Genomic DNA, 71,591 nt, shown 5'->3' with positions numbered 1-71,591 from the left:
TTGAGCTCTTGCTTTCTACAATCTCCAGGGTGGAGAGACAATACCCCATGCAAAGTTTGCCATCCTCTCATGACCTCCCTTTGCGTTGTCCCGTGGTGACTGCACCACTGGCATGGCAATTCACGAGCTCTGCCCGTTGGGCCACATCCAGAGCATCGTTTGTGCTTCGGCCCCTCCTCCTCTCGTCGTCTTTGCGCGCGTGAGCATGTCTGGCGTCTTCCTCTCACCGTCGCCTTCTTCCTGGACCCCTCTCCCCTTCCGGAAACCTCCTCATCAGCGCTCGCCGCCGCGCGCCCACGGGTGAACAGTTGCCGACATGGCGTTGAATGCGCCCGTCTGCTTCCTTCCCGTGCTCCCTTGGCTCCCTCTGCCTTGTGAGAGTTCCCTGTTCCCCCTCCCGTCGTCTATCGGCGAGCTAGCTCATCCGCCCACGCGTACGCGGGCATGCCCGAGCCGTGGCCACGCATCTGCGGTCACCCCCTTGGCGTTCGGCTATAAGTAGCCCCTGCCGAGCTCTCCCGAGTGCAGCACCGGCTTCCACCCACTCCCAGTACCCCGCCTAGCCACTCCGACGAGCTCGAGGACCCTCCTAGCCCTTCCTTGGTCGCCTCGGCCGCCGGCCTCCTCCTCTCAAATTCACGGCATGCCGAGCCCCTCCCCTCCTCATTCCTCCACCAACCGCCTCCACCATCACCCCGGAGTCGCCCTAGCTCCTCAACCCCTCCTCTGGCGCACCGGAGCGATGTGCCCATCTACTCACGACGCCACTATCCGCTGGCTTTGTAGCCACCGCCACCTTGGTCCACCCACCGGTCATGGGTGGCACCATCAGGTGCGCCTCTCTGCATTGAGCTCGCCCATAGGCGGAGCACCGTGGGAGACGCCCGGAGTCGCCGGCAAGCCTCATCGGGGTCGGCCGGTCCTCTAACCAGCGCGGGAGCGGGTGAGGTTGAAGACGGCCATGGGCTAGGCGGGCCCCACCTCCATGCAGGCCCCGCAAGTCAGCCACCCAGGGGTTGACCCGGGCCGCTGACCTGGCGTAAGTGGGGACGCCCTGCGGTGGATATGTTTTCATGTTTCGAAAGCGTACTTTGTCGTGCCTTCAGAGAGAAATACGTTTTCGCTTTCTGAAAACGTACTTTGTTTCCCCTTCGGTCAGTAATACGCTTTCCTTTCTCTGAAAATGTATTTTCCTTAGTGCGGTTTCTGTTTTAACTGCCAGGGGCCTATTTGTGAATATTTATTTTACAAATTAGTCCCTGTCATTCAATCGGCCATATCTTTTCATCCTCAACTCCAAATGAGGTGATTTCAAAGCCCACTTCTTCGTCTCGTCGAGCCCATTCTGTTGGTAACATTTTCATGATGTTGTCACATTTTCAAAATGACCATTATGCCCTTGCCCTTATTCAGCCCCCTCCGAGAGAGAACGTTTTTCGGTGATTCTTTCCGCGAGCTTCTCGCACTTCTTCCCGATGAATCCCTCCACCCCAGGGAAGCCACACCCTCCATTTGCATGATTGCAATGCATTGACATGGTTTACTTATTTAAACTTATTTAAAATATTGCATTAGCTATGTATGATTTGTTCATGGCAGTTCTTGGAGTTGTTTTTTATCTAGTTATTGCCATGATGTTGCTTGGAGTTCTAGGATCAATATTGTGCAGCTTATGAGGACGACTTGTTGCCTTTGGATTATTAGTGGCTTATATTATGATTATTTTCATGTTGATACATGATATTGTACTTTGGGGTATTATATTGGATTTGATGCTATCATGTGGATCTTAGGTTAATATTTTGATCGGATTAGTAGTATGTTGGTACTTGGATTCATCATGATAGTAGTGATATGTTGCTCTAGAGTATTTTGATATGACAATATTATGCTTTGGCTTAGTTGTTGGATAATGCTATGACTTGGATTACAGTTTGATAGATGATGTCGGAGTACCAGTTATCACTGTTATATTTTGGGGTTAAATTCCATCATTAAGTTGGTCAGGTGCCACCGAACCGGACTTTTCGGGTTAAATTCCATCATTAAGTTGGTCAGGTGCCACCGAACCGGACTTTTTCAGTGCAACCACATTTGCCTTTATGGGAAGGCCCTAATGCGGTCTATTGGCATGCCTCTCGCCGGTGCCTCCAACGAGGGAAGGTTATGGGCGCGCGCTACCCTGATCAGGTAGGTGGACATAATCCTTGTGTGCCCGAGTTGTTTGCGTGTTTTTGTCCCCATTTAGGACCATTTATGTTTTGCCACGACGGTGGCCGTTGGATGTCATTGGTTGACGTCGGGGCCACCCATGACTTAGCCCAAAGGGGAGTTGGTCGGAGTGGCCGGGAGAGTGTCATGTAGTAGATCGGTTTTGTCGGAACGTCGTTGGTCCACCCGAATGGGAGTGTGAGGCCATGGGTTCCGTGGTGTGGGTACAGTGTGCTAACCTCTGCAGAGTGTGTGTGTTTAATCTATCGATAGTCGTGTCCTCGATCATGGGCACAGTTCGTACTAGATCACACCGTTCGATCAACACTCACATGACGGAATGACTTATAGGTGATTTATATGTTGGTATATTGTGAGCAGTAACGGTTTGGCAGGATGTCGATGATGATGTTGAGATGATCTCGAGGATGATCATTCAGTTGTGATGTGGACACGAGGTGATCATGTGGATGCTTTGATCACAGGGTGGTCAGGTGGATCATGAGGTGATCGAGATGGTATATTGCTTGGCCGGATAGCCAAGAGTGAGATGGTAGTTGAGATTGAGATGTGGTTTATCAGCATTGTAGTAGTTTCAGATCATGCTTAGTAGTTGCTTTCACATCATGGTAGCTGTTAATTTAACTTAATCTGTTAAATGCTATGTTATTGGTTTGCCTTGATGCTTTTGGTTGTTGTGAGCTTGCAAGTACATTCAATGTACTGACCTGGCGTGTCATGCCAGATTGCAGGTGATGCAATGATTGATTGATTGCTTGTCGAGGTTTTCGTGCGTGCGAGCTAGATCGTGTCCCAGCCAGAGTCCCTGTGAAGTGGATTTCACCACCTTCGCCATTGTTCCGCTACTAGAAGTATTCCGCTGCTAGCATAGATCTACCTTAGCAGGCGTAGTGTCGCCATGCTGATGTGATCCTTTGTAGCATCAGACCCTCGTATCATTATCCTTTGTAATAAGAGATGATTTGTTCTATGTCAAGCAGTGCCGTATTCCACAGACTTCTCATCAATCTCTAGGCTGGAATACGGGGCGTTCCGGTTTCTCTGAGACGGGGTGCCACAATGGCGTACCGCAAAACAGAGGAAACGGACTTCTGTTCGAGCTCCTATAGTCAAAACGGGGTCATGTTCATCTGGAGGGGTGTGGTACACCGCAAAACTGAGGAAATGAACTTTTTTTTGAGCACCTACAATCAAAACGGGGTCATGTTCATCGGGATGGTTGTGGCGTACCACAAAACGGGACTCCACGGGCTACAGTTCATCCACCGTCTACTGCCTTGCTCCAGCCTCCATCGGGTACTGTTCATCCACCATCGACTTCCTCCAGCCTCCACCCGCTACAGTTCATCCAGCCTCCATGGGGTCCTGTTCATCCACCCCCAATCGGATGGGTGTGTCGTATCGCGGCACGGCCTCCTCGGGGTCCTATTCATCCAGGGGCAACCGCCTGCTACTACCACAGGGTCATGTTCATCCAGCAGCAACTGCCTACACACGGCCGGGGTCCTGTTCATCCAACCCCCACCGGGAGCTGTTCATCCACAGCCAGCCAACCAACCGTCCGGACTCACCACACGTCTCGACTCGTTCTACGTATTGCGGGCGCAGCAGCAACGTGTACTGTTCATCCAGAGGCAACCCAACACACCTGCTGGCTACGTCTTGCATGGGGGATCGATCGGCTTCAGTAAGCAGCAAGAAGGATCGGTCGGGTTCAGTTAATAGCTAAGGAGTCGCTCGGGTTCAGTTAGCAGCAAAGGGATCGATCAATCGGCTTTGGTTCGTAGCAGTGCAATCGCCCGGGTTCAGTAAGCGAACGCCTCGCTCGGGTTCAGCTATAGCGAACATGGCTCTCACACGCGCGTGTAAGAGAGAGAAACGCGCAAACCACACCGCATAGCTCGGCCCCCGACCACCCACCATAACCGGGAACTCCACGAAATTTTCCTCGGCCTCACCTCTATCACAATTTTTTATGTCATGGACGGCCCAAAGATTGTCATGCAGGTGCGTCTCCGGCCCGCCCAGGATGAAAAGCCCATTTTCTGTCATGATTTTTTGTCATAGAAGTAGGAGCCCACCACATCTATGATGATTCGTGTTTTTGTCACAATTATCATCATAGAAGTGTCATAACCATGACAGAAAAAGTTTACGTTTGGGCCATAATGTCACAGATGTGTCTTTTTTTGTAGTGAAGAGCTCAAAAAGCTGAGAGCGCCTCATGATGATCTTCGAACTGAAAACAACTCACTTCTTGCTCAACAGATCAGTACTGCTCAGGAAGACTTTGCACCACCTTGCTTAAAATGCCTTGAGCGTGATAATGCTACTTCTTTTGTTGAATGTTCAAATGCATCTGAAACTACAGTATCTTCAACTGTTGATGTGGTAACTAACCCCTCTTCTGAGGAAACCACTACTATTGCTGATGAAAATGCTAGGTTGAAGACATTTCTTGTAGCTTGCATGTACAAAAGCCTCAAAGGGCATCAAACTCTTTGTGATGTCCTCAAGAAGCAGATCTGGAACAAAAACCATAGGAAAGAGGGTGTTGATTTTGAGAGGAAAATGAATGTTGATGGATCTTACTATAAGCCTGAGCAGTACCCCAAAACAGCCTGGGTTGCTGCGAAAGGACCATCAGTGGATCCATCCACATTATCTGGATATAACTGTGCTAACCCTATCATCATTGATGAGTCATTTGACTCAAACTATAAATTGTTCAAAAATCAGAATGGTGAAGCGTTTGCCAGGTTTATTGGAACTAACTGCAGGAATGGTTCTCCTATGAAGAAGATTTGGGTGCCTAAAAGTCTTCTTGAAAAGCTTCTTGTGAGTGTCATCATGACATCACTAGGGAAGTAGACAAATCCCAGACAAAAGGCTTCAGAAGTCCCAAAGTCTTCACATAGACAGAAAACCACATATGGTCACCCTAATGCTAATGTTTTGCAGGGAAACAATGATCAGGCTCATCAATATGAGTATTGCTCTTCAAACCATTATGTTCACAAATTGAAGAATTTCTCTGCTTATTCATATGAGTACTATTCACCTCCAGCGAAACTATTTGTTAGGGCTTCGAAGCCAAAATTCTTAGATGTTGCACTTAGACTCATTGCTTCTAAGCCACCCCTTCAGATGTGAGTGGTTAAGAAGAATTAACTTCACTTGTAGGATCGAGCCTCCATCCAAAATGCATTGGGTTCTGAAGACAATGCTGGAGACCTAAGTAAACTTGTTGGGCGCAAGTTAAAATGCCCAGATGGTCTTACTATCTATTTCGCCCATGGATTTCTTGATGATCATCATGCCATATCCTCCAAGAAACTTACATTTCATGAAAATGTTTGTCTTCAAATGTTTGTACTTCATAATTGTCTTGGTGAAGCCTATCCCACTAACTACACTATAGGGTACACTTCCGAAAGCTACTGAATGGATCCTGGACAGTGGATGTACAAGTCACATGACTGGTGATCAAAGCTTACTTATGGACTCAACTCTTCGACCGTCCACAGAAATTCATATCACATTTGCTGACACTAGGAAAAGTAAGGTGTTGGGTCTAGGTAGGGTTGCAATCTCAAAGGATCGACACATGGATAAAGTGATGCTTGTTGAATCCCTTGGATTAAACCTAATGTCAGTCTCAATGCTTTGTGATCTTGATATGGTTGTCATCTTTGGCAAATATCGTTGCCTTGTGCTAATGGCTTTTGAAAAACATAAGTCTTCGAAAGTTATCGAAGAGATGACTTGTACATGGTAGATTTCTCCGCGGGACCACAACTAGCCGCATGTCTTCTAGCAAAAGCTACAGAGTGCTGGCTTTGGCACCAAAGGCTAGGGCATGCTGGCATGAGGAACTTGCACACCCTTGTGAAGAATAAGTACATCATTGGGATCGAGGGCGTCAAGTTCAATAAGGATCATCTATGTGGAGCCTGTGAATCCGGGTGATGTCTACTACACAACTTGTTCTTGTAGACTCGTGTTGGGCCTCCAAGTGTAGAGTTTTGTAGGTCAGTAGCAAATTTTCCCTCAAGTGGATGACCTAAGGTTTATCAATCCATGGGAGGTGTAGGATGAAGATGGTCTCTCTCAAACAACCCTGCAACCAAGTAATAAAAGTCTCTTGTATCCCCAACACACCCAATGCAATGGCAAATTTTTTAGGTGCACTAGTTCGGCGAAGAGATGGTGATAAAAGTGTAATATGGATGGTAGAAATATATTTTTATAATCTGAATAAATAAAACAACAAGGTAGCGAATGATAAAAGTGAGCACAAACGGTATTTCAATGCTTGAAAATGAGGCCTAGAATCCATACTTTCACTAGTGCAATCTCACAACAATAATAATCTAATTGGATCATATAACCATTCCTCAAAGTGCGATGAAGAATCACTCCAAAGTTCCTATCTAGCGGAGAACATAAGAAGAAATTGCTTGTAGCTATTCTTTCTGATCGATCTATCCAAGAGTTCGTACTAAAATAACACCAAGTTATTCTTTCCGATCGATCTATCAAGAGTTCGTACTAAGATAACACTAAGTTATTCTTTCTGATTGATCTATCAAGAGTTCATACTAAAATAACACCAAAGCAAATTCAGATCCATAATACTCAATCCAACACAAAGAACCTCAAAGAGTGCCCCAAGATTTCTACCGGAGAAACAAAAGACGAGAACGTGCATCAACCCCTATGCATAGATTACCCCAATATCACCTCGGGAATCCGCGAGTTGAGTGCCAAAACACATATCAAGTGAATCAATATGATACCCCATTGTCACCATGAGTATTCATATGTAAGACATATAACAAGTGCTCTCAAATCCATAAAAGTTTTCAATCTGATAAAACGAAATCTCAAAGGGAAAACTCAATTCATCACAACAAGATAGAGAGGGGAAAACACCATATTATCCAACTATATTAACAAAGCCTGTAATACATCAAGATCGTGACATCTCAAGAACACGAGAGAGATAGAGATTAAACACATAGCTACTGGTACAAACCCTCAGCCCCGAGGGTGGACTACTCCCTCCTCATCATGGTGGCCGCCGGGACGATGAAGATGGCCACCGGTGATGATTTCCCCCTCCGGCGGAGTGCGGGAACAGGGTCTAGATTGGTTTTTCGTGGCTACAGAGGCTTGCGGCGGTGGAAATTCTGATCTAGGGTTACCGCAAGGGTTTTTGGAATATTTGGCAATTTATAGGGCGAAGAGGCGGTGCGGGAGGCCACCGAGGTGGGCACAACCCACCAGGGCGCGCCTGGGCCACCAGGCACGCCCAGGTGGGTTGTGCCCACCTTGGGGCACCCCTCTGGTACTTCTCTAGCCCATCCTGGGTGTTCTGGTCCATAAACATTCTCCAAAAATTTCGCGGTGTTTGGACTCCGTTTGATATTGATGTTCTGCGAAGTAAAAAACAAGCAAAAAACGGCAACTGGCACTGGACACTATGTCAATAGGTTAGTTCCAAAAAATGATATAATGTTGCTATAAAATGATTGTAAAACATCCAAGAATGATAATATAACAGCATGGAGCAATCAAAAATTATAGATACGTTGGAGAAGTATGAGCATCCCCAAGCTTAATTCCTGCTCGTCCTCGAGTAGGTAAATGATAAAAATAGAATTTTTGATGTGGAATGCTGCCTAACATGTTCATCACATATTCCTTCCTTTATAGCATGGACAATTGGACTTTTATATGGTTCAAAGCAATAGTTTAGTTTTGACATGAAGATTTGAATACTCAAGCATATCAACAAGCAACCATGCCTTTCAAAATATCAACACTAAAGCAAGTTATTCCTAGCCCATCATGCTCAATCATTGATCCATTCATGAAACACACTCGCATATTAGCTACATCCAATGCTCAAGTACGATCATAGTGCCCCTTAGTTGGTGCTTATAATAGAAGATGGAGACTCAAATAAAAACAAAAATTGCATAAAGTAAATAGAAAGGCCCTTCGCAGAGGGAAGTAGGGATTTGTAGAGGTGCCAGAGCTCAAAGCGAAAAAGATAGAGATAAACATTTTGGGTGGCATGCTTTTCCTGTCAACGAAAACGATCGAGTAGTTCCCAATACTTTCCATGCTAGATATATCATAGGCGGTTCCCAAATAGAAAATAAAGTTTATTCCTTTTTCCACCATACTTTCACTTTCCATGGCTAACTGTATCCACGGGTGCCTTCCATACCAACACTTTCCAAGGAATTTATTATTTGACAACATAAAGTAAATTCATTTTTGATTTCGTGACTGGGCATCCCTAATACCTTTGTCGTACTCTCTTGCAATGACAAGTGAATAAACACTCATCTTGAGAATAACACATCTAGCATGGAAATATATCAGCCACCCCCTACCGTTTCATGAGCGGTACGAGCACAGAAAAGAGAAATTTATTTTGAAAATTAGAGATGGACATACAAATTTTCTTAGAACGGCAAAAGAATACCACATATAGGTAGGTATAGTGGACTCATATGGCAAAACTGGGTTTAAGGATTTTGGATGCACAAGTACTATTCCTACTTAGTACAACCGAAGGCTAGCAAAAAGGTTGAGAAGCATCCAACCAAGAAACGAAAAATCTCATAAGTGAGCATTAAGCATAACTAACACTGAATAATGCACCACAAGTAGGATGTAATATCATTGCATAACTATTGACTTTCGTGCTTGCATAGGGAATCACAAACCTTAACATCAATATTCTTACTAAAGCATAATTACTCACCAACATGACTCACATATCACTATCATCATATCTCAAAACTATTACAAAGAATCAAGTTTAATTAGTCCAATGATCTTCATGAAAGTTTTTATTATATCCCTCTTGAATATCTATCACTTTGGGACTAGTTGCATATGTTGCAATTGCTTTTGACAAGCTCAAATAAATTTAAGCGAAGAACATGAGCATAAAAAATTTCATCTCTCAAAATAATCTAAGTGAAGCATGAGAGTGAATGACAAACTACTCCAAAAAGATATAAGCGAAGATCAAACGAGTAGTTAAGTAATTGAGTAGCTATTTGTGGACTCTCTCTTATTTAAAAACTTTCAGATATAAGTATTTTATTAAAACAGCAAGTAAAACAAAACAAAATGACATTCCAAGAATAGCACAACTCATGTGAACAAGCAAAAACTTAGGCTCAACCGATACTAACCGATAATTGTTGATGAAGAAAGGTGGGATGCCTACCGGGGCATCCCCAAGCTTAGATGCTTGAGACTTCTTGAAATATTATCTTGGGATGCCTTGGGCATCCCCAAGCTTGAGTTTTTGTGTCTCCTAAATTCCTTTTATATCACGGTTTCCCTAAATCTTAAAAACTTCATCCACACAAAACTCAACAAGAACTCGTGAGATAAGTTAGTATAAACCAATGCAAAAACCTTATCATTATCTACTATAGCAAATCACTAAAATTATTATTCAACATTGCATACTAAATGCCTCTGCATATTTAATACTCCTATCCTCAAATAGAATCATTAAACAAGCAAACATATGCAAACAATGCAAACATAACAGCAATCTGCCAAAACAGTACAGTCTGTAAAGAATGCAAGAGTATCAATACTTCTTTAACTCCAAAAATTATGAAAATTTACCACACTGTAGAAAATTTATCAGAGCTTATTGTGCAAAAAGTTTCAACATTTTATCACATTCTTACTTTCCTAGAGAATTTCTGCAAAAGCGATAAACTCTCTGTTTTCAAACAGCAACATGCAGACTTGCAAAATAAGCATAGTAAAGGCTATTATTGCCAATTTTATTGAAATAAAAGATGCAAAACATTATTATAAATAACAGCAAGAAAATCCTAACAAAATAAAATGACAGTCCAAGTAAAACACATATCATGTGAGGAATAAAAATGTAGCTCCAAGTGAGGTTACCGATAATGTTGGAGACGAAAGAGGGGATGCCTTCCGGGGCATCCCCAAGCTTAGTTGCTTGGATATTCCTTGAATATTACCTTGGGGTGCCTTGGGCATCCCCAAGCTCAGGATCTTGTCACTACTTATTCTCCTCATATCGACATCTCACCCAAAACTTGAAAACTTCAATCACACAAAACTTAATGGAACTTCGTGAGATAGGTTAGTATGATAAAGAGCAAACCATTTCACTTTGGTACTGTCAAAGACAAGATTCATAATTGTTTCCACACAATGCCTACCGTAGCATATCATTTCCACAATTTATATTGAGCAATATAAGCCATAGAAACTAGGAAACAAGCAAACTATGCATTGAAAACAGAATCCGTCAAAAACAGAACAGTCTGAAGTAATCTGTACTCCAACCATACTTTTGCTACTCCAAAATTCTGAAAAATTGGGACAACATAGATAATTTTTATATCTATCACCTGTAAAAAATTCACATCAAAAGCACGTTCCAGTGAATTTTCAAAATTCCTGGACTTAGTGCAGAAGTTTCTGTTTTTGCACAGAATCAAGTCAACTATCATCCATACTATCCCAAAGGCTTTACTTGGCACTTTATTGAAACAAAAGCAATGAACATGATTACTTCGGTACATAATCATGTGAACACACTAAAACAGTAAGTAAAAGTGTTGGGTTGTCTCCCAACAAGCACTTTTCTTTAATGCCTTTCAGCTAGGCATGATGAGTTCAATGATGCTCGCAGAAAAGATAAGGATTGAAACATAACAAGAGCATCATGAATCATAAGTTCCTCTATCATAATAATTTTCTGTAGCATCATGAATAGATTCATCACATAAAGCATTTTTTTCATGATCCAAAAGCATAGAAAATTTATTACTCTCCGTATAAGCAATTTTATTCTCATTCACAATAGTGGAAGTATCATATGAAACTCGAATACTAAAAATTGTTTCCACACTAAAGAGTACTGTTCAGTAAAAGGATATTCAAAATTATGACAATAATTATCACTACTTTTTATAACATAAGTATCATCACAATAACCATCATAAGTAGCTACTTTGTTCTCATCATAGATAGGGGCATGCAATCATCATAGCAAATTTGATCATTTGATGTAGGGGGGCTAAAAAGATCATCTTCATTAAGCATATCATCCCCAAGCTTGGGACAAATATTAATTACAGCAAATAAATTCTCAAACATGTCATTATCATCAAACATAGCATCCCCAAGCTTGTGGCTTGGCATATCGTAAGCATAATCACTCTCATCATTAATAGTATGAATAGCACCAACGGTATAACAATTGCTATCATCATAATTTCCCAAGTTGGTGCCAAAAAGATTTCCAAGATTATAAGTATCATTATCTTCCCAATCATAATCATCACAACAAGCAATAGGCATAACAAAATCACCATCAATAGTGCTCTCGGACATTGTGCCATAAGACATAGAAGCAATATCATCATCAAGTGCATCATCTTCCACAATTATTTTTGATTCATTTTCATGAGGCACAACAATAATAGGAGCAACATTATTTGGGAGAGATACCTTTTTACCTCTATTCTTTCCTCTTTTCTTCTTCTTCACCACATCATGTGTGGGTTTAATTAATTTTTTCAAGCTTCTTATTGATGAGATTGGTTGAATAGGGAGCTCCTCCTCGTCACCTATTTCATCATGAGATACAATAGGAGGGAAAGTGGAAATATTTACCCTTTCATTAGTATTCCTTTTATATTCTATTGGTTTTCCCATCTTTCTATAGTTGGCAATATAAGCATTCTCATTGCAATTTACCATGCAAAACATATAGATATTCTTTAGACTAGTTTCAATGTCGTCCGTGAGAACGAATACTTCAAACCAACTATTTTTATGTGTCAATTCTTAACTCCCAAAAAATAGACAAAGCTCATTATAAAGTTCAAGGGTGATCAAGTTATTGCAATATTTGGACACGATTCGATCATGAAAAAGCATGCATTGGAAATTAAGGTGACCAACTTTATTGCAAAGTTCACAAGTAATAGGACAAAGAGAGCATAATTTTGTAGCAAATTCATCTATCACTTTGATCAAAAAATTGGTTCTATCATGCTTATGCTTCTTACAAAATCTATCTTCCCTATAAGGCACGTCTTCACAAAGTCTTTCCACTCCACAAAAATTGACATGCTTGTAAGAAACATTTTTCACATGACTAGTTCAATAAATATTAGCATTTTCGATATTCAAAGAATTCATACTAACAACATTGCAATCATGCTCATCATTCAAATATTTTGTGCCAAACATTTTATTGACTTCTTCTTCTAACAATTTAGCACAATTTTTCGATCCATCATTTTCAAGAAAGATATTATAAAGATGAATAATATGAGACCACCTCAATTCTATTTTTTTGTAGTTTTCTTTTATAAACCAAACTAGTGATACAAAAAGAAACTAAAAGATTCAATTGCAAGATCTAAAGATATACCTTCATGCACTCACCTCCCCGGCAATGGCGCCAGAAAACAGGTTGATGTCTACTACACAACTTGTTCTTGTAGACTCGTGTTGGGCCTCCAAGCGTAGAGTTTTGTAGGACAGTAGCGAATTTTCCCTCAAGTGGATGACCTAAGGTTTATCAATCTATGGGATGTGTAGGATGAAGAAGGTCTCTCTCAAACAACCCTTCAAACAAATAATAAAAAGTCTCTTGTGTCCCCAACACACCCAATACAATGGCAAATTGTATAGGTGCACTATTTCAGCGAAGAGATGGTGATAAAAGTGTAATATGGATGGTAGAAATATATTTTTATAATCTGAATAAATAAATAAAAGCAAGGTAGAGAACGATAAAAGTGAGCACAAACGGTATTTCATTGCTTGAAAATGAGGCCTAGGGTCCATACTTTCACTAGTGTAATCTCACAAAAATGCTAATCTAATTGGATCATATAACCATCCCTCAAAGTGCGATGAAGAATCACTCCAAAGTTCCTATGTAGCGGAGAACATAAGAAGAAATTGTTTGTAGCTATTCTTTCCGATTGGTTGATCTCAAGGAAGAATTCAAACGACATCGTGAAGAAGCTAAAGGCACCAGAAATTGTTTGAAGATGTATGCTAAGAAGACAGTGTAGGCCAACAACGATGCACTGAAGAGGAAAGCACTTGGTCGTCTAGCACTTGATCCCAAGCTGATCAAGAAGCAGAAGAAGAAGCCAGTGACTCCTGCTACTGAGGCTTCAAGGCAAGAGATGCCTAAAATTATCTTCCCGCCAAACTGTGCTGGCGCGAAGCCATCTGCCTCATCTGTTGCTCAAGAGAAGCAAAAGACAAAGCTTGCTGAAGACGAAGCTCCCAAGCATAAGAAAACTGAAGCCACTACTCCCTCCCCCTCTCAAAAGCGTCAGAAGACGAAATCTTCAAGAGCTTCATGCTGGGCTCAAGTGCCTCCAGCTTCTCACCAACCCGCTCAAGAGGAGCCTATGTTTGTTGAACCGATCTCTGTTGCTCCGCCTGCCTCCACCAACACAGAAAAGGCGCGTTGTGATCATTGAGCCTACTCCCACAGAGGATTCTCAGAAAGAGTCTGAAGACATTCCAGTTGTTGACTTCATCGCAGCTGAAGACATTGGTCATGAAGACAATGTGAACCAAGACAGTGATGCAGTTCTTCCTCAGCTCCAATCTGAACCGGTATCATCGCCTGTTCAGGAGAATAGTGAACATGTTAGTGTTGGTGATCCCCTTGTGTCAGTCATTCCTGATGAGTTCCTGGGTCATCGTAGGGCGATTTTTTTTGTTTTCTACTATGTTTACCAACACTTAATACCTTGCGATGCATGCTGGATAGCGGTCAAGGGGTGGAGGAATAGTAGTAGATGCAGATGGATTTCAGTCTACTTGTCTCGGATGTAATGCATATATATTGATCATGGCATGAAGAATCATCATAACTTTACGCTACTCTGTCAATTGCCCAACGGTAATTTGTCTACCCACCGTTGTTATGGTCACAAGAGATATGCCTCTAGTGAACCTACGCCCCTGGGTCCGTTCACTTTATATTTACTAAACACTAAAATTATTTGTTCCATTTTTTACTTTTATTTTATCTACATACAACTATCAGATTTAATTCTTAAAATTGGCGAGTACAAGGGGATTGGCAACCCTCTTTCCTTCATTGGGTGCAAGCATTTGCTTTGTGTGTGTGCAGGTAATTCTTATCTTGTTTGTGTGGTGTCTCCTACTGGTTCGATAAACCTTAGTTCTGAACTGAGGAAAATACTATCTGCCGCTATCCTACATCACCCTTCCTCTTCTGGGAAATCCCAATGCCTATCACAAGTAGCAGCACCTTGATCCAACTACCATACCAGTGAGCTATGCAACTTTGTTTATAGCCTCAGCCAACTGCCTAGTAGTGTATGAGCAACTTTGGATGCTTCTCCATTCAGCTGCCTAGCAGTCGATGTGCAACTTTCCCTCTCCCCGTGGACGTGCAGTTTTCACCACCCCACCTATATTTACGAGTGAGATGTGCAACTTCGTATGCTGCCCCAACCAACTTCCTAATAGTGGATGTGTAACTTCAGATGCTGCCTGGCCAACTGCCTAGCAGTCGATGTGCCACTTCCCCGCTCTCGTGGACGTGCAGTTTCACCATCCCACCTATCTTTGCGAGTGAGATGTGAAACTTTTTATGTTGCCACGGCCAACTGCCTAGCAATTGATGTGCATCTTTCCCCCGACATGTGCGCACCTTAGTCCCACCTACCACTACGAGTGGATGTGCAACTTTGTCTTTTGCTCCGCCAACTTCCTAACAGTTGATGTGCAACTTGTTTACCTAAAACAGAAAGTTGGCACATGCTGCACTTAGGTTGAATTCCGTAGTGGTAAAGTTGCATAATGTAGCATAAAAAAAGTTGCACACAAAAAAGCTTGTCCATATATACCCATGCAAAGTCTAGTTTCAAAGAGCACGTGCGAGGGTTTGAACAATGAAAACATATCTTAATTCCAACATGTGGTTCATATGTTGGAGCATCTACAGCCAGACTTGGCAAATCCGCCCCCCTAAACATAAGTGATGTGCCCGCACGCGCCCATGGATGGTCCCTCATATTGGCTGTCGGGCGGCCACACTCATCAAATGCAAAAACCCAGATCCATGCACTTCCATCGTACATGTGAATATCACATGTAAATAAACATTTCTTGGCAATGAAAATACATAGTTTGAACATAAAATTTATTTGAAGTGCACTGTTCAAACATTAGCTCTTTGTCTTTTATTGTGGGTCCACATACGCTCCACAAGATCACTGAGTAACTGTGTGTGCACGTGATGTTCTCAAAGATTCCTATGCATCTGCAAAAAAAACGATAAGCTGATCTGCATCTTGTCGTTCCGGGATGTGGACTTGTTCTCTAGGCTTGTCAAAATCATGGGTTTGGGCAACATCATCACCCTCGTCCTCAACAATCATATTGTGCAAAATGACACAACATGTCATCAGCATTCATCAGGGAAAGCTGGGACGGGAGCAAAGTAGTCCTTGTAGATTAGCCATGCTCAAGAGGCCCTATCTCGGTTTAGAACTCTTCTTCCTTTGATCGAGCCCTTGGATTTGAGAATCTGCTCCATCTCCCGGTCCATTTCTTGTTGGATGCTCATGATCATCATCATCTCGGCTTCTTCGTCCGAATCCAACGAATCAAAGAACTCCTTCTGAATCAATTCATCAAGCTCTATGTGTCCATACTCTTCTTCCGACAAACCATTAGAATCCATCGTTTTGCCTACAAAATATGGGTCGGACATTCTGTCGAACGCATTGAGGGCAAGGTGCAGTCCAAGAGTAGCCGGAGCGTGCCACAACAGCGTCCGAGTCAGGGACCGTATCCGCGCGGGCGAGAAGGGAGGGGAGGAGTGTTGCCGGCAGCAAAGCTAGGGCGGGATAACGCAAACGAGGGAGAAGAGAGGAGAGGAACAATGACAAATAAGCAAGGTCGGAGGGGGATTTTTGTGCAATTTGAGGTGGGCCTGACCTATCAAACGTGAGGGCCTTGCGGGAGTCCGGACATCCACTTGACCAACCAAAAATAACCATGTGATCCTTCTCTTTTTTTCTCCCCCTTCACATTCACATGCATGCCACCCTCTTCTCTCTCCTCGCAACCGAACACCATACCATAAAATCCTACCACGCATGGTCCCCCTCTCCTCTTTCTCGTCCCAACCAGATTAATTTGAAAATAACAATGGATGACCGACTCCCGCATCATGTCCACGGACAACGTCTGGACAAAAAAAAGATATTTACGGTGTCCATTTTAGGATCAGCGTTGAAGATGCCCTTGCTGTGACCAATCTCAAAACACAAAAAAAAAAATTGCAGCTGCACTTTATATAATCTAGGTTGTTTAAAAAAGGAAAAAAATATGGGTAGGGTAACCTTGAATGGTCGTGCACAAGCTGGTCCTAGTTGGCAGGTTTATCCGGCGACCCCGCATCCTATCCGCTCCTACGTGTAACCGCCGTCATCCTAATCCGCATCCAGCCACGGCGCCGTCCGAACTGGTCCGGGGCCGACCTCCCCTCCCGCCGACTCCGGAAAACCATTCCATTCCGTGGGCGCTTATGCTGCTGCCAACTTGCATTATTTTTGTTGATACGGATGGGGATTGACGGGTTGATACGTACAATTAGCTTTTCCAGCTCACGTCTAAGTGCATCACCCATCGGACAGTACTAGCCATGCCATTAAAATAATTTATAATTTCACAACAGTAATAATGGTAATAACAGTGACCAAGTCGTGAGGGAGGAGCAACAAGTTTGCTTCGATCATATCGTCAAGTAAAAGAGTTGACATGTGAGCGAGTTTATGGTTATGTCCACTGCATCTCAAAGGGAAAATCCTTTTTTTTTTTGAAAATCTTCTGGGGTATTCCTTTTAAACTGGCCACAATGGGTAGTAACATAGATTAGTAACATGCACATGTTACTAGTCTATGTTGCTACCTCTATAGTGAGGAGTAACATATCTGATAACATGCAACACTTCATTTATTAGGTTATAGACTCATTTTGCCTTGATATGTGTGATGTTACTCATACTACTAGTAAGACTACCCACAGTGGGAGTAACATAGGTAGTAACATCACACATATCTAGATAAAATAGATGATGTGGCAAGCAATAAATGAAAAAAAAAAGACATGTAGTAACATAACTAGTTACTACTAGTATGAGTAACATCACACATATCAAGATAAAATGTGTCTATGCCTAATAAATGAAGTGCTCCATGTTACCACACATATGTTACTTCCCACTATAAAGATAATAACATAGACTAGTAACATGGGCATGTTACTAGTGTATGTTACTACCCATTGTCATTCATTTCTTTATTTATTGCTTGCCACATCATCTATTTTATCTAGATATATGTGTGATGTTACTATTTATGTTACTCTCATTATGGATAGTCTTAGTACGTTATAGAGAGTATTGTACTTGGGATTCACATCATGGAAAGAAGGTGGCGGCCATCCCATATGCTGGAACACAAACAAAACTTCAGCTCCTGAATGAAATGAAAAAACAAAGAAGCTGGTCCAGGTCCAGCCCCTCTCTGCCTATATATCCGGCCCGCGTCCCGCGCTTCTCCTCCAACACGCGCTCCCCATTCTTCTTATTAATTCCCGCGTGCGCGGACGTACGGCAGCGAGCCTCTCCCGGACTCCGATTCCTTCCTTCCTTCCGGCGGAGGTGTCGGCTCTCCTCTCCCCTCCCAGAGAGAGGAAACCCGGAGGAAGCAGAGACGGCCGGACAGATGGATTTTGGGGCAGAGCAGCACGGGTAAGCAAATCAAATCAAACCAACCAGCTTTTCGGTTCGAGACTCAGAGATGGTCTCTGTCGGGTTTGCCGCTGATTCGTGGTTTCCGGGTGAAGCTGCGAGCATTACACGAGGAGGTGCAGGATACGGGCGCCCTGCTGCGGCGAGGTCTTCGGCTGCCGGCATTGCCACAACCAAGCTAAGGTCTGCATAGAGCACCCTTTTCTTTCTCGCCAACGCCAACACCATGCCGCGCGATTTCGCGGTCGCTCGGGCTGTGCTCTGAATTCGGACAAGTTCTGAAACATTTGGGCCTGTTGCTGCAGAATTCGCTGGAGGTGGACCTCCTCGACCGGCACGAGATCCCCCGCCACGAAATCAGCAAGGTGCGTGCTCCTTATCCCCCTCTCTTACTGAATTGAACCCCAGTCATTCCATGTCTTGCTGTATGCCTTCGACCTTCTTCCTCCTCCTCCACTCGGGTACCGGCGGTAGAATTGCAATCCCACTTGCCCACTCCCTTCCAATCCGATGGTTATGGCTGTGCACGCATGGACAGTTCCAAGGCACCAACTGCCATGCAGTGGCCAAGGGAGCCCGGTCGCCCATCCCAAGATCTTTTTTCCGCCCCGTTTCGTCAGATAAGGTTTATCTTGGATGACCCGCCGGGTCTTGATATTTCTGTTTTATATTCGATTCTCGCCATCAGAATCGGCGCAAGTGGCCGGCCGGCGTGGTCATCGACTCCACATGATTGTTAGGTAGGTCCATGCGGATGCGACGATGTGTCGGCGTCACCACAACGAAGGCGGCTTGGAGAAAGGGGAAAGTGGAAGAAATGGAAAAGACAAAGGATACTTCGCTGTCAATCAAGATTAATTTTCGATTTAACGGCACTTCACTGATTGAGCTGGCGCATAATTGAAGGCCATGATTGCATCCTGTAGCCATGTACTAGCTAGCTCCACCATTTGTCCATGTCCACCACCTCTCTGGTCACATAATTATATTGGGCAATTATAGTGGACTTCTTATTGTCTCTCTTTTTTCTCTCCAAAGAAAACTGTAGTCAGTAGGAATCATACGAACTCACATAGTTTATTCGCAAAAAAATATAAAAAAAATCACATAGTTACTGAAGCTATTCTACTTTGTGATGTATCACAGGTTATCTGCTCTCTCTGCAACAAAGAACAGGATGTACGTATAATTCTACAGTAATTTTCACCTTTTGACTGTACTAATGGCATGACATGACATGAAAACTGCTCGTTTCGATCAACAGGTGCAACAGAACTGCTCCGGTTGCGGGGCATGCATGGGAAAATACTTCTGTGAAAAATGCAACTTCTTTGACGACGATGTAAGCGTGTTCACATTCCTGAGCCAAGGAATAGTTACTCTATTAAGCATTTTCATTTTCGATGTCTGACAGCTATGTTACCTTGTTATTACAGATCTCAAAGAAGCAGTATCACTGCGATGGATGCGGCATCTGCAGGCAAGAGCCTAATTTAATTTACAGCGATCCTTCTTTTCGTCGAAACGTTTACTGTTTTTCTCTTCCAGAATGATCAAATGTTGGATACATTGTTCTCCTTTTTCAGAACTGGCGGCATAGACAACTTCTTCCACTGCGAAAAATGCGGTGCGTTGGGTGTGAAAGTTACTGTGTTGTAAGCTTTTCATGGCATGTCTCTCCATTAAAGATGGCTCTAACAGCAATCATGTCCTTGTTCACTAACAGGGTGTTGCTACAGCAATGTTTTGAAGGACTCTCATCATTGTGTGGAACGAGCAATGCATCACAACTGCCCTGTCTGCTTCGAGGTGAGGCTTTGCTCTAATCAAGGCCCTAAACACTCCTGATTTAGCTATTCTTGATCTTTAAAGACAACCATGTTTTTGATTCGCAGTACCTATTTGACTCGACCATGGACATCAGCGTACTGCACTGCGGGCACACGATCCATTTGGAATGCCTGAACGAGATGAGGGTTCATCACCAGTAAGCATTTCTTCAGACAATTGTTTGTTCACATGAAATGGACGAGATGCTCTGATCTGATCAAGATGCTTGGTTGGTTGGTTGGTTTGTTTTCCCCAGCTTCTCGTGCCCGGTCTGCTCACGGTCGGCCTGCGACATGACGGATGCGTGGCAGAAGCTCGACCAGGAGGTCGCCGCCACGCCGATGCCAGAGTTCTACCAGAAGAAGATGGTAAGCAACAAACCGACGACCACACCGTGTAACCATCTTGCCAATGCTGGAACCTGAACAAACAGCGATGTGTTTCTTCTTCTTCTTCCAGGTATGGATCCTCTGCAACGACTGCGGGGCGACGTCGAGCGTGCGCTTCCACGTCCTGGCGCAAAAGTGTCCTGGGTGCAGCTCCTACAACACCAGGGAGACGAGGGGCGGCCCAGCTACAGCGGCGTGCTCCAGAGTCTGAGCGCCAGGAGGAGACGACAGTACAACAGACACTACTCACTCATAGTCACAGCTGTGACACTACTCAGGATCTGGTCAAGATGATGGGGGCATTAGAGCTAGCTTGTAGGTTGAAGCTGCGAGTGCTTGCTGCAGTAGGAAGCACAGGAGAGTCACGCGTCTCCTCTTGCGAACAAGCCAGGAATTGCTTGCCGTCGCCGACAGGGAGGCCACCGCGGTTGCTCATCGCAATTCGGAGAACAACAAAACTCGATGCGCTTGCATAAATCCGGAGGAATGATTTACCGCTTGATCATCCCCTCTGATATGTATGAGTTGTTGTGTGGTACATGACCCTGTCTAGGGAGCTCCTGTAAGGCTATGAAACAATTACACACCAGAAAGAAAACTTGTTCTTCTTTCTGTTAGAACTCCATTGCTCCTTCGATGTCTACAAGCAACAGATTGCACCATGCACTGATGCACACCAAAACATGCTTCTGTGATCTGTCTGATATTCTGATTGCTTGCATGAAGCAGAAATGTTTGTAACAGTATCGAACTTCAAAAAATAAATACGGGCCAGTATTCTAGAAATACACGGGCCAGCATAGTGGGCCTTATTTTCACTGCCCATGCAAGGCCTAACTAACTATTTCTTCTACACTGGGCCACTCGTGCATTAGGTCCAAACGAGAGGAAAAGGCCATGTTGCTGCGTCAGCCGTTCACTGCAACCCGCTCATTTGCAACTTGAGCTTTTTTTTGCAGGGGGAAAAGAGTTTTATTCCAAAATGATAGGGTTACAATAAAGAGGCAAGAGCTCCTCTATACATGGGGGTACTCTGTGTAGCCATACAACAATGCTACACTCAGTACGACTATATGTCGCCAATCGATCTGCTACCCTATTTTGTTCCCTACGAAGCTTCTGAGGAATAAACTTTCGGTTTCCCATCATTGCTTAGATTTCAGCAACTAGATGGCCATACGCTGAGCAAGCTAGGAGAGGTGCTTGGAGAAATAAACAGACTTTCCTGAAGCACCCGTGCTTATTTGTACAGGGCAGACGCTTAATTAGGTGTCTCTCGTATAGAAATAGGCACCGGTGCTTCAGAAAAACCCGGTTTATTTTTCTAAGCACCCCCCTAAGCACCTAGCATTGTACAAGGCCTAAGCATGCTAAAACCTCGGAAGGTAGGACAGGTGCTTGGAGAAATAAACAGACTTTCCTGAAGCACCGGTGCTTATTTATACAGGGCAGACGCTTAATTAGGTGTCTCTCGTATAGAAATAGGCACCGGTGCTTCAGAAAAACCCGGTTTATTTTTCTAAGCACCTCCCTAAGCACTTAGCATTGTACAAGGCCTAAGCATGCTAAAGCCTCGGAAGAATCAGACTGCACAATAATTTGCAAGCTTGAATGTTGCACCTTGAGCTATGTTGACGGTGTACTATAGCGGGGAGCTCCTATTTGACGCATTTTGCGTCAGATATGCCCGCGACGCACGCATGGAGCCCCGACTAGGCCGACCCATTACGCGAGCATGCTCGTTCAATATTGCAGCACAACGGTGTATAATAAATTCACAAAAATGCCTTCAAAGGGATACAAACTTGACCTCAATCTATTGACCATCTTTCAGTCGAGCTATAGGGTGTACGTGAAAATTAAATAGCGTGGATATTTAAGAACAAACTCAGGCGGCAGACCCAAACATATTTTTTAAACGAACATTTCTTAGAAATTGTGAACGAATTTTTATAAGGTCAATAATGTTTGAAAATCAGAACTTTTTTTGAACGCAAACCAGTTTTTAAATATCAATCTTCTTTAAAAAGAACAAACATTTTTTTTGAAAGATGTGAACATTTTTTGACATTGTGAACAAATTTTAAATTGCAAACTTTACTTAAAAACACAAATTTTGATATTTTTTTAAGTGTGAACATTTTTAGAGAAGTGTGAAAATGTTTTAAATTCCGAACATTTTGGAAAATTCTGAATAATTTTTGAAGTTTTATTTTTTTGAAAAGGTTAATTGTTTTTGAAATTTTGAATATTTTTTAGAAACATGAACGAAAAAAATCTAAATTCCGAACAATTTTTTGAAATTCTCAATAAAATTTGAAACTTGAACATTTTTAAAAAAAATGTGAATTTACGAAAAACAAAAAAAGGAAAAAATACCAGTAAAAGAAACCAATAGAAAAAAGCCCTTTTTGGGAACCTTCTTCCCAAAACAGGTTAATGATTCAACCAGTAAAAGAAACCAATAGAAAAGCCTACCTCTATGCACCGTCTTTCTAGCGCTGACGTGGACTTGTCGAGTTAACAATTCAACAATTTGCGTTTTTGAAACAGCCAACCAGAAAATGCTTGGTTTTAGGGAATTTAAAAAAAGTGATAGCTTTGTGTAACCCTAGCCCCAAGGTGGTAGTTTTGTACTATTACTCCCAAAAGAAGGCCACACCCTGGGCCTAAATCCTAAGGTTTGGGGGTCAGCTCCCCCTAAAGTCACCTCGCTTTCAATAACTCATGTACAAACCCTTATCATCGGTCCAATAAAAAACTTGTGGGGTTGATGAGTCGTTCATGGCGATGTCCACAAGATGATCTGCATCGACCACGGGCACCGGTCGCGCAACAGCCACAAGGTGATCGCCTCCACGCCGGAGATGGAGGAGCATATCTTCGTGCTGCAGCAGCACGCGGTCGTGGTCACCGCGGTCAGCAAGCTGCACGCCGCCAGCCCCCTTTCCATCGGCCGGGCGGTGGAGAAGGAGTTCCGGATCCCAACGCACCTCCTCCGCGTCACCAGCCACGACCCGGAGGACTTCTTCATCCACTTCAACCTACTGGCCCACAAGGACCTCGTCGTGCAGCGGGGCTCGATCACTGTGGACGGCGTCACGTTCCTGCTAGAGGCATGGAGGGAGGGCACACACGCGCTCCATGACACCTAGATGCTGCATGTGCGCGTCGTTCTGGAGAAGCTGCCCATGTAGCTCTAGACACTGGAGGGCACAAAGGACGCGCTCGGAGACAAGGTCATCATCGACCGCCTCGACGGCCGCCTTTCGAGCGCTCGGACACGAAGTTGTTCACCTTTTGGGTGTGGGTGTGGGAGCTGCCGCAGATCCCCGCCAAGAGGACGTTGTGGAAGCATGCCAAGGGAGCGGGGCGCATGGAGGAGATGCACGACTTCTTGCCACCAAGCCGCGCCGTGGCACCGCCGCTGTCGCTGCTCCGGTGGGACGTCCTGGTGCACATCGATCGCGTTGAAGACTGGTCGCCCTGTCCCCGCGCTCCTCCCACTCCGAGCAAAGCTGACTCCCCTCCTTGAACGATGATGACCGCCCGTACCCATGCCTCCCCTCGGCCGGTGGTTGGGTGCCTGGGGTGGAGGACGACAGGCAGCAGCACGGCCAGGGGCCGCGCGCGCGCTCCCTGTGCATGTGGCATCCATGGGATGCCAGGGCATGCCTTCGGCTGGCCCAAGCGGGGCCACGACAGCGATGACAATGGCGGCCAGAGGAGATCACGGAAGTACACCTTGCTCGGGTGAGGCCGCGGCAAGGAACCAGCCGCGACGGCCTCTTCGACGGAGCGACACCGTAGCTAGACGCCCAGTTCACACCACCACTAGGAGGCCCACCGCGGGCAGCGCAACAGCATCGACCATGACGCCAAGAACCACGACAAGAGCACTAGCAGGAGCAAGGAACGCATGCATGGTTCGACTTCAGGGGTGGTGGTGGCGTCGGCAAACCCCCTGCTGGCCCCATCACAACCCCTGCCCGGGGAATCGACCGTCACCCTGGAGGCGGACCAGGTGGTGGCCTTCTTCGATGGTGAAGACAAGGAGTTGCCTCCACCACCACGCGTGGACCCAAGGGTCGCCGCTGTCGATGCGGCAGCAGCGGCCAAGCTGGACAAGCCACTGAGCTTCATGGAGGGCGCGGGGCCACCAGCGACAACGCGGATGACATCGACATGGGGCCTGCTCTCACTACAAAAAAAAGACACATCCCTGACATTTTGGGCCAAACAAATTTTTTTTCTGTCATACTTATGACACTTCTATGACGATAATTATGACAAAACCCGGTATCATCATAGATGTGGTGGGCTCCTACTTCTATGACAAAAATCATGACAGAAAATGGGCTTTTCATCCTGGGTGGGCCGGAGACGCAGCTGCATGACATTCTTTGGGTCGTCCATGACGGGAAAAACCGTGGTAGAAGCGAGGGCGAGGAAAATATCGAGGAGTTCCCGATTACGGTGGGTGGTCGGGGGCCGAGCGATGCGCGTTTCTCTCGTACACGTACGTGCGTGTGTGCGAGGTGTTGCGCTCTAACTGAACCCGAGTGAGGCGTTCGCCTACTGAGCCCGAGCGATTGCACTACAGGCTACGCGTTACTGAACCCGAGCGATCGATCGATGGCTGTTAACTGAACCCGATCGAGCGATTCCTTCGCTAGTGCTGCTAACTGAAGCCGATCGATGCTGCCTCTGGATGAACAGTGAGCGTTGCTGGGGGGTTTGGACGAACAGTTCCCGGTGGGAGTGGATGAACAGGACCCCGCGGTGGAGGCTGGATGAACAGGAGCCCGTGGATGAACAGTCGCAGGTGGAGGCTGGAGGAGGTCGATGGTGGATGAACAGTAGCCCATGGAGGCTGGAGGGGGTCGACGGTGGAGATGAACAGTATCCCGTGGAGTCCCATTTTGCGGTACGCCACACCCCTCCCGATGAACAGGACCTCCGTTTCGACCGTAGCGCTCCAACACAAGTCTGTTTCCTCCGTTTTGCGGTACGCCACACCCCTCCCGATGAACAGGACCCCGGTTTCGACCGTAGGAGGTCCGTTTCCTCCGTTTTGCGGTACGCCAGACCCCTCCCGATGAACAGGATCCCGTTTCGACCATGGCCGGTTAAACACAAGGCCGTTTCCTCCGTTCTGCGGTACGCCAGGCCTTGTTTCCATCGGCTGTTCCGTCCAAGCCCTCCCTATGAACACGACGACGCATTCCGTTCCGACGCAGCCGGTTGGCTCCCCATGAACACGACGACGACGCTATTTCTCCGTTTCGACCCAGCCATGTACACGAGGCCTGGCTGTACGTATGCGCGAGTAGGCGTTTGAGACCCCGCCCGTATGTACGTACGTGGCCGTATTTTCTTTCTCGCACACTGGCCGCTGTACGTACGTGTACATGCTACATACGCGCCTCTACTACGACACGTGCGCGCTCTACATCGACCAGTATGTACGTACACGTTCGTGACCAGAATGACAACGCTACGTACGCTTCGACCAGGTGGGTCCCGACTGTCAGGCACTTCCTTGCGTGCGAAGATATAGCTGGCGGGTCCCAGCAGTCAGGGGGGCGAATCGTTTTTCTTTTGCCCGGACGCACTTTCTTGCGTGCGAAGATGTAGCTGGTGGGTCTCAGCAGTCAGGGGGAAACGTTTTTTTTCGTGAAATACGGTGGCCCGTCCGGTGGGTCCCGCTGTCAGGTGCAGGAATAATTATTTTGCGCGTAATAAGGAGGCACTTCCTTGCGGCTGCCGTGGACCCAGCTGTCAGCCTCTCCACGTACAGTACTCTTCCGATGGAAGTCGATCGTTGACCACGCCGCGCCGAGAGCACCAAGGCGGTGGACGACGGCGAGGCCTAGGAAGGGGATGACACGGAGCCGGGGAAGACACGGCAGTGGATGCCCACGCGGAGAGGAGTACGAGGGTTCACTGGTTCGGCTGCCGTCGCTGTAGAATAACAGCGGGTGTGAGTGAGTAGAGGGATGGCTTGGCCAGCGGTGGGAGTAGTAGGGGGCGGTGAGGCCTCCGCGGCATCGCAGCCGGCCACGGGAGGTAGGAGCACGAGGCACAACCGGCGCTGGTTTGGGCGGCTGGAGCAAGAAGAGTAGAAGACCAGAGGTTGAAGAAGCACTACGGCCATTGGATGGATATCGTACGGTCACTGGAGCTAGAATCGTTCATATTGACTAAGTTGACAAAGCCCTCCGTCCCTGTCAACTTAGTTGGCCCACAAGTCAGCCTCCCACTATTGTGGGTCCCAGCTAGCAGGGGCTATTCATTTTTGTGTGCATAATAAGGAGGCACTTCCTTACATGCGAAGATATAGCTGGTGGGTCCGACCTGTCAGCGCTGAGAACGTTTTTTTCACGAAATACAGAGGCCCTTCCGGTGGGTCCCAGCTGTCAGGTGGAGGAATCATTATGTTACGCGTAATAAGGAGGCACTTCCTTGCGTGCGGCCGTGGACCCAGCTGTCAGCCTCTCCATGCACAGTCTACTTCCGATGGTGTCGTTCGTTGACCATGTTGACCACTCCGCGCCGAGCGCATCCAAGGTGGTGGACGAGGCGAGGCCTAGGAAGGGGACGACGCGGAGCCGGGGAAGACGCGGCAGTGGATGCCCACGCGGAGAGGAGTATGAGGGTTCACTGGTTCGGCTGCGGTGTGAGGCTGCCGTCGCCCCAGGGCCTGGCTAGCGGTGGGAGTAGTAGGGGCGGTGAGGCCTCAACGGCAGCACAGCCGGCCACTGGAGGCAGGAGCAGGCGGTCTCGCCGGCGCTGGTTTGGGCGGCTGGTGCAAGAAGAGCAGCGATTGAAGAAGCAGCAGGACCGTTCGATTCAAATCCAATGGTTACTGCTGCTAGAATCGTTTGTTGACTAAGTTGACAAGCCCTGCGTACGCGTGAACTTAGTAGGCCCACAGGTCAGCCTCCCAACCAGTGCGCCCCAGATGTCAGTGGGAGGAATCATTTTTTTTGCATAATAAGGAGGCAGTTGATTGCGTGCGGCCAGGCCAGTGGAGGCAGTAGGGTGGGCCGGGGAAGCCTGCGCGACATCACAGCGGGCCACAAGAGGAGGGAGCAGGCAGTCCCACCGGCGCTAGTTTAGGCGGCTGGAGCAGGAAGATCAGAGATTGAAGAAGCACGTCGGCCGTTGGATGGACATCCAACAGTCACTGCTGCTAGAATCGTGTGTTGACTGACAAAGCCTTGCGTAAACAAGTCAGCCTCGAAATCTGTGGCATGTATAGCCCATTTGCTATTATTTTTATAATTTTTACTCATTTTCTAATTCATATGGAATTTATTGCAGCCCGTTTTCCATTTTTAAATTTGCTGCCCATTTTCTGGTCAGTACCAGGGTTAAAAAAATTAACTAAATATGTGCTAAATTTTGAAATTCGCAATTTTTTGCTGGGGAACAAAATATTCTTAATCCAAAAATTAGTAGCCATACTAAAACAAATTTAAAAATAAATTAGTACTATGTCATGTTAAATCCAATAAAATAAGATATCAGTGAAGAACAAAAACAAAAAAAGAAACTAATATCCCATTTGCTATAATTTTTTTGGAATTTTCAACCCCTTTTGATATTACTTTTAACAGACGCTGACCATACTCTTTGGCCAGGACGGAATGCATCCCTCCTCGTCTTGAAAGATTTGCAGCCCAGTAAGTCGGAGAAAACAAATAGGCCTAGCTTGGGTATTCTTCAAAAAGAAATACTGGGCTACCTATTTTCCCAAAGAAAAAACTGCTGGGCTGGTCATGTTGTTAGACGGGCCACAGAGACCGCACAACCCAGTTTATAGCCTGCTCCTCTGAATTACTACTCAAAAAAAGTTGTGCAATTCTGTCGTTAATTGACTATACATTGAAAATGATGTGGGTCCCAGATATCAGTAGGGTGGATTAGAGTAAAAAACGAGGGGTTCATCTGAGTAGTAAAAGAGGCGCTTGCTTGTGTTCGGGAGTGGATCTGGTGGGTCCGTACTGTCATACTCACAACTACAGTCCTCTCCTGATTCACTATGTTGACAGGGACCGTTCAGAAAAAAAACTATGTTGACAGGGCCGGACGGCGGCGCCGCGGCGAGCGCACCAAGGCGGAGGATAAAGTGCTGTCACCAATGTGCTCGGCTGGGTTGGACATTCTTATTGAAAAATAAAAATGGACCGGAACTATTTACGACGTTGACTACGATTTGCATGGGTCCGCTGGTTGTAGGAAGAAAATGTTGGGAGAAAGAAGACTGGTCGTTATCTTTGCCTAAGAACAATATCGACTTAATGTAACGACACTATCATAGGAAATAATATCCTCTTGTTGAATCGTGAATTTAAAGAACTGGTGCATGAGCATTTAGCTTTATTTATTTATTTACTTATTTATGTTTAGGGGACCATGAGCATGTACCTGGGCCGGATTCATGTGAGAGCCTCCCTTCCAGTTAATTATGGGCTCCTCTATTGGGCCTTCATCGGTGGGCTGCATGTTATCAACAAGTGGAAAATGTGTTCCGTACGAAAAATAGTATGCGCTACGTACTGTACGGGGCACTAAAGGATCGAACCGTGCAACGACTTCCAAAACATTGTGTTTGTCGTTCTAACAACACATTTATTCAACCAACAGACGAAATACACTACTGATTGTAAGCAGCAGCAACCAGGGCTGGGGGTGCAACAGAAGCAGTAAGCAGGCCAGGAGAGTGAAGACGCAACTCTCTCTTCCAAACCAAACATCAGTCATCATTACAAAAGGGATACCAAAAAAGAACAAGTGTATGCATCAAACTAAATAAAGATCCTACTACACCAAGTGTACGCATCTAACTAACTGGCTCAGTTAGGCGTTACTATTTATTAAGCTGTGGAGATTGGTTGACGGCTTGAACCAGATGGGTGCCTGACGGGGGAAACTCCAGCCAGTAGGTCGAAGTCTGATATTGCGACCCTCTCTCCTACTTTGGGCTGCAGAGCGTGGCGACACATATCAGGGTATGGTGCATGCAGAGACGCATGGTATGCTGTGTACACATAGTTTTGCCTGATGAATGAAACCGCGCTGCCATCATGATCCTTGCCGTCGGTTATCTCCTGGTTAATCGGATAATTCAATCCAACAAACAAAGAGCGTTTACCAAGGCTACTTACCAACGTCTAGTCAAAAATTTCTGAAGGCCCAGAGAAGCTGGGATCCTGCTCAAAGACCTTACAGTGACTGTGATTGTATTCCGCGAAACAACACGTCCGGTACGTGCGAACGATCATCAATCGTTCGCCGTCGTCTGATCGAGCCAGGAACCACTTGCAACTGCCATGCCGCTTTTTTTTGAAAGGTTCTGGGATTAGGAAGGGTAGGGACACCAGGCGGCTTACAACATCATATCAAGTTGGAGTCAAATAACCCTCAAAAAAAAGTTGGAGTCAAATAAAAAAGGGCTCTTGATGTAGTCAACCTTAAGAACAGCATGTTATGAGCATGAATATTTTTTCAGTAAATGTTGACAGTAATATAAGCAAGCCATCATGATATCATAGGAAAGTAACATACTGCTGTAACAGCCGTTTGTAGCGATGACTGGAGTAGGCCAGCAATACGTCCAGCCATAGAAGGAGTCGACAGCGTAAATGAAACCCTTGTGTTCAATGGCATCAGAGAACCATGGAGGATGTATGATCCTGTGATGGACGTGCAGATTTATCCACTTACCGAAGTGACCTGTCACATAGGCGAGACCGCGGTTGAAGAACGCAATTAGCCTGAAGTCTTTATAATTCGCAGATCTTGTGGGCACTTGGCAGATTACAACCTTGAGCAAATCAAACTTGGTATCATGTTGGCTACTATAAGATTCCGAGTATTCTGGGCCGCGGTGCCAAAGCAGTGCAGTGCTAATCGAAGGAAGGGGGATCAATCGCCGGGTGTAGACCCCCACGAGCATCCAGCTGCCGCGACCGTCGACGAGCACCATCCAAGACGTGTTCATGCCGACCCAGTACAGACCGTTAATGTAGTTGAGGGTGACGGGGATCGGATCGCAGTCAAGGGGGTTGATGCTCGCCACCCTACGATCGTTATGCTGCGTGACACGCCGTTTCTGAAGATCAGGCGGCATCAGCAAGCAAGGAGCTGGCTTAAAAAGCTCAGGCCTGAGGGCTTTGAGTAAATGGTACAGCCCCGACGAGCACGCGACGAGCGGCATGGTACTGAGATTGTCCACACGCGAAACAATGAGCTTGATTACCTCTGTGGGGAGTGAATTCCAGCCACTCTTTCGGTGGACGTTGCTCGGTTCTGCCATTGTTAGTGCTTGGGTTTCGGACGAGGGGGGGAGGCACCTTAGCGGGGATGGAAGATTGGACGAGGGGGGAGGCGCCTTAGCAGGGATGGAAGAGTGGACAAAGATGGAGAAGTGAATATGTGCTGCGGGAAGTGGACAGGTGATGATGACTACAACACGCCGCTTGACTAACGAGACACATACCAGCAGTGTAGGGTCATATCGAAGTCAGACAACTTGCTTGAGTGATCATAGTACTAGTACTCCCTAAAGTACCTACTACTATGCCCTAACTTGCTTGAGTAGAGTAGTAGTGGAGTAGGACTCTGCTCTACTACTAGCACCGGAGGAGTAGTATATTCTAATCTAAAATAGTTACAAACTTCAATGCCCGAGCGTGGAACGACTACGAACCGCCATCGGTGCTAACTCCAATCGCCAGCAAACGTTCGTTGGGAGACATGGCAGTTGCAAACGCCCGCGACGCACTTACAGTACGTGTGTAAGGGTGGCGGTTTTGTCAAATACTATGGCTTAAAAACAGGCCACCGTCGGATGGAAATCTGACGGTTACGTGGGATTCGCCAGGATTGAGCTCGTTCCGAACAGTCGCCAGATATCATTACTAAAAAAAGGTTAAAACACCCGGGGCTATAACTTGCATCGGCTGGCCACTAACAATGATACTAACATAGTTGTAAAATGGTCAAAGACCGTGTCTACGTGGTGTTTGGAATTATATGCAAAAAAATTAGCAAGATGCCCGTGCATTGCACGGCACACCATCATCACCAACTCGGTTTTTTCTCTACTCCTACTCCTATAAAAGACTCAGTTGGCGATGATGGAGGCGAGGAGGCGTGTTCAGCCGGGCGTGCAGCGGACGGCACAGTACTATTCGATTTGTTATAAAAAACAAAGAAGAGTAGTAGAGATAGAGATAAGAGTAGAGATAGAGACTTAGGCCTTCCACTATGTAGGCCAAAAGCGGTGCTAAATTTGGTTTTTGGGTATTTGGCACCGATGCCCTACATTGCCCAAGCGATGCCAAACAAAAATTTCTGGGCACCGGAGCACCATCTACTGCTTCATGTGCTACTCCTGCGCTCCATTCGGCGGCCGCAACATCCCCTACATCCACTCCCTCCCGCGCTACATTTGGCGGGCGCTGTTGAAATTTGGGGAGCGCACTCTCGCGACTGCTGGCAGCCACGACTTCACCGATGACGACTTCTTCCCCGACCTCGGCAACCTCTTCCTCAACGACATGGGCGACAACCTCAGCGCCAACGGTGCTGCTCCCGTTGCACCGTATGTGTTTCTGTCCTTCCTGTTCGAAATCGTGGTAGAATTCATGTTTCTACTCTGTATCCTACTAGATTCTATCTGTTCATCTACTATGCTTGTCCACATGGTTAGTTTAATCTCTGTTATAGCCATCATGATTTATTTTGTGCTTATTCGGATTAAATCTCGTAGTAACTTGCTCATATATTCAACTGGCGCAATGTCCCCTACAGACACTCCTGTTTCATGGACGGCCTGGTCGATGCCTTCAAGGAGCCCTTCGTCTACTGCTATGAGTGCCCCATGCCGTTTTGGGGCTCGCCGGCGGACATCGTGCATCACCTCACGGATGCGTGCAGCGGTCACTACTGGCCCTTGGCGGAGAACATCAAGTACGAGACGTGCTACCCGTTCACCATGCCGGAGTCGCTGGAGGATCACTGCCACCTGCTAGTCTCGGAGGAGGACGGCAGCGTCTTCCTCTCTTGATCATGGGCACCGGCGAGGCCCGCGCAGGCCGCCGCCCCGTCTCTGTAGTGTGCGTCAGGGGCGACGCCTCTGACGCTGACACTGACACGAGGCCGATGTACGGGTGCGTGCTCACTGTTACTACCCCTCCGAGGTACGTGGGCGGCGACACTGGCTCCATCATGCTAACTAGGACTGTGCAGAGCTGGGACCTTCCCGTCTATGTGGACATGGAAGACGCATGGTATGATTTACGCCCCAAAGCGGTGCACGGGGACTCCAAGGAGGTTCACCTGGACATACGCATTATCAAGTTAAATGTTGATCATTAGTCTTCACTCAGTGTAATCCGCTGTCTAAGCATGTGGAGACTTCCATGCAAGATCTTGCTCTATTGGAGTATCGCCCATGAATAAAAGTGTATCCATTTATAGTTTAGTCTAGAATCTTCCTTGTATGAATTTTTACTACAGTACTGGTGAAAGACTTACTATGAACCATTTCTTACATCTCCTCTGCCTCTTCCAAGTCATCCCGATTTAATCCCTCCGTCTAGGTGTATAAGGGCATGGTTAATACTTAATAGTATAGCCAACTGTTGACTATCAGAAAGTGCCATGTCATCTGTAGCCAACATGTATAACAATTGATACTCAAAAACTAATTCTTAAAGATCATTTCTTGCAAAGCACAATAAAAAATAAGCTACTACTCCTAGGGCCAGTTCTTTTGGCGGCTTAAAAAATAAGCCGTCTCTTCCCCAGCTTTTCCCATAAGACTAGTCACAGTGGAGTACATTAAGGCGCCTAACTCATTTATTTGGGCTTCTAAACTACTACTAGTACCTCCGTCCTGGTTTATTCGTCACCATTGTAATTTGTGGTAAATTTTGACCAAAGATTTAACTGATAAAATGTTAGTGCATGTGACATGCACAAACATTTCATTAGTTAAATTTATGATCAAAATTTGACACAGATTACAATGGGGACCAATAAACCAGGACGGAGCTAGTAGTAATGGGATTACTACTAATCTAGAAGCCTAAACAAACTGGCCCCTGGTACTCCTACTAGTAGTACTACTCAAGTTGGAATTCCAATTGCACGGCACAACTTGTTAGGCAAAAAATTCGATACAGGGTGTAGGAAGCGGTTTGGAAATTTGCATGCCTTTCCGACCAGTGAGATACTCCGTACAAAGTACGACAGAGCAATAACCACAGAGAAGGAAGCTAAAAGTAAACAATCAAACGAGCATTTTTGCATTGAATCGTTTCACAAGCTTGACTAGTGCTGTTTTTCTACTTCTACAAAAACCGCATCGTAATGTTAAAACGTGCATTTGCACGTACATAAGTAATAGTAGTACTCCCTCCGTCTAGGTGTATAAAGTCTTCCCTCCTTCTTGGTCACGGTGCACAACCAAAGATGACTTATTCACCTGGACGGAGGGAGTAGCACAGTCTGCAAGCATATATAGAGAGAGACGTGTAGTGCGATAGTATATAGTAAAGTTTGTGCTATATGCACCTACTTACAAAATGCGTACGGATACACAAGGTTTCCAAACTTTCCCTCTTACATACTTAATTAAGGACGCTAATAATTCCCGAACGTTCGGGATTTATCATTTGCGTCCCAAAACTAATGAGATCACCTTACAAAACTAAATTATACTCCTACTAAAAGCCACGACGCTCGCAGGAGCGCTTGCGGCGCGCCACGAGTGCCCTGGTGCGCGGCCGTTTCCCAGCGCGCCGACACAACGCCTCTTCCTCAGCCTTGCAACTCGTGAGGTGCTGATTGGCGGCTTGTCGGCGGGCGAGCGTGATCTCACCGGTGTGGTGATCCGGCGCCAACAGGTACTCCTCCTCGCTGGAAGCGTGCACCCGGTCCACGTACCGCCAAGCGTAGATGAGGCGCTTGGGCCCGACTGCACTCAGGGCTTTGGCACGGGCATCCTCCTCCACCCTCACGGCCCTTGCACGAGCCTTCTGCCAAAGAGCCAATTGCCTGACTCTCTCGGACGCGACATAGACCTGCCAGGCAGCTTGCCCCGCGGCGCGCTTCTCTTCCTCGGCTTTCTTCTCCGCCTCTATTTTGGCGTGCTCTGCCGGCGGCAAAGCCTCCCACATGGCGACATCCATTTCTTTCCAAAGCTCCTCAAGGCTGGGGGGGGGCTCGGCGGGCGGCGCGGCGTTCTCCTCGTAGCGGGGAGCCGACGCGTCCTCCGACGCGCGTGCTGGCGAGATTGGGAACACCGACGCGTCCACCTCGACGCGTCGCGGCGAGGAGTGGAACACCGACGCATCCTCCTCGACTAGTGGCGGCGAGGAACGGTGACGCGTGACCATCCAGGCGGTGCAGCGAGGGGCGCCTAGGGCTTGGGAGGGGCGATGCCATGGTGGTCGACGTGAGAGGGAGGGGGAGATAGCGATGAACGTGAGCATTCTTCCGAATGCCGTGGGAGGCACAGTATTTATAGCGAGCAATGGCACACCTACGTAAGATATGGACTGAGTTGGACTGACTTAACTACAGGTCCAGTTGCGTCACTGACATGTGGGCTAGACCCCTGTTGGGCCCATATGTCAGTGACCCAATGCACCCGCAGTTAAGTAACTGAAGCAGCGTCTCGGAAGATATGTTGCGTGATTAACGTAACAGCTACGTGGGCATATTTGTTGGAGTAAATTATGGGGGAGGGAAGGGGTGGAAATATTGCTAGTCACAACAGATTGGACGAGCACGGGGGGAGGAGAGTCATGCATGCGGATTTTTTTCCACACGAGGTGGAGTGGTGGGACCGCCGGAGGGAGAAGGAGAGTCTGGCAGGCATATTGTTTCCACACATGGAGAGGAAAAGATTTGGAGACGAACGGGCTTCCTGCAGGTATGGGAACGATGCATAATAAGTCTCATCTTGCATGTTGGGCTAGGTATAGTCTCAAGTCATTAAAAACATACACGCCCCACACATGTTCATATTTCAAGGTGCACTAAATTATTGCATGCGATGATTAAGGAAGTATCATGCACACGGGAATAGCAAACATGCTGATGTGGCAAAGAATTAAAGAAGAGAGGAGGTTAGAGTAACTAGTGTTCATGCATGCATTGGTAAACACATTTTTTTGTGAAGAACGATAGCATTAGTTGAGTACTTTTGCAGACTACAAAAACTATTCCACCGCCTCTATCTTGCTAAGAGTAGGTGAAAATTTTGAATCGAGCCCTTTAAACTAGAAGGGAGGTAGTAGTACTCTAATAGCTAACCACGCACCTGGACGGAGGAACTAGTCTGCGTTGTGCATTTAAGTTTTGTCTGAAGTCAATGTACCTCTACTTTGACCAAACTTATAGAAAAATGTATCAACATTCACAATGTCAAATCAATATTTTTATACTCATTATAAAACGTAGTTCTTATACTCATTATAATAAGCATTGTAGATATTGATATTTTTAGTATAAATTTGGTCAAACACTTTGCAAACGGTTGACGGAAGTAAAAAGGACCAAAGGGAGTATCATGCATGCGGAGTAGGCAAAAAAATTGCTCATTTATAGCCGGTCGAAGTCTCAAAGGGCGCGACCGCGCGAGGGAGGTGAAGGTCATGAGAGGCGCGACGGTTGACGGAATTAAGTGAAGTTACCCACGCACCGGCATGGCGTGCGAACAGGCAGAAGCTATACCATCAGGCCTACGATATGGGTCTAGTAGACATGACATCTAGTGGGTCCTGCATAGTTCTAGAGAACTCTTTGGGGGCTTGCAGCCGTTTATCCACCGGGCAAGCCAGCAACCCCACGCCGTTCGCACGCCCTACTCATCCCCGTCTTCTACTAGTACAGTACCTAACAACAGTTCGCTCCCAGTCGTCCCGTCCTTTCACATTACACCAGTTCAACTTCTCCTAACCCTCCCCCAAAATCCATGGCCTCCCAAATCTCCATGGTCGCCGCTGAGTACCAGGTTAGAGCCATCAATGGCGATGAGTTCGTCGTCATCTACACACGTGGATCCGCGACGGTGAAAGCATGCCTTGCTTGCTTCCTACGCATGTTCAACATTTCAACGGATGAGTGGGTCGCTGGGCTAGATGTTGAGTACACCATAGTCCTGCAAAGAGAGAAGATTCTAAAGGAGGCAGAGAAGAAGAAGCCCGCTGTGATCCAGGTTTGCGTACATAATGTGTGTTTGGTCTACCACATATGCCATGCTGACGTTGACTGCCAGGATTTTAAAAACTTCCTCAAGGACGAAAGAGTGAAATTCGTTACTGTAGACTTTAGGAACGACAGGGATGTCCTGGGTAGGATAGGCCTCGTTGTAGGCCAGCCCTTCGATCTCCAGAAGGCAAGCCTGGTGTCCTCCTCTCAGCCTTCAATACTGACCCTGGCAGCAGCCATGATTGATCCTTCGTACGCTAAACTGAAGAAACCTCACCACGAGTTTCATCATGCATGGGAGTCGAAGACATTAGATGTAGATCACATCCTGTATGCAGCAATGGATGCCTACCTTTGTTTAAATATCTACAAGGGTTGGATGAAGAAGCAGAGCCCAGTGTCCGGTTCAAGCAAAGAAGCATCGGCGAAGAGGAAGAGGAAGAGGGACGAGGACGAAGTCGAGGACGTGGACTCGGACTCCGAGTAGGTGGTAGTGCCGTCGCTCATGCTGGTTCTACTGCAGTGTCAAGCGGACTAGTTGCTTAGTTTATTTTCAAGGGTATGTTGTGCTGAGGCCCCAGCAGAACTATGTTTATGTTCTTTCTCGTTATTTGAACTCTTTAGTACATACAGTAGTACTAGTACTATGTCTTACTACTGTTCTTCTTGTAGTTGGTACTACTGCTCGTATCTTCGTGTTCCTACTATACTTAATATGTTCGTACTAGTAGTATAATTTGGGTCAGTTGATTTGTGAAAGAAGTTCGACGGAGCAAAGGAAGAAGACAGCAGAGAAGCTACCCCAGTATCTATATTAGGGTGGCAGGGTGCCCATGATCTATCTTATGAGTGTTGGGTGTGGAATGCAGTTCGCCGGAAAAAAATGAATCTTGCCCGAGGTTAAACAGATGGCGGGGGTGGGGGAGCATGGCAGTGGCAGGAGGTTCAGGGGAGGGCGCGGCGGCAGCGGCAGGTGGTTAGGCGTGTGGCGGGCTGAGAAGATGAACCATGCATCAATTTCGGAGGTTGAAGAAGCCCTTCTAGCCATCCATGTTGCATCAAACGGCTCACAAGAGTCAACTGGCCCAAATTGCTCCTTCAGATTGCAGGATCCACATGGCATTCAAGGTCTCGAAGGTAGATTCCGCGTCCGCACCCGGTTTGCGGGCTCGACGCGCGCACGACCGGCTTCCGCCGCGACAGCCACCATGCGCGCCTCCTCCGCGCGGGCGGAGACAACAATGACACGCTAGTTCCTCCTCGCCGGCGTGCTGGAGCACGCGCTCGTCCTCCTCTTCGTACGCTGCGTGCATAGACGCGGCTCCACCAGCTGCTCGCATGCTTGGCAGCGCGGCGGCATCGCGAGGAGGGACTGCAGACGACGTGAGCGGGCGAGCCTTCGGCTTCATGGCACAGGGATGGCGGCAACACGACGGTGATGGGCGAGAAATTGTTGGCCGGAGCAGGCGGGCGCCGGCATGCGCAACGGTGGCGGTGGCATATTGATGAGTGTGCGTATGGGAGCTTAGTTTAGTTTTATATAGGGTTGGTCAAACTTAAAAGAAAACCGTACTAGTACACGTAAACATTAGACTTAGGCAGCGCTTTTATTAGTTACCACAAACATGATACGGAATCCTGTGCAAGCGCGTGAACCGCGGCCGCGCGGTCGATCGAACGGTGCGTCACCGTGTCGCGCTCGAAGGACATCCACCGAACCTTTTGTGACTGTGAAAACAATCCCCGAATATTACTCAACTTTTTTTCCTTGAAAAGTTCTTGACGCTACAATATTTCCATATATTTGAATTTAGCTCCGGTTCGTGTTTATTTGGATTTGGACGTTTTAGGTACGCCCTAGTTTTTTTAATACTGATTTTGTGTGTGTGACTGAGAGAGAACGCGTGTATGTGTCCATATGTGTGTTGTGGCAGAAGGGCAATGTGGAGACGGTGTGCGTGTGATAGAGACATAGAGAGGTGTGAATGTGCAAATGATCATGCATGAGTGAGATATAGACAGATGCCGATACGTTGTGTATACATGAGAGAACAGTCTTCTATTTTACTTGTGTGTGTGTGAGAGAGAGAGAGAGAGAGGGAGAGAGAGGAGCATCTGTAACACAACAACCATCTCTCTCGATTCGTCCGCCCCTCGCACGATCGCATGTAACACATGCATCAACGCGCACATTTTGACACCCTCACCCGGCCCCTGCCCACCTCAAGGCCAGCACATTGCTCTCTATCTCGCACGCACAATCTCTTCGTGAATACCCTGTTTAGCATGTAGCTTTCTGTCACATACACACACATTTCTCTCCTTAGGTTTGTTTTCTCTCAATATCTGACACACACACACACACACAAACCCCCTCCCCCGAGCACACAATTCATCCCCATCTAAGGTTATATGGCGACCACTCTCGCTTGTGCTTCTCTGCACCATACCCCAGCATGCACAACACCTCAATCTTCAAAGAGGGCATCGAGGAGATAGAAGACGGCGACCACACTGCACTAGAGAATGCGGGGCCATTTGGAAGCAGGATGATGTGACAACGGCTGACTGACTCCTCCCCCCACCCTCTCTCTCTCGCACAAAATTACCAATCCCTCTCTCCCCCGCACAAAATTATCAATCCCTCAACCCACGAGATCCTTCCCCTCTCGTCCATGTTTTTCCAGCTCTCTCATCAAACCTGTTGTCTCTTCTCCTTCCACGTGTACAGAATCCGGATGCACACGCATCTCACGTATATTACATGTCTCCATATTTCTCACAGACCTAACTTCTTCCTCTCTCTTTCTCTCTCTTTCTCTCTCTCTCTCTCTATTTCGTTAGGTTTGTCTCCTACTCTCTCGTCCACATACATACAATCTTTCCCGCCCTACTCCATCTTCGCAAGCTCTCTCTGCACGTTTCATTCACACATTGGGATATGTTCAAAATGTTGCTTTTATAATGGCTGATGTAGAGTTATTGTTGGTTTTGTTGCATCCTACAAAGTAATAACTATGAAATGCATTTTGATTTTCATTTGACTGGGATTATGTGAGTTTGAGCATGTTGTGAAGTACTATAGACCTCGTATACATCTTGGAATTCGACAATGATTGTAACTATTGAATTCTATAGACCATTACATTCGAAGTCAGTAGCCTAAAATATTTATTTCACAATTTCAACAAATGATTAATTCACTACATACTAAGAAAACAAATGTGTACTCCCTCCATTTTTATTTAAGTCCGCGTATTAGCATTGGTCAAAGTCAAGTTTTGTAAACTCTCAGAAAGTTTATAACAAAAAATATTAACATATACAATAACAAATAAATATCATTACGTTCATTATTGAATGTACTTTCACATCATACATATTTGTTATGGTAAATGTTTATATTTTTCTATAAACTTGGTCAAACTTTAGGAAGTTTGACTTTGGTCAAACCTAATATGCAGAGTTTACTAGTACTGCTCGCTAGTTGCTTAGCCGAATCACCCAACACGCCACACGGGGAGTTCAGTGTCACAAAATTTTGAGGTCGGCGGGAAAATCTCCCGCGACCCTGATTCGAGCAGTGGGAAGTTACCATCATAGCCTTCGGAACAGGCCTACGGATGACGGTTGGTAGGGGGCTGTTTTCGTAACTTCAGGTTCACCGTACCCAGCCAACCCCACCCCGGCACCCAGAGTAGTACACCTGAATACTCCCTATTTTCTATCCCCACCGCAAAATAGACTTCTCCATGGCACCGCAGCCTTCGTGCTCCTCCCCTTCTACATCGGCGCACTCGTCCACCGCAGCGCATCTGCCTCATCGACGACCTCGTACGCCGCACTAGAGCTGGTCCACCGTCGACTCGTACATGGAGCCTCTTCCCCGGCACCACCTTCCACGGTCTCGGATCTGCTTCCCAGAAGCCGACGCCAAGCGCAGAAGCACCACCATCATGGATAATGAACTGACTCCCGTTACCGACCATGACTCATAGAGGCCGCCGCGACCATCGTTCTCCTCCTCGATTGGTAATGTTTGTACTGAATCACTAGCAGTACATGTGCAGTTCCAATTTGTTCATACCTACCCTTCAAATTTCCTGGGTGCTATTGTTCCCGTAAAAGTAATTGGTTATAGCCTCCATTGTCCAACAGAATATCAGCTTATAATTGTGCGTCGCTCCTGTATCGCGCTATGCTTGGGTAGGTTTTTCATCTGCAACTAGTAGTGTGACAAATGATGGAAAGTTTTTTAGAACTAGCAAGATGCCCATGCGTTGCACGCATCAAGATGCATTTGTATGAGTAGTTTATCTTGTGGGAGAAAAGGATGAACGAGGGAAGGCCTTATTTGCAAATTTGGAGAGGGGTGTGGGTATCTTTTTGCAAAATTGCCATTGTATCCTTCCTATCTGCAAGATATAAATCGAACGGCCTATATTGCAGGATGGCAGGCACACCATCATCACCAACTCTATTTTTTTATAAGAAAAAAGTAGAGAGTAGAGAAGTAGAGATAAATATTAAATATAAAATAAATATAACAGTAGAGAAAAGAGTAGAGATAGCAGAGACGTCGGGAAAGGATTGCGCGCGCACGGGAAAAAGCGGCCGGGCGTGCGCTAGTTTTGGCGCGCGGCGTCCGGCGCGCTTTATAAAATCCAACGCCCTCCCACCGCTCTGTGCCTTGCCACCGCTCTCTCCCCGCTCTGTGCCTCGCCACCGCTCTCTCCCCGCTCTTTCTCGCCTCGCCGCCACCGCGCCACCAAGCCGCCGCGTCGCTGGGAAACTTGGGGATACCGCGGCGTCCGTGCGTGCCCCTCCGGCGGCTTCTCCGTCGAGATCCAGTTCCGCGAGATGCGCCTCGGCCTCGGCAATTTCGACACCGCCAACGAGGCCGCCCGCGCGTACGACGCGGCGGCGTGGCACCTCCGGTGGCCTCATAGAACATTGAACTTCCCCAACGTGCCGACGCAGGAGCGGGCACAGGAGCTCGCGCCTCTCCTGCAGCTTATCACCGACGAGGATCGTCGTGACAACCAGAGGCGGGAGCACTGTCTCGGCATCGCCGAGATGGACGAGGAAGCCATGGCGCTGTGGCGCCAACGCTTCCTGCAGGACATCATCAATGAGCGCGAATTCTACGCGCAAAGGAGGGCGGAGAGGTATAAGAGGAGGGAGGAGCAAGCCGCCTATCGCGAGGACAAGCGTAGGCGAAAAGTGGACGCTTAATTCAACATGAGGCTAGGAGCAGCGTCGCCCTGGGAATCCGACGACGAACGGTGTCTTCACACCTACAATCAGATGTCGGAGGAGGACATCACCGAGGAGGAGTCGGACGACGAGGAGTAGTTGAATAATCTATTTTTTATCTATCTATGCTGAGAACTATCCTCTACTCTCTAGTCTCTACTCTCTATCTCTACTTCTCGATCTCAGCACCGTAAACGCTTTTTTAAAGCGCCGCGCGTTGCGATTCTGTTGGAGATGCTCTAACATGGCAGACGAGTTCTTTAATGTTTCCCGCAAGATGCGCGAGTATTACTAGTAGTATATTTTTCTTGCCATGTTGAGATTTTAAAACCACGAGTACGAACATGCAGAGGAGCAATGAAGACAGAACACGGGATATTGGGGACATCTTCAAGGAGCGTGGCAAGTTAAAGAGGAGCTGCACTGAACCTGTAAAACGAGCTTTGGTAAGTAACACCCTTTCAATTACTTTCGTTTAACCTCGTGTTCTTCGATGCGTATATGTTGTAGTTTCTTTTTCTCTTAAGCCTCGTGTTCTTAGATGTGTAATAATAAGAGTCTTAATCGTCCTGATGCTTTCGTTTTTAGCTTGATGTAGGAAGTGGGTGTTCTCACCTTGTAGTCTGTTTTTATAATTTTTTTCCTTTTGAATTCACTTCTCCCAGTTCTGTTTGTATGGCTTCTACTAAATGGATCTGGGTTGCTCTGAGTATTGATCTAAAAAAGAAGTAACTTCATGTCAGGATGCAGTTTCTGCGAGGAGGGAAGTATGGTCAACCTCGTGATCATGTTTCCAAAATGAGGCCGGATTACACACAAGGTGCCAGTTCCCTAATGATGCTGGATTAGACACAAGGTGCAAATTCCCAGATGATGATGGATTACACACAAGCCAGGTGGAGTCGTCAGTTGTTCGTGTCCTCGTGGCTCTAGTAAAGGCTGAAAGAAAGCGTGCAACATCCCTTGAGAATGTAGCTGAGTTCCTGAAGAAGCGAAAAGAGCAATCAGATGCTCTCTTAAGCCATGCCAAAGAAGAGATGGAAGAAGCCAGAAATAAGCTAGCAGAGGCAGAGCAGGCTAGGCGTCTCCTGCTATCTAAAACTGTTGTCAATACAAAATTTCCTTCATAATAGCTAGGTTCAAATGTTTATCCAGTCAACATGCCTGTTGTGATGTCCGTGCATCTACTGATGTGGCACAAAATATATTTTTTGGGTCATGTAATAACAGCAATTACTTTACAAACAATAACAGACGAAGCATTGGACATGGTATAGTTCACGCGCAAGCCCCACATTCCAAGTTCAACCTCCACATCAAACTCATGTTCACAGATATCTGCACATTCATACATAATGTCCACAACCATGATTCACTTCAAAGCCAAAAAAAATTGAGGAGAGTTATAAATAAAGAAAAACCTCTAGTTCCTGCTACCAGTGCGAGCACAACAAGTCAAGACCATGCGTAATTAATTATATTTTGGTCATTTTTGTGTCCTAAAATGTCGGCCGGCTCGCGGAAGGACGTGTTGCCGGCACACGCGTGGATCAATGAAGGCAGGCGGGGCAGTCTCAAGCCGGTTGCATGCGGCGAGGAGGCGTGTTCAGCCGGGCCTGCAGCGAGTGAGGCCCTCTTGGCCGGCGCGGCAGTTCAATGCCTGCGCTATGAGAGGTCGCGTCCGTGTCAGAGCATCACTCCCTCCAGTCCTTTTTTAGTTGGGTATAACAAAATCTCGTTTTCCATTCACATTTTACAAGTAAAATTCGTGGACAAACTTTGACCCAAAATACGATGGGGACTAGTAAACCAGAACGGAGGTAGTAGTTTTTTTTAATCAAAGAAAGGTTTCCCCCTTCCGATTTTCATTACTGAAAACCAACATCTAAATCTAAACCATAGTATTTGCCCTAGAACTACCAGGTTCAACATCTCGCAACATAAACCCATACAACCATACGCTAAGGAGGTACGTAGTACTATGAATGCCATTTTCGCCCCGTACCAATCGTTCTAAAAACTACTTAGTACTTATAACGCGCCATTGAAAATCGGAACTCTTAATCCCGCTAAAAAATGATATTTTAAACGTGGCTACTCGATCTGTGGCAACTGGTGAGCCACCGCCTCCAAATCGTTCACCTGTGGTCCCGACCATCAACTCCTATGGATCAAATTATCACGTGAGCTGACTATTCCTACAAAGGTGCGCTCCGCCACGTACCCGGTACCCGCGAATGCAGCAATCGTGCACCTAGGGTTTTAGGGTTTATTTGTTAACGTTGCCTTTACGTAACACTCATGTGTGCGAGACAGCGAGAGACCGACTGTGTGCGTGCGCCTCTTCTCTTCATATATGTACTCCACCGTTTGTCTGGTGTCCAAAAATTTATAATAACTACTAGCAATGTGCCAATGCGTTGCCACACAATCAGAGTAGATTAATACATATTCACCGACCTGATAGAAAAAAAGTCTAGTTTTGAAATACGTATATCACTAAAAATATGTTATGTTTCACTCAAAATATATTCCTTTGACGGTTTTGATGAGATAAGGGAGGAATGTTGTTGGTTTCAAGATTCGAGAAGTGGTATATGTCTAATTTCTACTCTTACGAGCAAGATGCCCGTGCGTTGCACGGAACATCAAGATCTTGTGGGAGAAAAAGATGAACGAGGGAAGGCCTTATCTGCAAATGTGGAGAGGAGTGCGGGTAAATTGCCATAGTTTCCTTCCTATCCGCCAGATATAAATCGGACGGCCTATATTGCAGGATGGCGGGCCCACCATCATCACCAACTCTGTTTTTTATCCCTACTCTTATAAAAAGCATAGTCGGTAATGATCGTGTGCCTGCCATCCTGCAATATAGGCCGTCCGATCTATATCTGACGGATAGGAAGGAAACTATGGCAATTTTGCAAAAAGATACCCACACCCCTCTCCACACTTGCAAATAAGTCCTTCCCTCGTTCATCCTTTTCTCCCACAAGATAAACTACTCATACAAATACATGTCGATGTTCCGTGCAACGCATGGGCATCTTGCTAGTTGTTGCAAAAAGCCCATGTGTGTGAGAGAGAGAGGGAGAGAGGAGGAGGACGGAGTGCATGTGTGACAAAGACACAAAGAGTGTGTGTGCGAGAGGTATCAGCTTAAAATGAGGTGATAGTGTGTGCCTGCATGATCGAGAGGGCGCGTCTCAAGAAGGGAAGAAAATTTAACGACCAAACCTCGAAGGATTTGAGTCTCTGTGCTTACTGTGCTATCTTCAGCCTGTCACGAATCAACTTGAACTTCTCAGCATCTCTAATCAAGTCTGGTCCAAAGAATTGACATTCTCCAACCTCATCCCACATCAACGGTGTCCTGCACTTCCTACCATACAATACCTCAAATGGTGCCATCTTCAGACTAGCCTGATAACTGTTATTATATGAGAACTCTGCATAAGGTAAATTATCATCCCAACTGGACCCATAGTCCAAAGCACAAGCTCTCAACATATCCTCCAAAATCTGATTTACCCTCTCTGTCTGCCCATCAGTATGTGGATGGAAAGTTGTACTGAACTCCAGCCTGGTGCCCAAGGATTCATGCAACTGACGCCAAAATTTGGATGTGAACTGAGTACCTCTATCAGACACTACCTTCCTTGGAACTCCATGCAGACAAACAATTTTACACATATAAATTTTTGCTAGCTGAGCACTGGTATAAGTAGTCTTTACAGGGATGAAGTGAGCAACTTTAGTCAAACGATCAACAACTAACCAAATAGAATCATAACCTGACCGAGTCCTGGGTAAACCTATAATAAAGTCCATACCAATCTCATCCCACTTCCAATCAGGTATAGGCAATGGCTGTAACAAACCTGCTGGTCTCTGATGTTCTGCTTTAACCCTCTGGCACACATCACATGTTGCAATATATCCAGCAATTTCCCTCTTCAGGCTAGGCCACCAAAATCTTTCCCTCAAATCCAAATACATCTTAGTATTACCTGGGTGAATAGAATAAGGTGAATCATGCGCCTCCTGAAGAATCAACTTCCTGATATCTGCATCTCGAGGTACACAAATACGCTTCTCAAACCATATGGCTCCATGTTCATCCTCATGGAAACCTTCTGCCTTACCTTTAACCATATTCTCTTTTATCTCAGCAATCTCCTTATCATTCTTTTGAGCTTCTCTGATCCTGTCAAGCAAAGTAGGCTTTACCTCAAGTGTTGCTAAATATCCCTTAGGAACCATCTCCAACCTGAGATTCCTGAACTGCTCACATAACTCCGGTGGCATATCATCAATATTTATTGCATTAGCATGGCTCCTACGACTCAATGCATCAGCAACAACATTAGCCTTACCAGGATGATACTGCACATTCAAATCATAATCTTTAATAAGCTCCAACCATCTCCTCTGCCTGAGGTTCAAATCCTTCTGAGTGAAAATATACTTCAAGCTCTTATGATCAGTAAATATATCACAATGATTACCAATAAGATATGGCCTCCAAGTTTTCAATGCATGCACAACTGAGGCTAACTCCAAATCATGTGTAGGATAATTATGCTCATGATTCTTAAGCTGACGTGAGGCATATGAAACAACTTTACCTTCCTGCATCAAAACACTCCCAAGTCCTTGACGAGAAGCATCACAATATACCTGGAAGTCCTTATGTATATCCGGCAGAGTTAAGACTGGTGCTGTAACCAAACGCTGCTTCAACTCCTGAAAACTGGCTTCACATTCATCAGTCCAAACAAATTTCTTCTCTTTCTTCAGAAATTCAGTCATAGGCTTTGCAATCTTAGAAAAGTTCTCAATAAACCTCCTGTAGTAACCTGCAAGGCCCAAAAAGCTGCGAATCTCTCCAACTGTCGTGGGTGTCTCCCACTCTGTAACTGCAGCAACCTTAGATGGATCAACTGCAACTCCATTACCTGACACAACATGTCCAAGGAATGCTACCTCATCCAGCCAAAACCCACATTTGCTAAACTTGGCGTACAGCTGATGTTCCCTCAATTTCTCCAATACCAAACGCAGATGCACCTCGTGCTCTTGCTTATTCTTGGAGAATACCGATATATCATCAATGAAAACAACCACAAATTTATCCAAGAACTCCATAAACACCTTGTTCATCATATTCATGAAGTATGCGGGAGCATTAGTCAATCCAAATGACATAACAGTATATTCATACAACCCATACCTCATAGTAAAAGCAGTCTTTGGAATATCTTGCTCACGAATCTTCAATTGATGATAACCAGAACGAAGGTCAATCTTAGAAAACACAGTAGCTCCCTCCAACTGGTCAAACAGATCATTTATCATAGGCAAAGGATACTTATTCTTAATGGTTACCTCATTCAGAGAACGATAATGAACACACATCCTCAAGGTCCCATCCTTCTTCTCCACAAACAGAACTGGAGCTCCCCAAGGTGATGAACTTGGGCGAATAAATCCTTGTGCCTGCAATTCTCTTATCTGCTTCTTCAATTCCTCCAACTCTTGAGGAGGCATTCTACACGGTCTCTTTGCAATAGGTCCAGTGCCTGGTATTAAATCAATAAGAAACTCAATATCTCTATCTGGTGGCATGCCTAGCAACTCCTCTGGAAACACATCTGGATAATCTCTCACAACTGGCACCTCTTCCAGGCTACCCCCCTTAAGAGAGTTCACCTGCACCTGATTACGCTTATACTTACACACATATTTGATCCTCTTCCCTCCTGGTGCACTGAGAGTGATAGACCGACTGGCACAATCAATACGACCTTTATATAACTGCAACCAATCCATACCCAAAATAATATCCAGACCTTGTGACTTTAATATAATCAAATTGTAGGAAACTCATGCTTCCCAATAGACAACGCCAACTAATGACAACCAACACCTGCTATCATCTCAGCTCCGGGGGAACTCACTCTAATAGGCATACTAAGTGTTTTGGTTGGCAATCCATGTTTATCAACAAATACCCTCAAAATGAATGAATGCGATGCACGAGTATCAAAAAGAATAACTGCAGGTACTGAATTAATCAAGAACTTACCAATCACTGCATCAGGTTCATTGTAAACCTCCTCCACATTAACATGATTTACATGACCCTTTTGGAAGGGGTTTGGCTTGCTGGATCCTGAGTTCTTCGCCCCTGGGCAATCTGTGGCATAGTGCCCCATAGCCTTACACCTGAAGCACTGCACCTGACTCAAATCCCTTGGCGCACGTGTAACCTGGTGGTTCTGGTTATTGTTCCCTCCATTGCCATTGCCATTACCATTACCATTACCATTACCTCTGCCATTGCCATTGTTACTCTTGTGCCCATTATGATGATGGTGGCCATTATGGTTGTGGCCATTCCCTCCATGATGATTATGATCATTACCTCCATGATGATTATGATGCCCATTACCTCCATTACCATGATATGAAGTGCGTGGCTTCTGTTGTGGTCCTAAATTATACCTGTTATTGTTGTTGTACTTCCTCTTGCGATTCTCTATGGCCTGTTGCTTTCCCTCCAGCACAATAGCCTTATCAATCAGGTCCTGACAATTCCTAAAAGTGGCCACTGTCAACTGAAGGCTCAAATCATCATTAAGGCCCTCCAAGAATTTCTCCTGCCTAGCTGCATCAGTGTTAACATCATTAGGAGCATAACGTGCAAGATTATTAAATTCCTCCACATACGCATTAACTCTGCAACCTCCCTGGCGCAAACTGCGGAACTCCTTCTTTTTCAGACTCATAGCACCAGCAGACACATGTGCAGCACGAAAAGCATCCTGAAACTGAGGCCATGTGATAGTAGCAATGGGATAAGTGACCAAGTAGTTGTCCCACCAAGCTGCAGCAGGACCCTCCAACAAATGTGAGGCAAACCTCACCCTCTCTGCATCTGTGCATCCAACCGTCTCCAGGTTCCTATTGACTGCACGGAGCCAGTCATCAGCCACAATAGGTTCAAGGGAACTGGAGAACCTCTGAGGATTCAACCTCAAGAACCTGGTAAGCATATCCACAGGTGGCGGTGGCGGCGGAATGTTGTTGTTTTGGTTCTGGACAAGCAACTGGATCAACTGAGCCTGTCCCTAAAGCAACTGCTGCATGTATGGCGGTACATCATTGCCATTGTTGTCTCCTCCTGCAACATTACGCCTATTATCACGCCTCGGCGGCATCTGGTGGGCAAGCATAGATGAGTTATAGATATAATAGGGCCAAAGCTATGTATATATAAATATATTCTACCCATATGCATAATATGATCAAGCCAACAAAACACAACAACAAATAACACCAACAAACAAACAACAAACAACATGATAATATTATATATATATATATAGTCGAATAATTTTGACACTAAGCAATTTAACAAACAACTACCAATCAAGCAGACAATCTAGTATCTTCATACCACGAAAGTGGGCATAATCAGATACGCTAACACGATAACGTTGCAATATAAAGCAAGCATGAATGGTGGTCTCAGCACTAGTTCCTACTTAACTGTTCAAGATACTTGAGGGGGTTAACTAATAAACAGCAAGAAGTATAGCTGGTTTATAAAATAATTTTCACTCCTATGGCTTTTCTAATCCATTTTCTAGGGTCACGTCCTACAGTCAACCTGGCTCTGATACCATCTGTAACGACCAAACCTCGAAGGATTTGAGTCTCTGTGCTTACTGTGCTAGTCCCTGGATCGAACTCGTTAGCACACACAGTATAGATGAATACCAGAATAGCAAGTGCATCATTTATTACAACGTATGATCCAAAATGTAAAAAAAACAATCTGCATAGCACTTGGCTAGCTTTATTCAATCAAACAGCGGAAAGTAGCAGAAAATAACGATGAGTCCCATCATAGCCCACTGGCGATGCTGAGTGCAGACTCGCGACCCTAACGGTACCTTACTCTTCGTCTGAATATCCTGCAACATGAGACGTTGCAGCCATATAGGTCAATACTTTGAATGTATTGGCAAGTTACACATGAGTAATAATATAGCAGACCTACATGTATATGCATAGTACAACAAAGGAAGGCTTGGGGGTTTATTTTGCAGAAAGCTGATTTTGTCCTCATAACTACCTAATAGTCAAATTTTTATTTAGTTCTTTTATTACTACAATTATATACACAAGGTTGAGTTGGCAAAATCAACTCCAACCTACCCTTTATTAAGTTGCCCAACAAATTTATTAAGTGTCACATCTGTCAAGATCATCCAACAACTGTAATGGCATAGTGGCTCAGATTTACCCATAACCGGGGGCACGGCTAATCATGATTAGTTTTAATACTCTTCAGAGTTTTGTACGCTTTACCCACTGGACCCAATCCGAAGATTGAGACGAAGTCTTTCAGAAGGGGTCCCCTTAACCATCTGACGGCCACATCCCACCTATATATGCTACATCTGTCGACACTGTCTGGGCCAGGGTTCCAACAACTGATCAACTAAGCCAGAGCCCATATAGCCAGTGGCCGCACATGGAAGCTACTAGTCACTAAGTCTGTCTGATCTTTTTGAACCTGGGCGGCATTCCACTTAGGGTGCACTCTCATGAGTGCATGGCCTTAGAAAAGGTGCAAGACCCCATGATGCCTTCCCTCAACACCAAGCAATACCACTTCCGCCCAGAGGTGAGTTAAATCCTGAGTTACTACTCAATTTGTTAAATATATAATCCTCACATAAGCTCAATGAATACTTGAACCAACCCCGTCTACAAAGCATAGCAAAACTACAACTACCACGATCTGCAATGACGGGAGATAGCTCAACAATATAGCAAAAATATAACAATCCTATACATGCATATATTCATAGTGTGATATAACTACATGCATAGAAAAAAATAGGTAAAGGATGATCAACATGTAACTTGCCTTGGTTCTGGTTCAGAAAGTCACACTCTTGACAATAGCTCGCGTCGCACTCCGGACAATCTACACGTTTCACACAATTCAACAAATCAATCATCGGAACATGAATAGAACCAAAACAAAACCAACAGCAAGAAAACCATGTTAAAACTCAACAACAGAAGCTTAACAGCACCTAAATTGCACTACGGTCACAATGCAAAAAGAATCACTCGAATTCGATAAGCGGTTTGAAAGATACGGCCTCCGAAAGGTTTAATTCAAATTCAAACGAATTCAAATTTGAACAGTGCAAAAATGTGCAAAGTTGGTACTGTGATAAACTACTGGTATTTGTGAGTGCATAGGAAAAAGAATTACCTAAATTGAGTATATAGACTAAAAGATATAGCTAAAAGAAGTTAGAGAACAAATCTGGAAAGAAAAACAAAAACAACAGAAAACTCCTGCACTGTTCGTGCGTGTACTGTAGTTGGTTGCCACCTGGCAGCACGTGATTGGTTGGAGGACCTCCTGTGCGTGCGTGCTCACCAAAAGCAGAGGACGGCGGCGACGGTCTCGGGCGTCGGCGGTGGCGGCTCTCCGGCGAGTCTCCGGTGAAGGGGAAGTGATGGGTGGGTGCGGCGTCGAGCGGCGGAGGCGGTGGTGAGGTCGGACGGCGACGGGGCGTCCTTTGCGGGCAGCAACGGCGACAAGAACGGCGGGTGTGCTCCGGCGAACGTTGGTCGAGCTTGTTCCTCTCTCCCCGCTAGGTCTCTGGCCACGAATTTTTTTCAAAAACGTGCGTCGTGGAGCGGCGAATCTGAAGGGACAAGAGATGCGGCGGCACTGGCTCTTACGGTGGCGAAAACCTCCGGCGAGCGGCGGCGGACGGCAGAGCTCCGGGACGAGATCCAATCGCCCCAACCAGGGCGTGTGGCAACGGGGAAGATCGGGACAGGGGGTGCGGGGTTTCCCTGGGGTCCTTTGCTCGCGTACGCAGTCCCTGGAGCACACGGAATCAACCAGGGCATGCGAGCTCGATCCGGTTCGGCGTCGGGTGCGCGTGCGGATGTGCGCGTGTTCGTCCGACTCGGGGAAGGGGATGGGGAGCGGGGCCCGCGGGACAGCGGCTGAGGCGAGCTGGCGGATCGGGCACGGGCGGCGCGGCGCGTACCGCTTCGCATAGGTAGGTGGGCTGGGCTGCAGCGGAGCTGGGCCGCGACTGTTGCGCACTGGGCGCTGCGCTGTGCTGCGTGCTGCTTCTTTTTTTTCTCTTTAACAAAAACTACAGCAGTAAAAACTAAAAATAAAACAACAGTATAAAAACTAAATAAAAATACTTAGACACACAGTAAAATCTATACTGCTAATACAAACTATAGGAACACTAGTTCCTCACCTAATGCAATTTCAGAAATTCATTTTGATGCAAAAGGCCACACAAAACAGTAATAAACACTCAAATAAAATATTTTGAAGATTGCAAAAATTACCGGAACATATCAGATGAACTGGAAACAATATTCTGCACATTATGAACATTTTTAAACAGGGGAGAAGTCACATTATCTCCACTCCAATAAATTGCCTTTGTTGCATAATGATTTGAATATTCTGAAAAAGCAAATAATGCAACAAAAATATGATATGCATATGAATGATCTATTAACATCCTAATTTAGGAAAATTGGGATGTTACAGAAAAATCTACATAGATACAAGGAGCAGGAGAGAGACATGTATGCGATGGAAGCACGAGTGTGCGGGTGTATAAACCTATCTAGAGGCTAGTCGGTAAATGTTTGTGAGAGAAATACGAGTCGGGGGTGCGAAAGCGAGAGTTTTGTGTGTGTGAGAGAGAGACGGTAGTCGGGAAGGGGAGTGGAAGCAGGAGTTGTGTGTGTGTGAGAGAGAGAGAGGGGAGTTTGTCTGATCGGTAAACAAATGAATAATGTCAGTCTAGGATGGAGACGAAAAGGAGACTGCAACAAATGTTGTGTCTACAGGAGAGAGAGAGAGAGAGTAATTTTAGTGGTATGAGTCATATCTAGAGAGATATAGGGTGTGTGAGATAATCCCATAGAGAGAAAGACAAAGTGAAAGACGAGTGGAGACTGTGTGTGTGGCGGTGAAAAAGAAAGCTTAGGTACCTAGTGATACGAGAGAACGGTAGAGACGTGAGAGATAATGATACCCGTGTAATGTATAATGATAGGGAGAGTGTGACACTTCTCAAGGGAGACGTCGAGAGACCATGTTTGCGAGGATAGGAGAAACATGAAGTGAGCGTGCGGGTGAGCTAGAGAAAAGAGAGTGATAGCTACATGAAGGAGCATGCATGTGAGAGAGATGAGCGTGAAAGGAGTGAACATAAAAGGGATTCAAATATTTGAATTCGAGATGATGATACATGTAATCCATACTCGAACCAAAATTGATCTATCAAACATGCATACTCATATGAATTCACGCGCATCTATGTTATTTAATATGTAGATATTTCTGATCCATACATTTTAGTAGAACATAATTTGGTTTAATTTTTGAATTCAACCTTATGATTTTGAGATCATTGTATTTGTAAATCATATTATACATATAAAGGAGCAGAATTCTTTGTTGTGCTTTTGAAAGTATATATAAAAAATGATGTATATAGAATTTTATTCCAATCGAAAATGGATCCCGCCCAAAAAAACAGAATACAAACGGGATTCGAATTGAGTTGGCACGGTAAACGTGCACTCTGCAAAATTTGAACGAAGCGGGGAAAGTCGCAGTAACTGCCCGAAACCAAAATCTGCGAGATGGAAATTACTACTGCCTATCCCTACCACGCAAAGCCTATCTGCTCGATTTCTATAGGGTTCGATAGGGGTAGGTTTGTAATTTCACTCAAACATGACATAACCGCCTCTCACCCGGATTCATACACGGTGGGCGCCAAAACACAGTGTGTCCTCGGCCGAAATCGACTACCTCCCCGATTCATACACGGTGGGCGCCAAAAACAAACTCTCGTCGGCAAATATTCGGTGTATGCGAGATTACCGTCCTATCCCCAACCGACTAATATTGTTGTGATGTAGGAAATTTGAAACGGGGGCGAAGTTTGTAAATTTCCTCGCATTTGAGACAAGCGCGCCCTGAAGACATGGTTCCCCCTTCCTCTCTACCTCCATTTCCCCATTCGTACTCCGTGGGCGCCAAAACACCCTCTCCAGCCCAGCCTCCTCTGTCCGCCACCCCATCCACCGCCGTCCTCCTCCACCATGCCGGAGCTGATACCCCGACGCCGCCGTCCATTACAAGAGATCGACCTCTCTCATCCACGGCTTCGGACCGGGATCCTTGCTTCCCGTCCTCTCGCTTCATCCCCGCCGTCGTCCACCTTGCCGGCGTCGCTCCTATGACCGTCTCGTCCACCGCGCCCTGCTGCCACCATCTACCCTCCTAGATCTGCTTCCATGCCGCTGACAGCCATCGCTACCGCAGCACCGTCAAATTCTCAGCAGATGCATACACGGCGCCGCACCAGAGGCGGTACTCTTTCGTATCTGCTCAACTTATTTATCGCAGCAAGAAAATAGATCGCCACTGCTTTACTCTGATTTCTTGTCCATCACTTACTTGCTAGTTGAAAGCAAACATTGGTTGCGAAGTTGCCTTTGTTCGGTTTGCACCTTCAGATCCTCCATGGCACGCTCAACACTATACTCCCAATGCTTATGGTTTTCCCCTTTTATATTCCACACTAGTTAAATCACAGTAGACTAAATTTCAAAATTGGGTCAGTCGATTTTTCAGAGCTCGTCGGAGTTCGCCGGTGCGAACGAAGGGGCTCGGGTGGGGACGGTGGTTGTGGGGGGCGGTGGTGGGGCCTCGCCCAACGAAGAAAACTCAACGCGGGTGGGGGCAGGAGTGGGGGGTGGGGGTGGCGGAGGAACACAGGCGGTGGGGGCCGGCGGCCCGTGCGGTGTTCTGTATGGGAAGAATCAGAGACAAGGAAGAAGAAGGGTTAGGAGACATAGGATCTTCATCCAACCGCCTGAAATGGTCGATTGACCCAAATGACAAAAGTCACGCTAAACAACATGCCTTTATATTCAGCACCATCATCGTACCTGCTTAGCACTGCTCCTGAATCCATCAAGCTAAACAACATGCCACTCATAATTCCAAACTTGTTGCTCAAGTATGAATCTGATATGATGCTGATATTACTAAAACAGATAACATTTAATTGGTCAGCTAATGTTCCTACTTTACTTTCGAAAAGCACGTGCACCACATATAGAGAGACAGTAGGGAGTTGCTTTCTTAATGCGCTCTGGTTCATCATGTGTGGGCACTGCGCAACGAACATTTTATTATCCAAAATCTGCTTGCTCTTCTTTAGCATGTTCCTCTTCCGTTCTTCTTTAATAAGTACTCTCTCTGTTCCTAAATACAAGTCTTTGTATAGATTCCACCATGGACTACATATGGAGCAAAATGAGTGAATCTACACTCTAAAATGTATCTGGATACATCTGTATGTGATCCATAGTGGAAATCTCTACCAAGACTTATATTTTGGAACGGAGGGAGTATGATAGTAGTACAGTATGTTCCTTGTAGTTAAGATGAGCAGGGACATTTGCAGTGTAGAGGTCTATATGGTCGGTTGTGATGGACACTTTGAACTCTTCGGGCCTCTTTGATTCGTAGGATTTTGTAAACATGGGAATAGGATTTGTAGTGGCCTGCCCACTTGAATCCTATAAGAATAGCAAGGAAATGCGGGGAGCTGTGTCGCCTTTGAGAGTTACACTGATATTAACAGTACTGCACCTTCAATTGAAGAGAGCTGGTATCCGAAGCCTTTCTAGCCGTACCGGCAATACTAGCACATATATTCCAGCAAGTTCCACTTTGCTGATTTTACTCTGATGCTTACGGTTTTCCCGTTATATCTACACTATGATCTGTGTAGCTGCTTTGCGTCGCACTAGCAGCAGTCCACTCTTGAAGCTAAACACTGTAATGACTAACAAAATTGGCACCAAGGCATTGAGTGCCATTCTGGATGCAATGAAACTCATACGCTCCCCACCTGTTGATTCTTGTTCAGAATATGATCCTAATGACTATTCTAACCTCAAGGAGTCAAAGGTAGATGGCATGTCATGTTCACCCATCAAGGTGCCTGTTCTAATTTGGCAAGGTTTTATTGATTGCACGTATCTTGCATATGTTGTCTTGCATTTCTTATACTTTGTTGCACCGCCATCTGCTTAGTTTACTCATCATATATGTCAAGATCCCATGCCCATCCATTATCAATACATATTCCATCTGTCATCATACCATGTTTTTCCACTCAAATGCTGTTCTTGTGCATCAGACATCAAAAAGGAAGAGGGTGATTGCCGAACCTGAAGGAGCACCAGCAAAGTCCTTGAAAAACGTGGTTGTGCCGGAGAAATCAGACAACACCCCACTTATATTGGTTGTACAACCAGTGACACAAAATGTAGGACCAACTCCAGCAGACTGTACCCATACTTCACTGGCCACACCACTAGCCCCACCACACATGACCTGCACTCAAGCAAAAGTTATGCCGATTTCAATTGCCATAGCACCAGTCGTACCACAGAAAAATCCACTCCAGCAAAAAGTACAGGAAGTCCACCGGCCGAACACCTATCCCAACTGCAGAGATGGCCAATTCCTGCAGATTGGAACCCCATTCTAGTTATTCCTAGTTTAAAAGACAATGCTTTCAATGTTGTTAGGGACTACGTGCATATATTCCCATCATGGGAAGATTATAGTGAAGACAAACACCATTTTCACATCTTCCTGTCCCACTTACGTGTAAGTGCTATTATTCATGGTTATTATTTTCCTGTTTTCTGCGTATTGAACACATCAATGATTTACATTACATTGTTGTAAGTGGGCGAGGGTCAATCTGGATAGTCATGACGAGCAAAGCTTGCTTGTGCTTTTCAAGGAAGCATTGCAGCAGTATCGGTGTTACTGAGGAAATCACACTTTGATGGCAAGTCTATCAACGAAATTCTGGTGAAGTCTCCCGTGCTAAATTTAGAAGACATTGAATGGAAAAACCTTGTTATGCACTGGCCTCGTTCCCAGGATGAGGTACTGTCTATGAAATCACATGACAATTTGAACTTCTACTTTTCCGCATGTGCCTTACGGATCTTTTTTGCAGGAAATCTGCTCGAAGAAGAATTCCGGTTTGAAAAGAACGACAGGATATCGCAAATATGTTGCCCGCTGCTTTGCTCTTGTTAGTACCTGTTGTCCTGTATCACTGTACTTGCATACATACCTGGTTCATTATGTGACAGCAGTATGCATGATAGCTTGCTTATCAATTGTTTGCTCCAAATTACCTGATCTATATAAATGGTTACATTAGTGTAGAATATATCCAATGCCAATGAAATTTTTCAGCTCTGCATGTTCTTGTAAGTACTTGCTGTCCTTTATCAGTGTACTTATATTGACAGGTAGTTGTTCATGTACCATCACTCTGCAGCTTATTTTCCTTTGCCTTCCATTTTCTACACATCAGATCTATATTTACTCTTACCATAAGGTTGGATAACACTGATGGTACTGAAGAAGTTTAGCTATGCATTGCTCTTGGATGTACCTTTTGCCTGTATCGGTGTGCTTACATTTATAGCTACTTGGGTATGTAGCATCACTCTTCATCTTATCTTTAATATTCACCATTTTTTCTTATATTATCACATCTATATTTACTCTTAACAAAATGTTGAATAAAGGCAATGCTTATGAAGAAGATTATGTGGTAAACTTCTTGAATTGCCCCCCCATCAGCATGGACAAGGGCTTTATAGAGCCTGTCTTCACCAATAATGTAAGTTTGTTCTTCTCAAGCCTTCAAACTTTGTTGTGTATATTTGTTTAGGCATGACTGCAACAGCTATTTATTTTTGGTGTTTGCATCAAATGCATGTTCAAAGTTTATTATGTAGTTCATAAACAAAAGTTTGTCCTTCTCAATTTAAGTTTTCAGTTGTACAACCAAGTTCCTTCTTCATACCATGTAAATTAAACTATACAAAGCAAGTGATCTTCTTTTGCACTGCATGTATGCTTCTGTTCTTGATCTGTAATCCAGTGGTGTGGTGAACCTACCCACTACAGCACAATGTCATATTCTGCAATGTCTTAACTACCAACAATGTCATATCATTCTACTATTATTTAAACCATCTCTTTATTTGCTAATCTGAAATGGGATAAATTGACAGCACACTAACCATTGATACTTATGAGTTCTTGATCTGTAATCCAGTGGTGTCGTGAAGCTGCCAACTCCTTCACAATGTTATTTCCTGCCATGTCTTGACCTGAACAATACCATATTGTGTTAATGCAATTTTAAACTGTGTCACTTTATTCGTCAGTAAGAAATGTGATGAATTGTCAGAACTGGTACTTTTATGTGCAAAACCTGTCATATGTCTGCTTGTTTATCTTTCAGAGTGAGGAGGATAGAAGTGTTAAACAAGCGCAGTCTCATCCGCTTGCTCAGCTGCTTGCGCTGCAGCTCCCCAGCAGGGCTAACCTTTCTTGAACTGTATTGAAGTGTTGTCGGTTTTGTATATTATTTTGTCGGCGTGTTTATTTGCACTGGTGGCGATCTTTGATGCCCAGTGTATGTAATCTGCTGTCTGCTTGTGCTTTATTATCATAGTGGCGAACTTTGATGCCCAGTGGATGTAATATGCCGTAATTTCTTTATTGTATAGTCTATGTTTTTTCTTATTCACGATGCTGCAGTTATTTTACTGTATATATATCCTGTCTTCACAGTAAATCGGCCAAACTGTAAAATTACGGTACATAATCGGGCTGTCATGCAATCACGATGTATGATCCGCATCATGGGCCCCGTCATCTTGGTCCGTTAAAAGGCCTAAATGTAAACTGGCCCACTAGTAGATTCGGGCCTTTAATAGGCCGAGTAAACCGCCGGCCCTCTTTTCGCAAGAAAACTCAATGGGCTTTTAGGAGGCTGAGAAGTAGGTTGGGCCTGAAACGTGCCAAACAGCTCACGGGCCGTCAGCAGCCCGAAATGGACCCCGGCCCATGATTGTGCCAATCAAATCACGGGCTTTTAACAGGCCAAAATTTGTCTCGGTCCTTGTTTGGCCCAATCTGATTATTGGCTACAAGCAGGCCGGATGCAAACCGGGCCGTAGTTAGGCCCAACTATATGACGGGCTTTTAACAGGCCGAAATTAACATAGGGCCGAAATGTTAAACGGGCCCTTAATAGGCCGAAACTAATATCAGGTCGAATTACTAAATGGGCCTTTAGCAAGTGGGCCCAAAAGCATAGCGTCCAGTTGACGGGCCGAATCTGATATGGGCCATAATTTAGCCCAAAGCCTCTTATAGGGCCGGACCTGATCTGGGCCATAATTTGGCCCAGAACATGGTAGGCTTTTAACGGGCCGGATCTCATATGGGCCATTATTAGGCCCGGAACATGGCAGGCCATTAATGGACCAGATCAAATATGGGCTGGCATTTTGGCCCAAAACATGGGAGCCAGTTAATGGGCCGGCCTACTAGGGTCCTCAAAATCTTGTGGGCCTACAGCTGGGCCGGCCCATTAATGTCGGCGAAATCTCGTGGGCCTTTAGCTGGGCCAGCCCATTATGGTCCACAAAAATCTTGTGGGCCTTCACCTGTGCGGCCCATTATGGCCCGCAAAAATCTTGTGGGCCTTTACCTGGGCTGGCCCATTATGGCCCGCAAAATCTTGTGGGCCTTTAGCTGGGCCAGCCCATTATGGTCCGCAAAATCTCGTGGGCCTTTAGCTGGGCCGGCCCATTATGGTCCACAAAATCTTGTGGGCCTTTAGTTGGGCTGGCCCATTTAAACTTTATGGGCCACTTTTGGGCCGGTCCACGTGTCAACATATCATAGGCGCATCTCGCCCATTGGATGAGTGACACCTGTGCCAACGCGGAGCTGACACGTGTTTCCTCCAGCCAATGATGATTTTACATGTGGAAAATCCCCATTGGTCCGGGCTGTTAACGGGTTATCGGATCCAAAACCGGACCCGATAGCTTAACGGCGTTCCGTTACAGTGGATGCCACGTGTCGGTCACCCTTGACGAAAGCACTTCTGTGACGCGTGATTTATCGTCATGGAAGTGGACACTTCCGTGATGATAATTTTGGTAATGTCATGGAACACTTCTACGACAGCACAGTTATGACTATCTTGATTCTGTCATAAAATCGTCATGGATGTACATGCATGACAGAAAACGCGACCTACTGTGACAAACACGTATCATCACATAAGTGTATTTTTTTTGTAGTGTCTTTCCCTGGCAAGGCACACCCCGAGGGCGGCAAACACGCACTCCTTGCACCTCGGCGCGGTGACCAGCCAGGTCTGCCACCTGCAGATCGGTGGAGATGGCGGGAGCTGCGCGCCCGGGCAGCTGTTCGCCAACATCGGCGCCCTCGGTGATGGGAAGGGCCCTAGCTCGCGCCAAGACACTGCTGGGCACTAGACCAGCCACGACGCCATCACGCCAGAGTGCCCGCTAGGCCGGTAAATCGTCCAAGGTCCCCGTCAGCCAGCGCGCGGCCTTGCGCATCGTCCACGGCCTTGGCATCCTCGAGCCAGGGGAGGCAATGACGGCCAAGGCGGCGGAGGCGCTAATCCACCGTTTCGACGAGCCCCTGTCTGACTCCGACATCAAGGCCATCGCCAAGCTTACCAACCTCGATGTCGCAGCGCTCAAGACCGCGGTTGGCATGCACGGACCTAGCGGAGAGGCCTCTGAGGCTACCCCTTCCCCATGTTAGAGCTCTTCAGTAGCAATAGTCTCCGGCGGTGGCCAGTACTGTGTTCGGCTGGTTCGAGTTAGGCCATCTCTTTGTAGTATCAGCTATAGTAGCAAGGGTGTAGATGCTCGCCGGCTGGATTTGGGGCCTATCAGTGGTTGCCGGGGAGGCCCCAGGCAGTTGGAGGTGTACTCGTATTTGATTAATAAACTGTTTAGTCATCGGAGTAGCCATTAGTGTCCCCATGATTGATACGAACTGCCCCATCATGAGCTAGAACGTACGAGGGCTCAACTCGCTGGCCCGGCGAGCAGTAGTTAGTGAGACTGCAGAATTGCACAGGCTAGCTCTCCTCTGCCTCCAAGAAACAAAGATCGAGGAGTGTAGCCTCCCGCTCGCCAGGGAAGTTGGAGGGGCCAAATTAACAGACTGTGTTGTGCTCCCGGCCATGGGCACCATGGGAGCTCCCGCCATCTTTTGGGACAAGAATCACGTAGTCGTGCATTGGCATGTCGTAGGCCAGTTCTCGGCCAAGGTCACCTTAGAAACCACAACAGCAACTTTCTGGTTAACTATGGTTTATGGCCTGGTGGACGAGGGGAGAAAGGGCGAGTTCCTGGCTGAAATCGCAAGGACGGCGCCGCAGACAGGAGACCCACGGCTCATCAATGGAGATTTTAACCTAATCTACGAGGCTAAAGATAAAAACAATAGCAACATCAACCGAAGGATCATGGGAAAATTCTAGGCCGCGATCGACGCGGCGGGGCTCAAGGAAATTAAATGCAAAAATCGAAGGTTCACATAGAGCTACGAGCGGGTAGCCCCAGCCCTAGTTAGCATCGACAAGTTTTTCTGCAACATTGCTTTGGACTCCTTGTTCCCGTCCTTCCTCCTCCATGCTACGTCCACATCCTACTCTGACCACTGCCCGCTGCTGCTATCAGCGACGGCCGCACCTCGCTATCCGGCTCGATTCCGGTTCGAGTCCTTTTGGCCATGGTTCCCTCGCTTCCACGCAACGGTGCAGCATGCCTGGGAACGCCCAGTAGTCTCCATGTGCGCATTCAAATGCATCAACACCAAGCTCCATAGGGTAGCCAAGGATCTGAATTTGGGCAAAGGTATTGTTTAGTTTAGTGACGCGAAACTACAACCGCACATAGCAACAGAGATCATCCTGCATTTACATATCGCCCAAGAGAGCAGACGCCTTTCGAGTTGCGAATTCCAGCTCCGGAAACTCCTCAAGTTGCACGTCCTCGGGCTGACCGCGATCGAACGGGCAAGAAAGCGCTAGGCCTCGCGGGCCACATAGCTCCGGGCTGGTGATGCAAAGACGACATTCTTCCATGCCAAGATCAACTCGAGGCGGCAGAAAAATTTCATTCATGCCCTACACACCCACAACTCTATGGCCACATCCCAAGAAGACAAGGCGCGGGTGATCCATGAACACTTCAGCTCCACGCTCGGGAAGACCACCAGAAGAGACCTCACCATTGACTGGGACTCAATCAACCTGCCCATGCTACACTCGATTGGCCTCGACAACCCATTCAAGGAGGAAGAGGTATGGAATGCGATCAACAAGTCCCCACAGGAGAAATCGTTGGGGCCGGACGGCTTCAACGACACCTTCTTCTGTGCCTGCTGGCCTGTCATCAAAGCCGATGTTATGGAGGCGTTCCACCGATTCTACCACTCAGCAGGGGGCGACATGGCAATGATCAACAACGCGATGATTGTTCTGATGCCAAAGAAGGATGGGGCATCGACGATCACAGACTACAAACCAATCAGCCTAATACACTCGGTTGCAAAAGCTCATCTCCAAGGTCCTCTCCATCATATTAGCAGCTGTCATCCACTCCATTGTCTCCCCGGCACAGACAGCCTTCCTGAAAACAAAGTACATCCATGATAGCTTCCTCTTCGCGTGAAACACCATGCATGCTCTCCATCGTCGTAGAACACCAGGTATGTTGATGAAACTAGATATTGCGAAAGCTTTTCACATGGTATCATGGGAGTACCTACTCGAACTCCTCCATAAGCTAGGGTTTAGCGCGTGGTGGCACGACTGGGTGGCCGGACTTCTTGCCATGGCCTTCTCAACGGTCTCACTGAACAGCACGACGGGTGCACGAATCGTCCATCATCGTGGGATGCGGCAGGGTGACCCACTGTCTCCATTCCTCTTCACTTTGGCCATAGACCCTCTACATCACCTAATCGCGGTGGCCATCGAGCAATAACTCTTTCAGCGCCTCCCTGGGCATGACATGAAGCTCACGGTCAGTCTCGACGCTGATGACACCGTGATATTCATCAACCCGGAATGGTGGGAGGTGGACTCCCTTCTGCGTATCCTTAGCGATTTCGGGCATGCAACTGGGCTCTACATCAACCCGGCCAAGTCCACGTTCTCGCTGATCAGGTGTGAGGACAAGAACATCCCTGACGTGTTGCAGGGTTTGGCGGCTCGATTGCTCCTTTCCTGATAAAATACCTAGGGTTGCGGGTCTCCATAGGCCGCCTATGCCTTGTGCACCTCCATTTCATCATTGACAGGATTAAGGCACGGCTGGCCGGCTGCAAGGGCAAGTTGCTGCCACTCGCGGGCCGTCGGGTACTGATGCGGCTTGAAGCTACGTCGGTATTTCCCCAAAGAGGAAGGGATGATGCAGCAAAGCAGCGGTAGGTATTTCCCTCAGTTATGAGACCAAGGTTATCGAACCAGTAGGAGAACCAAGCAACACAACGTAAATAGCACCTGCACACAAATAACAACTACTCGCAACCCGACGTGTAAAAGGGGTTGTCAATCCCTTTCAGGTAGCGGCACCCAAGATAGGCAAACGAACGTGAGATAAAATTGTAGTAGATTGATAGATCGAACGCCAAATAAAATAAATAAGAATAAAACATGCAAGGTATTTTTGTATTTTTAATTTAATAGATTAGAAAATAAAAGCAAAGGAAAATAGATCGCCAAGGCAAATAATATGAGAAAGAGACCCGGGGGGCGTAGGTTTCACTAGTGGCTTCTCTCGAGAAAAATAGCAAACGGTGGGTAAACAAATTACTGTTGGGCAATTGATAGAACTTCAAATGATCATGACGATATCCAGGCAATGATCATTACATAGGCATCACGTCCAAGATTAGTAGACCGACTCCTGCCTGCATCTACTACTATTACTCCACACATCGACAGCTCTCCAGCATGCATCTAGTGTATTAAGTTCATGGAGAAACGAAGTAATGCAATAAGAACGATGACATGATGCAGACAAGATCTATCTATTAGAGATAGACCCCATCATTTTATCCTTAGTAGCAACGATACATACGTGTCGGTTCCCCTTCTGTCACTGGGATCAAGCACCGTAAGATCGAACCCACTACAAAGCACCTCTTCCCATTGCAAGATAAATCACTACTGCAGGTTGCTGCTAACGCGACACTATGATCAAAGACCCTTCGACGAAACTGTGTGTGATGCATTAATCGCAAATAGTGGTGTCAAAAACCCGTCAAAAAAGGTGCAAAACGTTTGCGATGGAGGATGCATCAAACACGGTTCAGATTTTAGTTGCGTGTGCGATGCAGGGCATACGGTTCAGTTCAATTAACTATTTGTGATGTGGCAGAACAAAAGAAACGGGCAGGCAGTCAAAGGCGTGTGCGATATACGGCTTACGGTTCACTCGGATGAACTGTTCGTGATTAGGCAACACAAAAAGAAACGGCCAGCCAGATCAAGATTTGTGCGATATACGGCATGCGGTTCACTCGGGTGAACTGTTTGCGTTGAGACAAGAGAACTGAAATGGTTCAATATATCAAGATGTGTGTGATACGCGGCAAACAGGTGTGTAATCAGAAATGTGTGAGAAGACCGATAATAACATAGAAGTTTGCTTCTAATAAGACGTATGTGATATTCTCTGTCTACACAACATCTATTGGCCATTGGGCGACGGGCGGTTATCCGGGTACGCCATAAGGATGCGAAGAGGGCATCCTATATCAGCAAGGACTAGTTGTTCCACCAGTAGCTCATCTAAGAGAACTCTCAAGTTAACTATGCTCAGGCTGGAGTAGGCATGAGATGGGTGACCTGATGGGAAGTTGTCTTGATGTTAATCCCACTGATGGGATGTATCTTAAATGCCCATTAAGGACATTTATGACACATCCCATCAGTGGAATTAACCTCAAGGTCCTTGTTTTGATTTTTTAACACATGTTAAAGAAGGTCTACCGCATTACTTTTTGACAATGTGCGATTGAGGGCATACGCTTCAGAAGGATTAACTGTTTGTGATTAGGCAACAGAACAGAAATGCCACATACGCAGCCGAGAAAGCGTGCCCACGTTACGCTGTCCGGGAATAGTGCCGCACTTAGAAATTATAGAACCGTCAATAAATTTTGAGCCTGCGTCCCGTCACATTCCAAATTGCAAACCTGTTCGCACCGATCAAAACCTAAACAGTTTCCCACTTAGGAGCGTATTAGTACTCGGTTATAAATACTACTACTCAAAGATGAGTGCACATTCCTCCTCAACTCCTCATCCACAAAAACAAACAAGTCATTCATCATTGTTCCCTTGCGTGTGCCATGGCCAGCGTGAGTTCTGGGTCGAGAGATTGCCACCAGGGAGAGGCGAGCATGAAGCGGAAGCACGAGAGATGTCCCGCCTCGCCGCGAAAGCAGCCGACATGTCCCACCGCGCGGTCGTAGCAGCAAAGAGGTCCCGCCGCGCCGGCGAAGCAGCATGGAGGTCCCGCCATGCCGTCGATGAAGCAGACTGGTCCGGTCGCGCCGCGGAAGCAGAAGAGATGTCCCGCCGTGCCACGAATGCAGCAGAGATGTCCTCCCGCGCCGTGGCAGCCTGGGAAAATGTCTCGCGGGCAGGCGAGGACTCTTACAGGCGCATGCATGCGATCTTCCATAGCCAGATGGATCAGATCTCCGGCTGGGCAAGGTTGCAGGACGACATGAAAGCCTCTTTTGAACAGGCTACCGCGTCATCCGACAACTAAATGAGAGCAATGCGAAGCTCCGGGCCGAGCGTGATCTGCTGAGGGCAAAGGTCGTCGGAAGTGCAGAGCAGCAGGAGGAGACCACTTCCGTGTTGAAGAGGACCGGCTTGATCGTCGAGAAACTTATGGACGAGAATGCCATGCTGCGCATCGAGCGTAGAAGGCTGGTGGAGGAATCCGTGGATGCTCTCAAGCAGCTTCTTGAGGACAAGAAAGAGCTCATCGCTGCTCGCCGCGGAGACTAGTTCCCGCGGCCTGCAGCAACGCATCAAGAAAGTAGAGATCATCGAGCGAGATCGTTTTATTCCTTCTTCTTTTGCCCTTGTGTTTTTCGGGCGTTGCCGCATGTGGCTTTTTTAATTATGTTCCTAAATATGTAAGACAATTATTATCTACTGTCATCGTCCTTATATTCATCATGCTTGCTATAGTCGCAGTCGATGCTATATAGGTCCGTCGGATCTTACATCAAGATCCGTGCAAAACTTTCTTTTCAGATTTTCATTTTTGTCTCTTAAATCTCAGTACAGTGAGACATATAGCCACGTCGTAGAACAGGGGCTCGGGCGCCATTAATGGAGACGTTGGGAGGGAGGTGTGCGGCGGGTAGCGAGCAAAAGGGCTCTCCTCCCGATGAGCACGCACAGGGGACTAATCGCATGCCTCCCGGACTCAAATAGCTACCCCGCACGACACCTCCTAGCAAAAAAAAGGGGACGCATGGCGGCACGTAATTGGTAAGTAGAACACCCACAGTTTCCATAATACTTGTGTTTCCGATTTGTAACGTGACAGCACTTGTTCCAAAATGACTTTGTTGATTGTTAATGTGTGCGACTTCGCAAATCGGACAGAAAAATTACCACAGCATGTTGGTGCCATGTCATGACACCATGCCAAGTTTCATGATTTTCAGGCGTGTTTTGGATTTACAGGAATTAAAAAACCAAGTTTCTCAATCTTTCCGGCTGAGCCACGACGCCCAGATGTTTGAATTTCATTCCCATCTCTTGCATGGGACCTAGAAATTTACCTAAGGACACACATGTGATTTTTCAACCAACTTTGGTGCACTGGAGCATGTGCTTGTAGTTCAAATTTGAATTATGCACATGAAATGCCCAGAAACTCAATTAATGTATAAAAAAGGCCAAACGAACCCTGAAGAATTCCAAAATTAATAACAACACTCCTGTTGTTCTATGTTGACACTAGAAATTTTTGAAAGCAATAAGAGGCAACAGATATCGTTCCGTCCCCAAAGGTGGCGCGTTCCCTACCGAAACCATCACGCTTGTTGTGAGAAGCTTATACCCAAACCTGCCCCAAATGGGAAAAAAATTACCACGGCATGTTGATGCCGCTCCATGATAGCATGCCAAGTTTCATGAATTTCAGACGAGTTTTGGATTTACTAGAATTTTAAAACCAGGCATCTCAACATTTTGCCGGCAATCAGCAGTGCCCTGGTGTTTGAATTTCATTCCCATTTCTTGCATGGGACCTAGAAATTCAACCAAGGGCACACATGTGATTTTTCAACCAACTTTGGTGCACTGGAGCATGTGCTTGTAGTTCAAATTTGAATTATGCACATTAAATGCCCAGAAACCCAATTAATGTATAAAAAGGCCAAACGAACCCCGAAAAATTCCAAAATTAAACACAACACTCATGTTGTTCTGTGTTGACACTAGAATTTTTTTGAAAGCAATAAGAGGCAACGAATATCGTTTTGTCCCCAAAGGTGGCACGTTCCCTACCGAAACCATCACGCTTGTTGTGAGAAGCTCTGGTTTGTGAGAAGCTTATACCCAAACCTGCCCCAAATGGGACAAATTTTTACCACGGCATGTTGATGCCGCTCCATGATAGCATGCCAAGTTTCATGAATTTTAGACGAGTTTTGGATTTACTAGAATTTAAAAACTAGGTATCTCAGTGTTTTGCTGGCAAACAACAATGCCCTGGTGTTTGAAATTCATTCCCTTTTCTTGCATGGGACCTAAGCATGCACCCAAGGACACATATTTGATTTTCCAACCAATTTGTATGCACTGGAGCATGTGCATGTATTTCAAATTTGAATTATGCACATAAAATGCCTAGAAAACCCAATTAATGTATAAAAATGTCCAAACGAACCTCGAAAAATTCCAAAACTTAACACAACACTCCTGTTGTTCTATGTTGGCACTAGAAAATTTTTGAAAGCAATAAGAGGCAACGGATATCGTTTCGTCCCCAAAGGTGGCACGTTCCGTACCGAAACCATCACGCTTGTTGTGAGAAGCTCTGGTTTGTGAGACTTATACCCAAACCTGCCCCCAAATGGGACAAATTTTTTATCACGGCATGTTGATGCCGCTCCATGATACCATGCCAAGTTTCATGAATTTCAGACGAGTTTTGGATTTACTAGAATTTAAAACCAGGTATCTCAACGTTGCCGGCAATCAACAGTGCCATGGTGTTTGAAATTCATTCCCATTTCTTGCATGGGATCTAAGCATGCACCCAAGGACACAGATTTGATTTTTCAATCAATTTATATGCACCGGAGCATGTGCATGTAGTTTAATTTTGAATTGTGCACCTGAAATGGCTAGAAAACGAGTTTAATGTATAAAATGTCCAAACGAACCCTGAATAATTCCAATTTTTTTACGACACACATAAAGTTGCATGTTCACTGCAGATAAAAGGTCTAGCAATTAAAACACCGTCCAATGTTGTTGTGACCCCATTATGTAATTCAAATCAAGATGAAAAATCAAGTAGATCCCACACAACTTATTATCACCAACCATGTGAGATGTAGTACAAAATATCCTGGAGCACCGTCGGTGTATAGTACGCCTATGGCTTACGCGAGAAGGTGCTTCGGCTACAGTCCACAGCCGGCGTGTTAAGCACACTAGCTCGCTCCCCAAATACTCCTGCCTTTGCATCCCTCGCAATCTCGAAAATATTACTGCCTCGTAATCTCGAAAATATCTACCGCCTGGAAGATTTTAATGTTTGATAGCACACGATTAGTATGTGCGGACCGTGTGTGATGTCTGTTACTCCCGCTCTCCTTCAGTCCTTAGATTCAAATTTTCAGTAGCCCCGACATTTTACTCCCAGCTCTGCATCCCTCGCAATCTCAAAAATATCTGCTCGCCCTTGATCCAAATTTTCAGTAGCCCCGCCTTGTTAATCCCGCCTAGTAACATTTTCAGTTGCCACGACATTTCCTAATACACCACCTCCCCCCCCCCCCCGCCCCCCTCCACACACATCACACACTCCCCAAAACCTCCGCTCACACAGACACACACAACCCTAGAAACCATTGGTAGGTCGCCGCCATCCCCGGCGCCTCCATCCTCAACCTCTGCCTTTGTGCCGGGGAGCTCGAGGAGCCAATGGACAAAAGGAGGTTTATCGCGGCCTTTTCGCTCGACGCCGGCAAGGTGGCCGCCGAGGTGTCCCCGTCATCCTCCGCGGGCTCGATCCGCCATTGCCGGTCCCCCGATCCGCCTGCCGTCGCGCCCCTACGCTGGTTCGAGGACTTCCCCGTCCTCCCTTGGACCCGGCAGCCGACGAGATCCTACCTCGGGGTCCGATGGCGGCGGTGGGGGACATGGTTTGCCGAGATTACAGATCGGGAGACCCACACCCGCCGGTGGCTCGGTAGCTTCCACACGGTCGAGCTCCCGGCCATGGAGTTCGACCGCTGGCAGGTCCTCTACCATGGCACGACGGCTAGGCTCAATTTCCCCTTCGGCACACGTCCGGTCGACCTCGTTCCACCGGAGCCCGGGGTGGTGAGCTCGGCTATGGCGCGGGAGGACCGCGAGGCGTGGGAGCGCCTCGAGGCCGAGGCCTCAGGCTGCAAATGGGAGTGGGCTTAAGTGGGACTTACTTTGCCCACTTAATCATCTTAGTGGGCACCCATGGGACAACATAAAAAATAAGTGGGCTATCTCGTTTAACCCGCTGGAATCCCATTTCACTTGCTAGCTCTCTGGTCCAGCGACACGCAGCCCCCGAGATTCGTCACGCCGGGAACACCTCCTTGCGTCACTCGCAGAACATTCGAGAACCGCGCGCGCTAGGCGAGCACAGAGCATGAGATTCGGCAGAAGGTCTATCGCTACGTGTAATATATGCATATGCATGCGTACGGGGAGGATGATGAGGTCGTAGTTATCGGCGGCGTAGTCGGTCAGAAGCACGTCCGCGACGATTGTGACGCTGCACATGGTGTCGACGAGAAGGGTGTCGCCAGCAGAAGCGACGGTGACGCCGGCGCCGGCGTGGCGGAAGATATCGTTGGGGATGGACGCCTCGATCGGCTCCGTGCCGGTGAAGACCTGCAGCAGCACCTGTTCGTTGTGCAACGTAGGTAGAGATGAGGTCAGGCTCCGCCGCGCAGGTGATCTCCTCCATGCCTCATGCTAAGCCGTACGTCACCATGGTGAGCTACCTTGTCCACATGGAAGAGGTTCTTCTGAACCGGGGCTTCTCGATTCCCCATGCCTGGAAGAGGTTCGTCTGAACCAACGGGCCGTGTTGACAGTGTATAGTGCAGTTTTCTGAAGTGGGATCCCACTTCCCCCCACCTAATTTGTGCAAGTTTAGATGGGATGTCCACTATTTCGAATCAAACTATACTGGGACTAAGTGGGCTTGTGGTGGGACTCCCACCGCTAGTCCCACCTGCAGCCTGACCAAGGCCGTCGACGAGGCCTACATGCAAGAGCTCCGCCAGCAGCATCCGGAGCTCGTGGAGGCGGAGCGGGCGATCTTTGCCGGCGCGGAGGGCGGCGTTATCATGCTCTCCTCCGATGACGAGGTCGAAGGCGGCGAGGACAGCAGCGCGGAGGGCGGCGAGGTTATCGCCTCTCCTCCGATGACGAGGTCGAAGGCGGCGGCGACGGTGGCGCGGAGGGCGTCGAGGTGGGCCCCGAGGACGAGGAGATCGACGTCAATGAGTGGAGGAGTGCCTTCCCCAACGACCCCGACGGCAGTACCGGCCCGGACCCGGCTCGCGGCACACCGTACATGATGAGGAAGGATTGGCTCGACCTCTACTTCAACCGAAAGTAGTTTAGCTTAGTTTAAATTTATGTTTTATGTTCGGTTATGCAAAACTATCTATGTTTATGTTTGAATGCATGCTACTTTCGGTTGAACCTGCTTTGAACTTGATCAAATTGAAGCTTACAACGTTAAGTTTAGGGCATCGACTAGAAAAGGCCAAAAATTGCTAGAGTATATACATATATCCACTAAGGGTTTTAGTCCTTTAAATTTAAAAAGGATCGGCTTGAGATGGCCTTATGACTTGTTTATTTCAGTTATTCGCAATGTGATACTCTATATGTGCAACTATTTGCCGTGCAGTTCAATTTCATCAATAACAGTTTCAACAATACCACTATGAATTACGATATTTGGTTGCCGTTAAGGATATTGCAGTTAACATGCCTTTTCGTTTTTTTAATAATAACTAGTGTACTTTAGACCTGCACAATACCAGTTTGAATGACTATTTGCTTGTTTTTAAATGTTATGCCTGATGCAGTTAACACACCTTTCCACTTCTTGTTTTGCTTAACTAGCGTGCTTAAGCCTGCACACTGAAGCTATCATTTGTAGATTATCTTGTCTACTATGGATATATTTGGTTGATGTTTAGCCTGTTGTGCTTAACATGCCTTTATATGTACTCATGCAGGATAATATTGAGAACAGTGTTGTTTTCCATCGAGGTTAATTTCATCGCATTGCTTATATGTACTCACTGTTCAGGATATCGATAGCTGGTACCATATAGCCTGGGGCTGATAAGGGATTAATCGTCGAATCAAACATTTCACTGAATATATATGTAACCCATTTATCAGTAGGTTAACTAGGGCCATATTTAATATATCTGAGGCTACATAGCAAC

At 46.4% G+C, this 71,591-nt stretch overlaps 4 protein-coding genes and 1 long non-coding RNA gene across 5 annotated transcripts; 2 read left to right on the top strand and 3 right to left on the bottom strand.

The window, feature by feature from the left end:
- The first annotated feature begins 17,764 nt into the window (after positions 1–17,764).
- Positions 17,765–20,929, top strand: LOC109737002 (E3 ubiquitin-protein ligase RZFP34). The gene is made up of 11 exons (XM_020296234.4): positions 17,765–18,095; positions 18,191–18,278; positions 18,401–18,460; positions 19,242–19,274; positions 19,360–19,437; positions 19,532–19,575; positions 19,682–19,722; positions 19,822–19,904; positions 19,991–20,082; positions 20,182–20,293; positions 20,385–20,929. The coding sequence occupies exons 1-11, from the start codon at positions 17,830–17,832 to the stop codon at positions 20,523–20,525; spliced, it is 1,038 nt and encodes a 345-aa protein (XP_020151823.1). The 5' UTR covers positions 17,765–17,829; the 3' UTR covers positions 20,526–20,929.
- Positions 20,930–45,855: 24,926 nt separating this feature from the next.
- LOC109737009 (uncharacterized) lies at positions 45,856–48,861 on the bottom strand. The gene is made up of 6 exons (XM_073505787.1): positions 47,764–48,861; positions 47,192–47,515; positions 46,958–47,077; positions 46,484–46,891; positions 46,034–46,189; positions 45,856–45,948 (listed from the first exon to the last, which is right to left on the bottom strand). The coding sequence occupies exons 1-6, from the start codon at positions 48,859–48,861 to the stop codon at positions 45,856–45,858; spliced, it is 2,199 nt and encodes a 732-aa protein (XP_073361888.1).
- Positions 48,862–50,888: 2,027 nt separating this feature from the next.
- Positions 50,889–51,804, bottom strand: LOC120974940 (uncharacterized). The gene is made up of 2 exons (XR_005770520.2): positions 51,584–51,804; positions 50,889–51,500 (listed from the first exon to the last, which is right to left on the bottom strand). It is a non-coding gene; the product is annotated as an uncharacterized lncRNA (long non-coding RNA).
- Positions 51,805–60,437: 8,633 nt separating this feature from the next.
- On the top strand, positions 60,438–61,338 carry LOC141028015 (uncharacterized). Its single transcript, XM_073505781.1, has 2 exons — positions 60,438–60,554; positions 60,868–61,338. Exons 1-2 carry the CDS (start codon positions 60,438–60,440, stop codon positions 61,336–61,338), a joined length of 588 nt encoding a protein of 195 aa, XP_073361882.1.
- An 8,306-nt stretch (positions 61,339–69,644) lies between these two features.
- Positions 69,645–70,172, bottom strand: LOC141028012 (protein DJ-1 homolog B-like). The gene is made up of 3 exons (XM_073505775.1): positions 70,122–70,172; positions 69,820–70,020; positions 69,645–69,746 (listed from the first exon to the last, which is right to left on the bottom strand). Exons 1-3 carry the CDS (start codon positions 70,170–70,172, stop codon positions 69,645–69,647), a joined length of 354 nt encoding a protein of 117 aa, XP_073361876.1.
- Between the last annotated feature and the right edge of the window lie 1,419 nt (positions 70,173–71,591).

This window comes from Aegilops tauschii, chromosome 1 (genome assembly GCF_002575655.3).
Source record: "Aegilops tauschii subsp. strangulata cultivar AL8/78 chromosome 1, Aet v6.0, whole genome shotgun sequence".
In the NCBI taxonomy this organism is placed as follows: domain Eukaryota; kingdom Viridiplantae; phylum Streptophyta; class Magnoliopsida; order Poales; family Poaceae; genus Aegilops; species Aegilops tauschii.
The sequence above is the reverse complement of the archived record's forward strand: the minus strand, read 5'-3'. Positions and strand labels throughout refer to the sequence as shown.

Coding starts and splice junctions, on each gene's coding strand:
- LOC141028015 (XM_073505781.1), top strand. CDS start 60,438: ATGACGGCCAAGGCGGCGGAGGCGCTAATCCACCGTTTCGACGAGCCC. Junction 60,555..60,867: donor TCGCAGCGCTCAAGACCGCG/GTTGGCATGCAC, acceptor ATCATGAGCTAG/AACGTACGAGGGCTCAACTC.
- LOC109737002 (XM_020296234.4), top strand. CDS start 17,830: ATGAAAAAACAAAGAAGCTGGTCCAGGTCCAGCCCCTCTCTGCCTATA. Junction 18,461..19,241: donor CCCGCCACGAAATCAGCAAG/GTGCGTGCTCCT, acceptor GATGTATCACAG/GTTATCTGCTCTCTCTGCAA. Junction 20,083..20,181: donor GAGATGAGGGTTCATCACCA/GTAAGCATTTCT, acceptor TGTTTTCCCCAG/CTTCTCGTGCCCGGTCTGCT.
- LOC109737009 (XM_073505787.1), bottom strand. CDS start 48,861: ATGCTTACCAGGTTCTTGAGGTTGAATCCTCAGAGGTTCTCCAGTTCC. Junction 47,516..47,763: donor CACTTAGTATGCCTATTAGA/GTGAGTTCCCCC, acceptor AATCAGGTGCAG/GTGAACTCTCTTAAGGGGGG. Junction 45,949..46,033: donor GATATTTAGCAACACTTGAG/GTAAAGCCTACT, acceptor ATATGGTTAAAG/GTAAGGCAGAAGGTTTCCAT.
- LOC141028012 (XM_073505775.1), bottom strand. CDS start 70,172: ATGGGGAATCGAGAAGCCCCGGTTCAGAAGAACCTCTTCCATGTGGAC. Junction 70,021..70,121: donor ACCTCTTCCATGTGGACAAG/GTAGCTCACCAT, acceptor CACAACGAACAG/GTGCTGCTGCAGGTCTTCAC. Junction 69,747..69,819: donor ACGACCTCATCATCCTCCCC/GTACGCATGCAT, acceptor GTGCTCGCCTAG/CGCGCGCGGTTCTCGAATGT.